Genomic DNA, 68227 nt, shown 5'->3' on the forward strand with positions numbered 1-68227 from the left:
GTTAAGCTTGAGCTAAGTTTCCCCAAATACTTAGTGAAACCAGGGTAGTATTGTAATTGTTTGTGTTTGTTTTCCTGTGCATGCCTATTACTGCTAGTACTGTTATATATTTCATATACTGAGCAATAAATAACATTTCTAGTCAAACTGGTAGTAACTTAGTGTTATGTCTCCTTCTCTACTTTCCTTCCCCACTTGCTCTGCAGCAACACTTCCTTTACCTAAGGTAAAGATCCCTGTGAAGCCCAGAAATACTGTGGGGTCTGCTCATCAAGAGGCTAAAGATTGGGATGTGCTGAGTTTGAACTGCCAGGAGTGACCAGGAATAACGGTCACAAGCTGGCGGAGGGTAAGTTTAGATTAGATATTAGGAGGCGCTACTTCACAGTCAGGGCGGCTAGGGCCTGGAACCAGCTTCCAGGGGAAGTGGTGCAGACTCCTAGCCTGGGGATTTTTAAAAGGAAGTTAGATGAGCACCTTGCCGGGGTCATCTGACCCCGGTGCTCTTTCCTGCTAAGGCAAGGGGTCGGACTAGATGATCTACCTAGGACCCTTCCGACTCTAGCTACTATGAAACTATGAAACTATGAACCATATAAGGGGATCAGGTTGTACAGGCTGATGCACGTGTTTAGAAACTCTCTGTTGCCTGGCTTGATGGTGAAAGGACAATATGTGCTCAGAGTCCCTGACACCATGATCCATGGTGTTGCCATCCCCCCACTTATAATAACAGATGCTGCTTACCCCCTCAAGCCCTGGATCATGAAGCCTTATGGAGGGCATGTTACCAACCCACAGAAGATGATTTTCAGCTACCATCTCAGCAGATGCAGGATGCTGTTGAATGAGCCTTTGGCCCCCTCAAAGCATGATGGAGGGTGCTGACCTGCAGGCTAGAGCTCAAGCCAGAAAATAGAACAGTCTTTATAGTGGCAGCCTGCACGTTGCACAATATTTGTGAAACCAGGAGGAGGTTTTCAGTGAGTCGTAGGCAGACAAAGTATGGGAGACAGCGGCCAGACAGAGAGGCGAGTGGGAAGTGCACAGAACAGGACAGTATCAGCATGGAGATGCTGGTCAGGCAGCCTTTGCGTGGGATTGCCTGGCCACACATATTATGGATACTGCCGACAGCTAGCACTGGATGGTTCTTCCCATAAAATTCTTGTCTATTTACCACAGAAAACATCTGTGTCTTCAGTACATTTTGACCTGTAGTGGTGTGGGGGATGAAGTTTCGATGGAGGGGCCCGGGTGTGGAGGATCAGGCGGGGGTCCCCTACAGCCAGCTGAATTTTTCTGTGGTGACTTGAGTAGCCAAATGCCATTGGGGATTGCAGCAGGGCATGGCAGAAGAGGAAGAAGCAGCTGCCTGGCCCGGGGAAGGGGGTTATTGTTTGCAGGCTGGCAGCCGGGGGGTAGGGGCACACACTATGCAATGCCTGACACCTGGTAGCTTAGCCTCCCTGGATAGACAATGTCCTGTGAAGGGTTAATTAATCCTCTCCATGACCCAGGCAGGAGGGGTTAGGGCTGCTCGCCTGCAGGAGTGGAGTCCTCACCTTTTAGTTGCTGGAGGTTGCAGGCATTTGCCTTGGTTGTTGGGAGGACAGTAATCTTTCTAAAGGTTTCTGGGGCTTTTAAGGCTATATCCAGCCAGTTTCCAGCTATCTGGCCAGCTTCTTGGTCCCCTTTTAAGACTATTGTTGGACCCCAACTCCAGGCGGCACCCAACAACTAGGAAGACAATGATGCAATTGCTCGCGGATTCCTTTGCTCAAGGAGCAAGCAGGAAGCAAACACCAGCACACATTGCTTGCAACAGCTTTATTCAAAATAGAGACAGCTTTGGACTAGCTCCCAAAATAACCGGGGAGTTGCAGTGAGCATTAGTTCTTTCCACATTTATACACTTTGGTTCATACTCATTAATATTTACTTTACCTTTGCCTCTCCTTTGTTCCACCCGTCTGTCCTCCTATCTCAAGTTCCACCTCTGTCCTCCTATCTCCAGCTCCACCTCTGTTTACTGTTTACTTCATTAGCATGGAATTACTTATGCATTTCAATCATTTACATGCCTCTCTGCTAAGAGCACATGTTCAAGACTTTGATCCCAGCCTCTTTCAGTCACTTGCTGCTTCTTGTTGACTTCCTCTTTATCTCCAAGGACTTGCTGCTGCTTTATCTCCTGATGATAGCTGGTGGGCTGCATCTGGTTCTCCTTACACAATAAATCATGTATCCTACTGTGAAAGAGAGAGAGGGCCACAGGGGCCCAAGGAGCATGTACTAAATAGAGAATCAGCTGTCCCAGCCCCTAAGGGCCCAGCAGAAATCCTCCTTACCCAGGTGCTTTTGGAGGGGAGGGACTGGGAATTCAAACTTCAGCATAAAGAGGAGCCCGAAGCCAGTAGGAAAAGAGAGCACAGGACCGGAAGGAGTGGAACCAACCCGAGCAATGGTGCAGGGAAGCCTGAGAGGAACCTGGAAAGCTGGCAGGAGGCTCCTGCAGAGAGAGAGCTCCCTGGAGAAGACTTAGATAAAGGATTGGTGAAGTGGCAGCACCAGGAACTGACCGTGATCCAGAGGGGCACTCCAGAGGAAAGGTACCGTAAAGACCCTAAAAGGGGTGCAAGGACAAATTATCAATGGTCGACCCTGTGAAGTGAGGTGAGGGGACCGCAATGACCCCAGTACGAGGCTCATGAAAAGCTGCAGTGAAGATGGACACAAGGTGAGGAAGAAAGTGACCTCACTGAGAATTTTTTTTCTCATTGCCAAAAGAGGGGTGAAAAATAATCCAGGACAGGAGCACTTGGTTTTTTTCCTTTCTTTTTGGACAGAGGCCCTGGCCCGAACAGTGAACCCGATGGCCGAACAGTGATGAGAAGACGATTCGGTACCTGGTGGAATGGGCGAGGGTGTAGGGGATAGTGGAGCCCTCCAGAACATAGGACAGTAGATGATGACTAACTGGAACTACATGTCCAGGTACTGAATTCTACTCCCATAAACACCAAGTCATGGCAAGCAAGGACGTGGGTGTGTGGCCCTCTGGTTGGGACTCATGCCTGATGTCAGCCAGCAGGCTGAAGCCCTATGGGGATAGAAACAGAAAAAACATATATAGATATATATACTTCTCTGTAGAAGGAGAAAACAAATGGCCGGTCAGAGATCTCTATAGAAAGAAAAACAATAAGCCAGTCAGGGAGAAAAAGAAAGGAGATAACCACTTCTACCCTAAAGCCGATAGTGGCAGGAGAAGCAAAAGACTCTTGCGGGGGGGCTACTTAACCAGTTATCAAACACCTACACATTACCATATGGTTAGGAAACTGCTTGCCTAAGCGTTTTGCAATGTTACTTTTAATATCTCATTCTGCCTTGTGGTCAGCAGCTTTGCTGAGCCACAAAATAAAGCCTTTATTTAGCTGCAAATCTAGTGTTCCCCAAGACCCTAACAACTATATCCAAGTGTGCAAAGAATGCTTTTTGGAGTAAAGGAAAGGTGTCTGTTTATTACACCTTGTTTCTCAATGTGCTGAGATGCATTTACGCACCATGCCATTAGGTCTGGCACAAAGAATGGAGTGGGGGGAGGTGCAGGCTATAGCCACCCCAACATTGGACAGAGCTGTGTTGTGTGCCAGACATAGTCACGAGCATACGTGTAGGTATTCACGGCATAATACACAACTGCAGCAGGGGTTCCCACGGAAGCCTTCCCAAGCCCTGACAACTGTGGGGTTCTGGGAAATGTATTCCTGAAACATAGAAAGCAAAATGTCACACCACCACCCCTACAGGTAGTGTACATCTTCCCCCCCACACCAGCCACAACCACACACTCATCACCCCACTTTTATTATATATGAAATATAATTTTAAAATTATATTTCATATATATATTTACATATATATTAATTTTCTTACATGGGAGTTCACATGGTTTCGGGGCGTGGTAGGGGATGCTTACTGCTTGGAATGGGGGTGCCAGCCATGGGCCACCAGCTGGAGACTGAAGCTTAGGGGAGTGCAAGTGGCAGGACACCTCTTTGGGCAGGTGAGGGAGGCTGAAGGGTCCCTTCCCCCTCAGGTGGGTTGGGCGGGGGGTTGTGACATCTGCGGGTTGCCATACGGATCCCTCACTTTGGGGTATGAAGGGTCCTTCAAGTGGGTATACTGGGTGTGGGAGGGAATGAGGGAGAGGTGGGAGTTCATGTAGTTTCATGTTGTCCGCAGCTTGGCAGGGGAGACTCAGGGAGGTTTGCATGAGGCTCCCAAGGGACTGGGGGTGTTCAGGAGTGAGGAGGGAGAGGATTAGTGGAGTATTACCGGTTTACATGCGACCCCTGCTGTAATTCAGTAGGGAAGACAGCAGCAGTGTAGATTGGTTTGTGGCTCCCCCACTGGAATTTCAGGGAATTGCACACTGGGCTCAGTTTGTTTGAAAGCCTGGTACATGCAAACACTCACGTGATGCTCCAACATAGACAATTTTAAATTTTATAAACCTACTTGTAAATCACCCGTCAAGAATAGTGGGGAACAGGGGACAGCAGGGACAGAGCCCACACCCCTTCTCTCCCTGCTTTGGGTCTGACCCTGACGCTCCCTCCTCCCACTTCAGGTCTGACCCCCCGCCCCCAATTCAGTTTAGGTCTGATGCCCTTCCCTGCCTCCACCCCCTGGTTCAGGTCTGACCCCATTCCACCCCCTTCCCCTGTTTGGCTTCAACCTTATTCTCCCCTCCACCCCCATTTTCATTCACCCCTGCCCCCACTCCCTGCTTCTGAGGCCACCATGCTCTCCCTCTCCCCCAATTCAGATTCAGCCCCATTTCCCTCCCCCCGCTTCAGGTCTGAGCCCGACCCCCCTACCGGTTTGGGTCTGAACTCGCTCCACCGCCCTCCCCACATTTGGGTCCAACCGTGCTCCTCCTCCCTGCTATTTTAAGGCCAACCTCATTCCTCCCCCTCCCCTGCTCTTCAGGTCCAATCCCAGCCCACCCCCATCCCCCTGCTCAGGTCCGACGCCACTCCCTGCACAGCTTCAAGTCTGACCCTTCTCCCCGCCTTCACCCCACTTCAGGTCCGACTTCCCCCGCCTCCCCCCCAGTTCAGGCCCAACCCTTTTATTATATTAGAATTTAATTTAATCAGGATTAAACCCTGTGATGCGCACAGGTGCCCTTAAAGCAAGAACCAGAATTTGCCAGGAGGAGCTGGACTATGGCTATGGGAGGACGCCACTGGCTTAAGGGAGAAGTACTCTTCATTCCTCTCACGATGTTCTCTTTGCTTTATATTGTCATTGCACAAATGGGCAAATGTCATTGGCAACTGTGTGGTGGTTCCTGCTGAAAGCTATACACGGGGGTCCTTGACTTCTATCTGTAAACCATCTGCAAGAGGAGGTATGAAGGATGTTGTCAGCTCTGCTTACTTCAGAGTCTTGGGACCAGGATGCCTTATGAAGAAGCAGAAAATATGGTCTCCCCATCCTTTGAGACTGATATAGGGCTTTGGCACAGGGAAAATGCTGTTTATACCATATGTGGTCAAAAAGGTGAGGAAGAGAAAGAACAGTGAAATAGAATCAGGCTGCAGGCTTACTGTGGCTTATTCAAGAAGAGAATAGAAAACCTACCTATTTCTCATGATTAAACAGACTTGCACTCTAGAGATGCGGAATATGGTTTTTGGGGTAGCCATGCAAAGGGTCACGCACATTAGAGACAGAATAGGATGTGAGCTAGAACGACTTCCAATCCTGGGAACATTTCATAGTTTTGCTAACCGATGCATTCAAAAGAGCAGTGGAGATTCTAAACACTAATTAAATAGTTTTTTAAAACAATGTTTCTTACTGGTCTCTGACTCTTCTTTATAGAGGTGTCATGCCGCCCACGTTCTATCCATATCAACCGGACACAGAACGTTTGTTTTTAAATGAAAGCCAAGACATTGGATAATCTCCCAGTTTCAGGTTGTGGGTTATAGGAGGTAAAAGAGGCCCGAAGGATGAAGTGAGGGAAAAGAAAGAAAAGACTTGAACAGGTTAGATTTGGTATGCAGGGCAAATGTGCCAGAGTGCATGAAAAAACAGAGGCTCTTATGGCCAGTGACTAACCCAAAGCCTTAGTGGTTGGATTTATTCCCAAAATGTTCCACAGGGCCCTGTGTACTTCTTTGTTCCTCAGTGTGTAGATGAGAGGGTTCAGCATGGGGGTGACCAATGTGTAGAAGAGGGAGATAATCTTCCCCTGGTTTCTGGACTGGGGCTGCATGTAGACGTAGATGGCTGTGCCAAAAAAAAGTGACACCACAGCTAAGTGGGAAGCACAGGTGTTGAAAGTCTTGCGCCTGCCCTCAGCTGAGCGTATCCTCAGCACAGCAGCACCAATGTAGCTGTAGGAGACCAGGATGAGGCTCACTGGAACCACCAAGACAAGCGCACCTAAGAAGAAGAGCTCAATCTCCATGGAGGATGTGTCAACACAGGCCAATTTGATTAGAGCTGGTTGATCACAGAAAAAATGGTCAATACGGTTCTGTCCACACAGAGGCAGCTGCATAGTCATCACCGTCTGTGCCAGGGAAATGGCCATGCCACTGAGCCAGGAGCCCGCAGCCATGAGCAGGCAGAGGGGGCGGCTCATGATGGTCATGTAGCGCAGGGGGTGGCAGACGGCTGCATAGCGGTCATAAGCCATGACCACCAACAGCACGCACTCACTGGTTCCCAGTGCAAGAGCAATGAAGAGCTGGACCATGCAGCCAGCCCAGGAGATGGACTTGCGGGTGCTAAGCAAAGTTACCAGCAGCAGAAGACTTAGGCAAGTGGTGTAGCAAAGGTCCAGGAAGGAGAGGTTGCTGAGGAAGAAGTACATGGGAGTGTGGAGACGGGGGTCCAGCCAGGAGACAACAATGATGGTGACATTCCCAAGCAGTGTCAAAATGTAGCAGATTAAGATGAGTCCAAACAGCAGCAGCTCCAACCACGGTTGATCCGACACCCCCAGCAGGATGAATTCCTCCATGGCACTCTCGTTTCCCACACCCCGTGCTGCTTTGCCATAGGTCACCTATAGGAACAGAGACAGTAAGGGGAGTAATACCCTGCAGACAGGATCTTGGTGATAACCAGACATCCTGGTTTTCTCCAGTTTTAAAAAATCCCCATATTTTGGTTTTAAAAAGTTACCTCAAATCCACATTTTTCCATGATTTAACTGAACATCACTAATATATAGTTATATATACAGGTGTTTCATTTAATTCACAGAAAAATGTGAATTTGGGATTTTTTTTTTTTTTTAAACAGAGAAAACCAGGATCTCTGGTGATAACAGATATGTGAGTCTGACTGGGGGTGAGTGTTTGGGATGTTGCAACTATGAATCAATTCACTGCCTATAGATTAGCCACAAAGTGAATAAGTGGATCTGGGAAAGGCTGGAAGGCTGGGTTGTGAGTAGGGCTGTGAGGAATTTTGCCGACAGTTTTGTTTTGATGCTGTTTTGACTCATTTCAAGCATGAAACAGTGAAATTGAGATGAAGCAGGGAGCTTTGAACCAGCCTCAAAACCAAATGAGGCAAGTTGAAGTGTTTTGAAACTTTGTTAACGTTTTGAGTTTCGAAGCTCAAGATGGGCTTGCCTGCAGCGAAACAGAAACTATAGTAAGGAGAGGGAGACGGAAGGGGGCGGGGGGAAGGAGTGCTCTCATTGTTGACTGAAGCTGGCCAGTGACTGTGATCCTTCCCTGAGGTCCCTTCCAACCCCAGTGCTCTGGGGGAGGGATGGCAAAACTGCATAAAAGGCAGCATTGTTTGAACTGCCCTGCTTTCTGCCCTGGTGAGGGTGCACCTTAACATGCACAGAGTGTCACCCACCAATGTCACAAATGTTGCCTGTCAGCAGCCAGAGGTGCAGGGCCCCAGAACCCAGACTCCCCCTGCCCCTATCCCCTTGACAGCTGGCAGATTTCGTGGCTGCAGTAGGGCCTAGCAGGCCTGCAGTTTGCAACCCCTGTGCCCAAAGACAGGCACAGTCAGTTGCATAGATCTTATTTTACTCTCAAAATATGCCTTTTCCAATATGGAGCATGCCTGCTTGATGACCAAAATGAGATTCTACAAAAACAGAAGCACATTCATTCTAATATAATTGGGTCCACAATATGGCTTACACTGGTAGAAAACAATTAAATAAAAACAGCACAGTCATAGATCACATTACTACCTCGTTTAACATTTCCAGTGGGGCCCACATTTTAGTTTTGGGGCATATTCAAAAATGCAAAACAACAACACAAATTCATGAAGATTGTGGATCAGAGGGCTATGCAATCTGTCAAATGTAAGGCTGAGGACAAATGTAGAGATAAGTGGGATCCATTATAGGGATATTGATGTGGCACATCCATGTTCCAGTTCACGTGGCAGAGATGAGATTGTGTGGCACAGTGAAACTGGGCAATGCATGAAGCGCTGAATTTTGAATACAAGTGGCAGAATGGGATCCCAAACAGCACTGGTGGGATCAAAAAGAAGCGTTGCAAGTGTATAATTATATATGACACAATCATTATTACGTAATATATATATTGCAATTATGCAGGTGTATGACGGTGCTGTAACTACTCCATCACTTAGTAGACATGGTACTTGGGGAATGGAGGGTGTTAATTTTTCAGAGGCCACTTACCTATTAGACATAGATTGAGAATGGGCTGAGACACAATCATAGAAAAGTGGGGCTGAAGCAGACCTGCGGAGGTGATATCCAGTCACTCCCCTGCCTGCTCAGGGTAGGCTCATCCTTCACTAAAGCATCCCATCCTAGCCAAGACAATTCCCCCCAGTTCAGGATTTTTACTTTTCCTCCCTCCTCACTCCCCCTTTCCCCATTCTGTCTGATAGCACTGCTAACTCTATCTCTGCTATCCAAAGAAGCTAAGAGAAGGAAGGAAGGAAGAGAAAAGTCTAAGTGACAAATAGGTTGCTAAAAAGATAAACTGAGGGTTATCCAAATGCTGCATTACAATCCAAATCTTTGATATTAGTTACTCAGTGAATTTCCTGGATCACTGGTGAATCATTTGGAGAAGCCATAGCACATAGGGGTAAAGGGGAAGTGATATGAGAGTAGTGACAGGGAACAGCCCCAGATATAATATTGCTCTTTCAAACCAAAAAGGGTTCTTTGCTATTGAAGTTTGGCTAATTTTTCTTATTTAATGTCCTGATGTTGCAGGAACTGAGATGTGAACTCTCTTCCCCGACCTGCTGCAGACTCACTGTGAAATCTTAAGCCAGACCCTTCTTGTCCCACAATCTGACTCTACTATCCAAGTGCAAGAGGAGAATAGATTTTTTTTCCTTTCTCCTTTATGCAACCTTGTTTTTTCTATCAGGTTAGGGAGACATGTGAGGGACCTATAACTCTCTCCATGCTTTCCTGTGAAGGACCTCGTGCAACTGAGTTATGATTTCACGTGGACCAGGGACTGTTTCATAATGCGTGTTTGTACAGGGCTGGAAAACAGCTTAAGCTTCAAAGTACCACCCTGAGCTCAATTCAGCTTAACCGCACAAAGGATCTGTCCCACAAACAGACTGTGGGGAAGAGAGGAAAATTTGAAGGAACCACAGAGGAGAAAAACTGTCTAACATCCCAGCTTCAAGTCCTCCAAGTAGGATTCACGCACCCACCTGCACTAGTGTTAAGGCTCTGCAAGGCCACCCCACCAGAGCCGTGGGCTCTGAGTGCAGGGATCAGGATCACAGAATTGGTCCCATCCATGTGGCCCTGGCCAGTACCAGCACAGGCAGTAATGCCTTTTTCAGGAGACATCTCTGATCTAACTGCCTTTCTTCCACCACACACCCTTCATCAGGCTGTCAGTCCATCTCTCAGCCTCATTCTCACAATATAAACCCAAGTCAGGCAGCTCCTTCCTCCATTCATGCTGCTATTTCCCCTCGCCACCCCAACATCTCTGTATCCTGCACACCATTTTGAATGCTTTCCTCTGTTATCGAGGCTCACCTTCATTTTCCTCTGTTTCCAATCAGCCCAATCTCTCCTGCGCCGGCAGCTTCCAATAGCTCATAGTTTGGGGGCACAGCCTGTACCCATAATCTCTGCTTCTCTGTTCTTGGATCCTTTCATTTTTGTAGGGCTCTGGGAAGAGTCAGCTCCATGGCTGAAAGGCTTAAGGCCATCAAAGGCAGGCGGACACTTGCTGTTCTGCACCCTTTATAATGGCACAACGGTCTGGGCTGTGGAAGATCATATTGCTCTGCATATATTACTAGGGACCCGGTTTGTTGGAATAGAGGGGGATACAGCAGCTGTGAGCACTGGCCAGACAGGCAGAGCTAGGTTCAGACCACCATGAAGGTCTCCAGACCCAGTACTAAGGTCTGGTTATGAATGTGGGACCTGGGACCAGAACTGTGCATTGCAGTCGTGCAGGGATGCTCTAAATCTGTCTGAGCTGGAACAGCCTCCGAAGATCCTTCTACCGTTGATGATGGGAGCATTGGAAATGCCAGCCTGGACAGGACAAATTGCGTGAGACAGGGATGGGTGGAAAGTGCCAGAAAGTAGGGACAGAAAGGTGCAAATAAAGATATAGGTGATGAGCCAGTGGATGTATGGCAGCTACAGAGCCAGAAAGAAAGGGATGGATGTTTTAGAGAGAGAAGAGTGAAGAGGGAGCATTTACAGAAAGAGAGGGAAAAAGAGATGTGCTATAACTAAGAAGAGAGCAGAGATTGAGAATGGAGGAGAGGGAGGTGGAAAAGGTGTTGAAGGAAGAGGGAAAGAAATAAAATAGGTGGCTGAATGGAAAGAAGTCAGAAAAGAGTACGATAGATACAGAAGTGTCTTGATTAAGTTGAGGGTATATGTAGGAAGTGAGACAAATGCAGAGATAAGAAGACACAGAAGGGTAGGGAGAGGAAAGGAAAAAAGCAGATTGTGGATGAGGAGACAAAGAAATGCAGGAAGCTGGAAAGTGCCAAGCAATGACATTGAGCTGAGGTGTCTATAACTCATCTGTCCAAGAAGCTGTAGTCTATGGTGCACCTCAATCCCAGTTTCTCTCTCTCCCAGAAAAAGACTAGCCGAGCTTTGAAGCCTCCTGTATCTGATGGTGGGAGTCTCCTTCCCCCCCTCCTCCCGACTCTAACAGCCCATGGTTGGTGGAGGGGGAAAGAGGTGGAGCTGAGTGTTCACTGAAGATTTTCTTTGGCGTCTAGCTTCTGCAAGGGGTTAGGTGATGTCTAGGGGCATTTTTGGAGCCCTGGGGATGCTGCATCCCAGCTGGATCAGGAAACTCTGCCAACAATGCCATCAGGTTGGGACACCGCAGAGACAGCTTTGGAAAGTGACTTCTGAACCCCAGGCCTCTCCCACATCAGGCCTTTCCACACTGCCGGGCAAGTGGTCCCTGCTGCCGCAAACTCCCCTCGGTCCCTGAACTCATCTCCCATGTCTCACGCCTGACCTTGAGCTTGTAAAACCAGTCCAGGCCCTATGACCTATGGAGAGCCCAAGCAGTCCATATCCCTTGAACGGGTGATGAGATGAATTGGGAAAGCTGTCCGACTGCTTCTGCATTCAGAGCTAAGCACTGAGATCCATGTTCAGCGGGGCTGCCTGGAAGTGGGCGTGTGGAATCAATTCTGGGACCAGGGTGTGGGGCGGCAGGTGGGGCTGAGAGCCCAGACTCCTGGACCCCCTAACGTGCGGTTTAATCCTAATGTAATAAAGGGCTTGGTCTGTCTGTCTGTGTGTCTGTCCATAACAGTTTTGGGCAACTCTAATGCGCTGTGGGAAGGGCCAGCAGTGATTAGGTACCAGGGCTCTGCCTCCTTAGTTAGGGAGGGGGCGGCCACTGCCTCAGGCAGGGAGGCAGAAGCCCTGCTGCTCTGCGGGACGAGGTGGAGGTGGAGGAGGGCTGCAGGGAGGGAGCAGCTGCCCCAGAGGCTGCAGAAGGCGGCAGAAGCGGTGTTGGAGGGACTGTTTACATAGCTGACCCTGAAGTGGGGTGGGGGGGAAGCATGGAAACAGGCCTTGAAGCACTCCATCATTGATGATGGGCAATTGGCTACTGATTTCATAAATTTCATGGACATGAGGACTTGAAGGGACCTCATGAGTTCACTGGGTTCAGCCTCCTGCCCAAAGGGCAGAATGGGGTCAGATCACCCCAGCAAGGTAAGCATCCAAGTGTTTCTTGAAGGTCTCCAAAGCAGGTGCTTGCACTACTTCTGGGTGGAGTCTATTCCAGACTCTGGAGACCTGGGGGGCAAAGAAGTCTTTCCTGATATCCAGTCTAAAAAGCTCTTCTAGCAATTTGTGACCATTAGACCTTGTCTTCCCTTGGGGTGTCCTGCTGAACAATGTTCTCCCAGTTCCTGATGCATACGTACCCCTTATACACTTGTAGGCCGCCAACAAGTCATCATTTAGCCTCTGCTTCTCCAAGCTGAAGCGTTCCATACTTCTTAGCCTCTTCTCTTAAGGTCTTTTCATTTGACCTCTAATCATTCACATGGCTCTCCTCTGGACTCTCTCAAGCTTCCCCATATCCTTTCTAAAGTGCGGAGCCCAGAATTGGGTGCAGTAATCCAGCTGCAGCCTCACTAAGGCCGAGGAAAGTGGGAGGATGATTTCTTGTTAAAGATGCACTGGTATAGATATCAGATCAGTACCGATATATAAAGAATATTGTCTATATTGAATACTGGCCCAATGGGGCCCAAATTTGGCTGATAAATGCCCGTGCTCCACGCAGCCACAGCGCAGCACAGAACAGAGCCAGCAGCGGGGACAGCTGCCTCCAGTTGGTAAGTCAGAAAGGCAGTGGGAAGGAAAGGAGCGTGTGGAGGGAAGATCAATGCCCCCCATGGTGAGGGAGGCGACAGGGGCAGGCACTGCTCTGTCGGGCAGGAGTGGGGGCATGGAACAGAGGCACAGCTCATGGCATGGGGCCATCTCCCACCACTTCTTGCACCTGGTGGGGGGGCATGTGCCCCTGGATCTGTATGGCACAGATTGGGCTGCAGCTGTGGGGTGGAGCACGAGCTGGCATTTTTCTTGCTGGGGACTGAGCTCGGAGCAGACTCTGGTGGTGCTGGGAGGAGGCTGCAGCCACCCACAAGTTCACCACAGCTCTACTCCCAGCTCTGCGCCACCACCTGGTGCATCCCTGGCTGAACGCTCCGTCTCTACCCACTTACCAGGGAAAGCTGGGGCTATACCAGGCAGCAGTGCAGGGCTGGGAGTGGAGCTGCAGCAAAATTTGGGGTGGCTGCAGCCTCATCCCAGTGCCACCAGAGCCCACCCCCTGCAAGAAAAGCCCCATGAAGCACCAGATCCAGATCCAGCTCCATCCTATGCCACACAGATCTGGGGGCACCCCCGCCCCCCACCCTCCCAGGATACAAGCAGTGGCAGGAGCTGCCTCCACCCCACAAAACACGCTTCTGTCCTGAGCACCACCCCACCTCAGCTCGGCAGCATCTGCCCCTGTTCCTTCCTTCACCGTGGGGGCGTTGATCTGCCTCCCCACACCCTTTCCCCCTCCCCTTCCACCCCAAGCTGGAGGCAGCTGGATCAGATATCAGATCAGTATCAGCCAATATGCTTCCTTAAATATTGGCTAACAGTATCAGCCTTCAAAATCTCTATTGGTTCACACCTACTTCTTGGGTGTTGCTAGAGATGCATCGGTAGATTCAAGCCAGAGTTTTATTTGCTTTGCCAGCTGCGGCATCACATTGGTGGCTTATGTTTATCTTGTGGTCAGTCATGAGCCCCAAGTCCCTTTTGGTCATTGTTAATGAGTGTATCACTGCCAAGCCTATAAATATGATGTGGATTTTTTTCTCCCAAGGTGGAGCGCCTTGCATTTCTCTGTGTTCAGTGTCATCAGGTTTTGATCCACCCAGCTTGCAAGCCTGTCCAGGTCAGCCTCAATTGCCAGCCTACCCTCTAACATGACCACACTGGCCCATAACTTCATGTAATCTGCGAATTTAGCCAGTCTGCTTCTGACACCCATATCTGATCATTTATGAATATTTTGAAGAGTACTGGTCAGAGTAATGAGCATTGGGGGATGTCACTGGTCACCATGCACCATGCACCATGTTGATTCAGTTCCATCAACTATCACTTTCTGGGTCCAACAATGGAGCCAGTTCCCCAGCCATCAGACCATAAGGACACTCAGCTGTACAGGGATAGCACCTACTGGCCACACTCACCAAAACTGGAGGTGGGTGGCTGTTGTCTAGTAATCAGGACAGAAGGCTCTTGAGTGCTGGCCTAATTCGACATAAATGTGGTGAAATGGGATATGAGGCATTGTACTAGATGGGTAATGATGTGCTATTGAAGTTTGTTTGGATCTAAATTCTCTGGTCAACGATCTGGTGAAGGCAGGTAGTGAGTAGTGAACCTATCTTCTCCAAAATAAGTAGGTTAATACACATAACTAAATCTTTAATGCACGTCTGTCACTGAGTGCTGAACTGAACACTGCCCTGCCCTGTCTCATGGCCAAACCTTTCCTTCTGATACTGGGACTGGCCTGGGCTATGCCAAGGACCCTGATCACATGCAGTTGGAGCAATTCTACATTCTTGGTTTTTTCTCCAGTCCTGTCTTCTCTCCTGGGTGCTGGTTATGTACTGAGTTTCGTTCCCCCGGGATTCATTTCTGAATCAGTCACAAAAACATTTTAATGGTCTACCTGTCTTTTCCATGGGGCTCCTCAGAGGCTGAATCATAAATAAGAAATATTTTTAATAAGGCCCAGAGTCCCCTATTAATTGACTGTCCCGGGAGAAGAAGTCAAAACTGTAACAGTAGCATGAAACAATGTGTAATGGGGACTTCAGGCCTGAGCCAAAGACAAAGGAATGCCTGGCTCAGACCAGAGTAACAGGTTGGCATCCTGCTTGACCAACAGTACATGAGACAGCTAAAATAATCCTCTGTGTCTTCTGGTAGGCAGATCAGGGGCCCGCACATCTCAGGTCCTTGATCTTGCTCGGGCACTGTGTCCAGTCCCAGTTGTGCCCTTGCACCTTCATTTCTGTTTCTATTGTTGGATACACTGACTTTGTACTCCTACATTCCAGGTGCTCAAGGATCTTTTCCTCCAACCAAATGTCAATAAAGTCCTTAGTTTCTTCCTGAGTCTAGCTGGGGCTCCAGTTGATGAACGGATCAGCCTTCTGCTGCATCGCCTGCATACTGCTGGACTTGGCTTTCTGAGACATTAGGGAAACTGTTCCCACCCAAGAAGCTGTCAAGACTGAGGTATCCTGAAAACAACAAAGTCACTGGCATCTTGGCGGGGCTGTTATCTGTTATATGGACATGTGTTGAATTAAACTTTTTGAAAATTCCACATACTCATGACTATGACGGTGTCAACTATGTCTCAGAACTGGCAGTCAGGGCAATGTGGTCAAGCACCATTTATGAACAAAGCAATGATGACAGGCATAGCATGACCCAAATTGGCCCCCGTTGTCCATTCAGATAGCTCGATAATGTCCCGGTGACGATAACAACCAAGTGTCTGTGCGTAGCTGCTCTCCCTACTGGCCCAGCTGCCCCTAGACTTTCTGTGCCTCCTAATCAAGGGCACTGTGTCCTTGACTGCCAGAACCCCAACTTTTTTCATAATGAATGAAATTAATGATGGAATTATATGGGGGGCAGGGGCACACAACTCGTTCTAACAGGTTGCGGGCGGGAGCAGGGTGCAGGGTGCTGCAATGCTCATCCAACACTACAAATAATGCGTAGATTCATAGATTCATAGTTTCATAGTTTCTAGGGTCAGAAGGGACCTGAGTAGATCATATAGTCTGACCCCCTGCCATGGCAGGAAAGATTACTGGAGTCAAATGACCCCAGAAAGGTGTTCATCTAACCTCCTCTTAAAGACCCCCAGAGTAGGGGCCAGCACCACTTCTCTTGGAAGTTGGTTCCAGACCCTAGCTGCCCTGACCGTGAAGTCACGCCTCCTGATATCTAACCTAAATATACCCTCTACCAGCTTGTGACCATTATTCCTGGTCACTCCTGGCAGTGCTCAGGGCAACAGGGACCCCCCCCCAGTGCCTGCTGGTCCCCCCTGACTAGTTTGTAACAGACCACTAGATCCCCCCTGAGCCATCTCTTCTGGAGGCTGAACAGGTTCAGGTCCCGTAGCCTCTTCTCATAGGGCCTGCCCTGCTGCCCCTGATCATAAGAGTGGCCTCCTCTGGACCCTCTCCATTTTGTCCACATCCTTCTTGAATTGCAGTGCCCAGAACTGGATGCAGTACACCAGCTGCAGCCTGACCAGTGCCATATAGAGGGGGAGGATCACCCCCTTGGACCTGCTCGTGATGCATCTGTGGATGCACGACAAGGTACGGTTGGCCTTCCTGACTGCATCCCCACACTCATCTTCCCCTTCCCCCGATGAGCCTAGTCATGTGTCAGGCCATCGCGCTGGACAAGAGGGTGGCCATGTCCATCATGAAACTGGACACCCCGACCAGCCCGTGTCACATCACAAACCAGTTTGGCATGGTACCTTGGACAGCCAGGCTGGTGACTCGTGAGGCATGCCAGCTGCTGCAGGACATCACGGTGAACAACTGTATTTGCCTTTGTAACCCCCTGGAAGTTATTGATGGCTTCAGTGCTATAGGGTTCCCTAACTGTGTGTGGGATTTAGACAGCACATACATCACTGTGCAATCCCACCTGAGGTGGGAGAGCTGTGGGGAATGCTCATTCCCATATAGGAAGGGATTTGCCTAGGTGATCCTGTAAGCCATGGTGGATCACTGTGGCTATTTCATGAACATTTATACAGGGTGGGCAGGCAGTGCGCATGATGTGCTTGTGTTCAGAAACTCTCCGCTGCCTGGCTTGATGGATAAAAGACACTATGAACCTGGAGTCCTCAACACAGTGATCCATGATGTTGCCGTTCCACAACTTACAACAGGCGATGCTGCTTACCCCTCAAGACCTGGATCATGAAGCCTTATGGAGGGCACATTACTAACCCACAGAAGATGGCTTTCAACTACCATCTCATCATGGTCCTGATGGTGTACGCATCACCACAACCACCACCACCACCATCAACACCACAGGTGTCATACATCTTCCCCCCAAGCTTCCACAACCATCACCAGCAATGTGGATGAGAAGGTGAACCACCCACTCCTCACCTCATAAAAATGTAAATGTGTATATTTATAGATAAAAATTATACTTCATATACATTTAAATGTATATTTATTTTCTTTCCTGGGGGTTCACATAGTTTGGGGTGCAGCTGGGGATGCATACAGTGTGGATTGGGGGTTCCTGCCAGGGACCGCCTGCTGGAGACCAGAGCTTAGGGAGGTGCAAGTGGCAGGGCACCTATTTGGGTTGGTGGGGGAAGCTGGAGGGTCCCCTTTCCCACGGGTGGGTTTGGGGCTTCGTGCCATGGGGTGATGATGACCACGGGTTACCATAGGGATCCCTTGTTTGTGAATCAGAAGTGTCCTTTAAGGGGGTATAGCGGCCGAGGGAGGGGATGGGGAGAGGTGGGAGTTTATGTGGTTCCAGGGTGTCCGCAGCTTGGCAGGTAAGGCTCAGGGGGGCTAACATAAGGCTCCTGGCGATGGGAGTTCAGGAGTGAGGAGAGAGATTAGTGGTGTATTAGTGATTTACATGTGCTCCCCCTGCTGTAGTTCAGTAGGGAAGACAGCAATGGGGTCGATTGGTATATGGCTCCCCCTGCTGGATTTTACAGGGAATTGCACATTGGGCTTAATTCATTCAAAAGCCTAGTACATGCAAACACTCACACAACACTCTCAGATAAACAATTTAAAATTTTATAAACCTATATAATTTAATGAGGATCAAATCCCGTGATGTGTACAGGCACCCCTAAAGCCAGAAGCAGAACATGCAAGAAGGAGCTGGACTCTGGCCATGGGAAAAGGCCACTGGTTTAAGGCAGAAGGAGTCTTCATTCCTTTCACGATGTTCTCTTTGCTTTATATTGCCATTGGACAAATGGGCAAATGTCATAGGCAACTGTGTGGTGGATCCTACTGAAAGTTATGCTTTGGGATTCCATGACTTATAGCTGCGAGCCATCTTCAACTGGAGGTATGGAGGATGTTGTCAACCCTGCCTACCTCAGAGTCTGGGGATCAGGATATCTTATGAGGAAGCAGAAAATACGGGCTCCCCATCCTTTGAGACTGATATAAGGCTTTGGCCCAGAGAAAATGCTCTCTATACCGTATTTGGGCCACAAGGGAGAGAAGAGAAAGATCAGCAAGGTAAAATCAGGCTGCAGGCTTACTGTGGTTTATTCAAGAAGAAAATAGAAAAACTACCTGTTTCTCATGATTAAACAGACTTGCACGCTAGAGATGCGGAATATGGTTTTTGGGGTAGCCATGCAAAGGGTCAAGCACATTAGAGACAGAATAGGATGTGAGCTAGAGCATCTTCCAATCCTCGGAAAATTTCACAGTTTTGCTAACCAATGCATTCAAAAGAGCAGTGGAGACTCTAAAAACTATTTAAGTAGTTTTATAAAGCAATGTTTCTTACCGGTCCCTGACTCTTTACTTTACAGTGGTGTCATGCTGCCTACTTTCTATCCATATCAACCAGACACAGAATGTTTGTTTTTAAATGAAAGGCAAGACACTGGATAATCTCCCCGGTTCAGGTGATGGGTTATAGGTGGTAAAAGAGGCCTGAAGGATGAAGTGAGGAGAAAGAAGGAAGAGACTTGATTAGGTTAGAAGTGGCATGCAGGGAAAATGTGCCAGAGTCCATGAGAGAACAGAGGCTGCCATGGCCGGCAACTATCCCCAAGCCTTAATGGTTGGGTTTCTTCCTAAAACCTTCCGCAGGGCCCTGTGTACCTCCTTGTTCCTCAGTGTGTAGATGAGAGGGTTCAGCATGGGGGTGACCATTGTGTAGAAGAGGGAGATAATCTTTATCTCGCTCCTGGACTGGGGCTGCAGGTAGACATAGATGCCTGTCCCATAAAAAAGGAAAACCACAGCCAGGTGGGAGGTGCAGGTGCTGAAGGCCTTGCGCCTGCCCTCAGCCGAGCTGATCCTCAGCACAGCAGTGACGATGTAGCTGTAGGAGACCAGGATGAGGCTCACAGGCACCACCAGGACAAACACACTTACTGAGAAGACCTCAGTTTCCATGAAAGACGTGTCAACACAGGCCAATTTGAACAGGCCTGGTTGATCACAGAAAAAATGGTCAATATGGTTCTGTCCACACAGAGGCAGCCGCATAGTCATCACTGTCTGTGCCAGGGAATTGACTATGCCACTGAGCCAGGAGCCCGCAGCCATGAGCAGGCAGAGGGGGCGGCTCATGATGGTCATGTAGCGCAGGGGGTGGCAGACGGCTGCATAGCGGTCATAAGCCATGACCGCCAACAGCATGCACTCACTCGTTCCCAGTGCAAGAGCAATGAAGAGCTGGACCATGCAGCCAGCCCAGGAGATGGACTTGCGGGTGCTAAGTAAAGTTACCAGCACCAGGGGACTTAGGCAAGTGGTGTAGCAAAGGTCCAGGAAGGAGAGGTTGCTGAGGAAGAAGTACATGGGTGTGTAGAGCTTGGGGTCCAGGCGGGAGACAACAATGATGGTGACATTCCCAAGCAGTGTCAAAATGTAGCAGATTAAGATGAGTCCAAACAGCGGGAGCTCCAACCACGGTTGATCCGACACCCCCAGCAGGATGAATTCCTCCACGGCACTCTCGTTTCCCTCACCCTGTACTGCTTTGCCATAGGTCTCCTATAGGAACAGAGAGAGTAAGGGGAGTAATACCCTGCAAACAGGAGTTTGGTGATAACCAAAGACGCGGGTTTCTTCTGATTTAAAACAATCCCCAAATTTTGGTTACAAAAAAATAATCTCAAATCACGTTGTCCCATGATTTAAATGAAACACCACTCTACATATACATAAGTATATCGATAGAGAGAGAGAGAGAGAGAGAGGTGTGACCATGCCATATAGTGATTGTAGTGACTATATATATACTGTGACTACGATCACTATATGGCATGGTCTCTCTCTCTCTCTCTCTCTCTCTATATATATATATATATATAGATATATATATAGATATATATATATAAAAATATACACACACACACATATACATATATCCCAAATACACATTTTTCTGTGATTTAAATGAAACACCGCTCACTACTATATATATATATATAGAGAGAGAGAGAGAGCTTATATTTATATAGTGGTGTTTCATTTAAATCATAGAAAAATGTGTATTTGGAATTACTTTCTTTTAACCAAAAATTGGGGATTTTTTAAATCAGAGAAAACCAGGATCCCTGATAACAAATGTGTGAGTGTGACTGGCATGGTAGCGGGTGTTCTGGATGTAACAACTAGGAATCAATTCACTGCCCAGAGATTTGCCACACAGTGAATGAGTGTATCTGGGAAAGGCTGGAAGGCTGAGCTGTGAGCACTGGTAGCACTAGAGTGAGGACTGGAAATTGGGAACAGGTATTAAGAAAGCTGTACGAGAATTAAACTTGTTTCGTTGTAAAGGATAGGCCTTGTCTTGGAAAGGCTTGGTGGCAGCTCAGTATCAGTGCATACTCATAACATAGATCTTATTTTACTCTCAAAATGTGCCTTTCCCAATAGAGAGCATTCCTACTTAAGGGCCAAAATGAGATTCTCCAAGAACAGAAGCACATTTATTCTAGTATAACTGGGTCTACAATATGGCTTTCACTGATAAAGAAATGAAAAAAGAACATCACAGACATATGCAACATTACCACATTGTTGAATGTACCCAGTCCAGTTCAGTCTTAATGTTTGGGCATATTCAAAAATGCAAAAAAAAAACTTAGTCAACAGAAATTCACAAAGTTTGAGGAGCTGAGGGCTATGGCATTAGCCATGCACATGATTAGAGGTCAAGAGAATAGGCCTTTTGAGGAAAGCCTGAGAGCTATGGGACTTTACATCCTGGAGAAGCGCAGGCTCAGGGGTGACTTGGTGGCAGTTTATATAAGTATATAAGGGGTGTGCAACAGGATCCAGGGGAATGTCTGTTCAGCAGAGCACCCCCAGGGAAGACAAGGTCTAATGGTCACAAACTGCTGGAAGACCGTTTTAGATTGGACATATGGAAAAACCTTTTTACCGTCTGGGTCTCCAGAGTCTGGAATGGACTCTCCCCAGAGTTGGTGCAAGCACCTACTCTGCATACCTTTAAGAAATGCTTGGATGTTTATCTTGCTGGGGTGATCTGACCCAAGCTGATTTCCTGCCCTTTGGCCAGGGAGCTGGACCCGATGATCTTGCAAGGTCCCTTCTCGCCCTAATGTCTATTAAATCTATGGATTTGTCAAATACAAGAAAAGTTAATTTGGGAGAAGCTAGTCTCATGGTCTGAGGACAAACTGAGTCATAAGTGGGTTCCATTACAGGGGGTTGATTTGGCACATACACATCCAAGCTGATGTGGGAAAGATGAGATTCTGGGACCCAGTACAATTGGGAAATGCACAAAATACTGAATTTTGAGTAGAGGTGGCAGAATGCAATCCCAAAGGTCACTGGTAGGATCAAAATCAAAAGGTGTTGCAGGTGCATTGTAATATACTACAATTATGGAAATACACAGTTATATATAATTATATATTACTAGATTATACAATGCAATGATGCAGCTGTATGATGGTGCTGTAACTACTCCATCACTTAGTAGGCATGGTACCTGGGGAATGGAGGGTGTTAATTTTTCAGAGGCCACTTACCTATTAGACATGGATTTAGAGTGGGCTGAGACACAATCATAGAAAAGTGGGGCTGGAGTGGACCTCCGGAGGTGATATCCAGTCATTCCCCAGCTCAGGGTAGGCTCATCCTTGACTAAAGCATCCCATTCTAGCCCAGACAATTCCCCCCAGTTCAGGATTTTTACTTTTCCTCTGTCCTCACTTCTCTTTTCCCCATTCTGTCTGATAGCACGGCTAACTCTATCTCTGCTATCCAAAGAAGCTAAGAGAAGGAAGGAAGAAGGAGAAAAGTCTAAGTGACAAATAGGTTGCTAAAAAGATAAAGTGAGCGTTATCCAAATGCTGCATTACAATCCAAACCTCTGACACCAGTTACTAAATGTGTTTCCTGGATCACTGGTAAATCTTTTGAACAAGCCATAGCACATAGGGTTGAAGGGGATGTGGTATCAGAGTAGTGACAGGGAACAACCCCAGATATGATCCTGTTCTTGCAAACTAAAAAGTGTTCTTTCCTATTGCAGTTTGCCTGATTTTTCTTATTTAATGTCCTGATGTTGCAGGAACTGAGCTGTGAACTCTGTTCCCCAACCTGCTGCAGACTCACTGTGAAGTCTTAAGTCAGTCCCATCTTGTCCCTGAATCTGACTCTATTACCCAGCTACATCCTGAGAATAGTAATTTTTTCTTTCTCCTTTATGCAACTTTCCTCTTTCTATCAGGTTAGGGAGAGATGTGAGGGACCTATAACTCTCTGCATGCTTTCCTGTGCAGCACCTGGCACAGTGGAGTTATGATCTGACCTGGAGCAGGGACTGTTTCATACTGCATGTTTGTACAGGGCTGGAAAATAGCTTACGCTTCAAAGGACCACCCTGATCTCAATTCAGCATAAGCTCACCAAGGATCTGTCCCACAAACAGACTGCATCCCAGCCCCAAATCCTACAAGTAGGATTCATGCACCCACCTGCACTAGTGTTAAGGCTCTGCAAGGCCACCCCACCAGAGCCGTGGGCTCTGAGTGCAGGGATTGGGATCACAGAATTGGTCCCATCCATGTGGCCCTGGCCAGTACCAGCACAGGCAGTAATGCCTTTTTCAGGAGACATCTCTGATCTAACTGCCTTTCTTCCACCACACACCCTTCATCAGGCTGACAGTCCATGTCTCAGCCTCATTCTCGCAATATAAACCCAAGTCAGGCAACTCCTTCCTCCATTCATGCTGCTATTTCCCCTCACGCCTCCCCGCCCCAAATCTCTGTATCCTGCACACTATTTTGAAAGCTTTCCTCTCTTATCCAGGCTCACCTTCATTTTCCTCTGTTTCCAGTCAGCCCAATCTCTCCTGCGCCGGCAGCTTCCAATAGTTCAAAGTTTGGGGGCAGAGCCTGCACCCATAATCTCTGCTTCTCTGTTCTTGGATCCTTTCATCTTTGTAGGGCCCTGGGAAGAGTCAGCCCCATGGCTGAAAAGGCTTAAGGGCATCAAAGGCAGGCGGACACTTGCTGTTCTGTACCCTTTATAATGGCACAATGGTCTGGGCTGTGGAAGACCAGATTGCTTTGCATATATTACTAGGGACCTGGTTTCTTGGAACAGAGGGGAACACAGTATCTATGAGCACCAGACAAACAGGCAAAACCAGATCCAGTACAGGTCGCCAGATCCACTACTAAGGTTTGCTTATAAATGAGGGACCTGGGACCATATTTCGGCATTTTAACCAGGCAGGGATCTTCTAAATATGTCTTAGCTGGATCAGCCTCTGAAGATCCCTCTGATTTTGGTGCTGGGAGCATTGGACATGTGAGCCTGGACAGGACAAAATGTGTGTGAGATGGGTGGAAAGTACTAGAGAGTAGAGACAGAAAGGTGCAGATAAAGATATAGGCGATAAGCCAGTGGATGTATGCCAGCTACGTTGCCAGAAAGAGAGGGATGGACGCTTTAGAGAGAAGGGAGAAGAGAGGAGAGTTTACAGAAAGAGAGGAAAAAAGAGATGCGATATAAATAAGAAGAGAGCAGAGATTGAGAATGGTGGAAAGGGAGGTGGAAAAGGAGATGAAGGAAGAGGGAAAGAAATAAAGGTGGTGGCTGAATGGAAAGAAGTCAGAGAAGAGTACGATAGAACGATACAGAAGTCTCTTGATTAAGTTGAGGGTATATGTAGGAAGCGAGACAAATGTAGAGATAGGAAGACACAGAAGGGTAGGGAGAGGGAAGGAAAAAAGCAGGTTGTGGATGAGGAGACAAAGAAATGCAAGAAGTTGGAAAGTACCAAGCAATGACATTGAGCTGTGGTGTCCATAGCTCATCTGTCCAAGAAGCTGTAGTCTACAGTGCACCTCAGTCCTAGTTTCTCTCTCTCCCAGACAGAGACCAGCCGAGCTTTAAAGCCTCCTGTATCTGATGGTGGGAGTCTCCTTCCCACAAAGGCCATGCTACTCCCCCTCCCCGCAACTCTGACTGCCCATGGTTGGTGGAGGCGGAAAGAGGTGGAGCTGAGTGTTCACTGAAGATTTAGCTTTGCTTCTGCAAGGGGATAGGTGACATCAATGAGCCCTGGGGATGCTGCATCCCAGCTGGATCAGGAAACTCTGCCAACAATGCCATCAGGTTTTGGACACCACAGGGACAGCTTTGGAAAATGACTTCTGACCCCAAGGCCTCTCATCACTGCCTCGCATGTGGCCCTTGCTGCCACAGGCTCCCTTTGGTCCCTAAACTCATCTCCCAGTTCTCAGGCCTGATATTGAGCTTGTAAAACCAATGCAGGCCCTACAAGCTATAGAGAGCCCAAGCAGTCCATATCCCTTGAACTGGTGATGAGACGAATTGGGAAAGCTGTCCTACTGCTTTCCTATCCTGAGCTTAGCACTGAAATCAATATTCAGCAGGGCTGCCTGGAAGTGGGCATGTGGAATCAATTCTGGGAAAATGGCATGGTGCAGCAGCCTGGATCCCCTTACGTGCAGTCTAAAGATTAAAACAGATAGCAGCAGGACTCTTGGGTTCTGTTCATTGCTTAACCACTCCTTCTGCTCAGCACATTATGTATATTAGTTTAACTGGTTTGTATAGGGGTCATTGTGCACTCACTTCTCTACTAACTCAACTCCCTTTCCAGCCAGTCTGGGAGCCATAAAGGCTGTGCATGAGTCTGTGACACCTGTAAACTCCCCTTCAACACAGAGAGGGGAGCCCAGGAAAGTGTGCCTAGGTTGGAACTAAACTGAGGTCATTTCCACTGGGCCTCAGTAAGTTTTTCTTTCTGCAGGAAGCTTAGTCTGGAGCCCAAAACGTTGGACAGGCAGGTGGAAATCACAGGTGCTGCCCCTGCCTCTCCTTCACCCCTTCCTTGAGTATGTTATTTTCTTTGTCTTGGCTTCTTCTTCCTTGTCTGCTCTATGGAGCTGATAGGACTTGCCCACCAGTGGCAGCTTTTGTAACAAGCCAGACGATGACTCTGGTGGGGAAGTGATGCTTTGGGCCCCCAGGAATGATGGGTAGAGCTGAGACACTAGACTAGAAAGACATGCAACACACTTTGCTGTAAAGGGATAGCAGCTACTGGCCATATTCACCCAAACTGGAGGTGGGTGGCTATTGTCTAGTAATCAGGACAGAAGGCTCTTGAGTGGTGGCCTAACTGGCCAAAACCTTGTTGAAATGGGATACAGAGCACTGGAACAGCTGGGCAATGATGTGTTAATGAACATTGTTGGGATATAAATTCTCCTCTCCTGGGTGCTGGTTGTGTACTGAGTTTGGTTCCCTCTGCATTCACTTCTCAATCAGTCACAAAAATATTTTAATGGTCTACCTGTGTTTTCTATGGGGCTCCTCAGAGGTTGAATCAGAAGCAGGAAATCCTTTTAATAAGGCCCAGAGTCCCCCGTGAATTGTCTCTCACCCGAGCAGAAGATAAAAATGTAACAGTACTGTGAAACAATGTGCATTGAGGACTTCAGGCCTGAGCCAAAGACAAAGGAAAGCCTGGCCAGACCAGAGGAACAGGTTGGCAATCCTGCTTTACCAACAGTACATGAGACAGCTAGCATAATCCTCTATGTCTTCTGGTTCCAGCTGATTCATCAGGTAGTTTGGGCCCTGAAAGAGGTCTTCATGGAATCATTAGGCAACTATTCCAGTACTCCGTACCTTTTTCTATGCAAGATCAGTTGCTGCTACCAATGTTTGGGTACCACGTTTCCCCAAGCCAATTCATTCCTTACTATGTTCTTTCAACTTATCATTGGCCAGAGAGCCCAGGGCTCAGCTACTTTTAGAAGATCTTTACTTCTCATCCTTACTAGCTGCAGATGCATTCTCTCTGTGGGACCTCTATAATATTAGAGTTCCTAATAGTTAGGAGTCATAACTTGCTAGGAATCAACAATGGCCATGAACTCTTGACAGCTCATTGTCCCAGGCCATCCTAAATCCAGTAGCCTGAAGTCTAGCTCATCTCAGAACAATTGGCAGCCCCAGAACACAGAAATAATGCCAACTGCATGATGAGGTAGAGGTACAACATAGCTTTATACCCAATAATTTGTACAAATTGATACATATTTCTCACATACCCTCTGATTTATTTCGTCACCCCAACAGTATGCATGTGGATCCTTTTCTGTCACTTCTTCTGAGTCATCGTTCTATCCTCTCACCAGGTGACTTTCTCTCCATGGGTCCATGGAAGCTCATCTCCTCCACCCAACCTGGGTTTCATGGGTACCACGTCCAATTATTTATGATGGATCCCACTCCTAACACAGTTTGACTCCAATCCATGATCCTATCTCTTTCCAAAACCACTCACTTTTGAACTGACAAATCCCAAACACCTCAACTCCCCCGCCTTCCTAGAGTCATGGAAACTAGACTTTTTTGCACCTTCTAAATATGTGTAAGTGCTAAAGGTAGTACACAAGAAAAACTTTTGACAACACAGTCATGTGACATGAGGCTGCCTTTTTTTTAGTAGTTTCATTTCTATATCTGTAAAAGCTGCATTGTAGGCATTACTATACCAGAAGAAAAGAACTTCTGCTTTTATAGCTCATTTTGTTCCCAAAGCAAGCATAAACAATATTAATAAAAGCACAAGTCTTGATGTCTACACAGGCATTTACAGCATCTTAAATTTACTGCACAGTAAGTTACTGCACAGTAAGTGGGAATAGGCTGGTGTCTACGCGTGCTGGCATTAAAGCACATTAACATTTCATATGGACTGACTTGAGACTGACGTTAGTCCTGAGTTAGTCCATACACAGTGTTACTGTGCAGTAAGACGTCTACATGTGCATAACTAATCAGGCATAAGTTTGATACCTGCGTGATTGTCGCCACCAGGCTTCGAATAGTTGCTCTCGGGCAGCTTTTGCCCAGTTAGTGGATGTCATGCACCTTCCGGGCCCATGTTGTTGCTGGAGTAGTTCACTTCTCCCCGCATTGCCAACCCTGATCTCACCTGCCATAACTTGGTGTTCTTCAGTAGGTGGGGCCAGTTAGCGGGACCCTCGGTGGCCTGGGTTCTGCCCAGTGGTTTCTCACGGGACTCCGCCACCCCTACACCCCGGCCTCACACCACCTTTAATGAGTTGCCCAGCCATTATCTACAGCTTCTCCCACAGGGTCACTCTCTCCGCCATTGCCTTATGGCTATCCACAGCTTTGGGCCCTGCTTGCCCTCAGGGGCCCGCCCCAACAGCTCTCCACACTCTTGTCCCTTACTCCCTGGGTACCTACCCCACAGGGAAGCAATTCTGCAGTGACCTTCCTACTGGCCCACCCCTGGGGTATATATCTCTATTCCCTATGCCCCTTCACCTAGTGTAACAAAAAAATACATGCACCAACAGAACTGGTAAATTTATTCCTGCCCACTCCTATCCCCACACTGGAGCCTAATAGGGAGGGAACATGCTCTTGACTCGTCGCCTCTGGGCCCACCTCCCCTCCATTCCTTAATATGGTGGACCCCAGCAGCAATACCCGCCCTGACCGCCTTTAGGGCTTTCCCCGGGTCTTCGCCCCCTGTGGGGTCCTGCCTTCATGCCCCGTCATCCCGGCACTCCCACCTGGGTTCCATCATGCTCCCTGGTGCCACCTCAGTCCTTCTTCTGTCCGGCATGCCCGTCGTCCCACTGTTGGCCGATGTAGACCTTTGTTGTGGGGCCCCACTCTCCCCAGCCTGTGTGAGCTTCTGCTTGCCCGGCTCCTCGGGATCAGTGTTAAGGGTCTTCTCAGCCCCCCGCGTCAGCCATGGCTCTGCTTCCCTGCTATCTGCCCCCTCCGCTGTTGCAGCCGCCATTTTTATCTCTGCCAGCTGGTGTCCAATGCTGACATCAGCGGCTGGCCATAACCGCACAAAAAGGCAGCTGACGAGCTGCACGGGTTCCTTCTCCTGATCCACTTGCATCCCGTCCCAGGCTGCTGGTAAGTGCCGTTCATTACCTTGCCCTCTGGGACACAAATTTACACTCAAGTTGGTTCAAATCACCATATTTACTGTGCAGTATGGGTGTGCACATGTAGATGCATGCCCATACTGCGCAGGAATTTTGGTTACTGCAGAATAAATGATCATGTGTAGACATGCCCTCTAAATTAAATAGGGCCAAGAATACAAGGGCATCCTAGTACTGATCTGCCACCAAGTCTTTCCTAGAACAGGCCAAACCTAGCCTAACTCAAGTTTTGAAGTCAAGAGTCAGGAATCAGTAGCTGATAAGATACTAGCTGATAAGACAAATCCATGGGTTCTTAAGACCTCATTCTCCTCATTAGGGTAGCAAAACTGAGTACTTCTTCCCTGGAGAGGAAGAGGTTCTGGTCCAATCTGCCTCTTCTAATGTGATTATTTCCATGTGTGGATGCAGAAGTGGGTTAAAAGTTCTTGGGGGCCTCTCAAAGAGCATGTGGCCCAAACTAGAACTAGAATAAATATTAAGAAAGAACAATCTTATGGGTATAGGAACCCCTTTAGTTTGGGAGGGGGTTTGAGGGGCCAGTACAATTATACCCCCATAGCTCCACTTTTGGTTCTGTTTCTCAGAAAAGGGGTATAGGTTACACTCTGATCTGGATGAAGGTGTCCCAACTGGTAGCCAAGCACACGAACTACCAGATTGAGTGATGAGAAAAAGGAAGGATTCTCACCTTCCCGTGTCAAACACTCATTTGCCAGGGGTTCCTTTGTCTAATGTTCCAGGGACTTGCAAAGTGTTCAGGGAGCTTCCTGAGAGGAATAGGATTACTACTGAGCAAAAGTGCTGAAGTCAGGTGAGGGATGTCCCAGCATGGCACCTTCCCAGAGTCACTCAAGGGAATGTCACACCCAGCCCAGGGCTTTCCTGACAGGGATGAAACACAGAAAGAAAAATTTAGCTAAGCCTAGTCAGATTAGTGCCCTGACCTCCCACCTTAGGCAAAGTGTCATGACCCAGATAGCCTAATCTGTTCTGTCTTTTTGTTGCATCTCAGGCACCAGACAGCTTTAGGGCATCCAAAATGTCTGCAAAGCATCACCAGCGAGTTATTCCACCATCCACATCCCTTCCTATGCACATTCATAGGCCAAATGAACCAGCACCCCATATCACACAGCAGTATAGTATTGGCCACCTAATTTATTACTCACTACCTCTTGACATGAGATCATTGGCCAAAAGCCCAACGTATAACAAGATTTTCTACATTTCATAGACATTAGGGCTGGAAGGGACCTCAGAAGATCATCTAGTGTAGCCCCCTGCCCCAGGGGCAGGAAGTCAGCAGAGGTCACAGGATGCCAGCAAGATAAACTTCCAAATTTATCTTGAAGGTGTTTAAAGTAGGTGCTTGAACCACCTCCTGTGGCAGGCTATTCCAGACCTTGGGGGCTCGGACAGTACAGAAATTCTTCCTTATGTCCAGCCTGAAACGGTCTTGGAGGAGTTTCTGACCATTTGAGCTTGTCATCCCCTGGGGTGCTCTGATGAACAGATATTCCCCCAGATCCTGGTGAGCACCCTGATAAACTTATAGGCAGCCATCAGATCACCCCTGAGCCTGCACTTTTCCAGGATGAAGAGTCCTATAGCTCTCAGCCTCTCATCATAAGGTTTGTACTCCAGACCTCTTCTCTGGACTCTCTCAAGCTTCTCCACATCCTTTTTGAATTGTGGAGCCCAAAACTGGATGCAGTACTCCAGCTGCAGCCTCACCAAGGCTGAGTACAAGGGGAGAATGACATCCTGGGATTGCTTGAGAAGCATCTATGGATGCAAGCCAGCGTTTTTGCTTGCTTTCCTGGCAACAGCATCACATTAATGGCTTATGTTCATCTTGTGGTCAATCATAACCCACAAGTCCCTTTCATTCATAATGCTAGCCAGTGCAGCACTGCTGAGCCTATAAGCATGATGCAGGTTTTTCTGCCCAAGGTGAGGAAACTTGTATTTTTCAGTGTTAAACACCATCAGGTTCTTGTACGCCCATTTCCTGAGCCTGTCAAGGTCATCCTGGATTGCCTTGAGGGACTCCACTGGTCACAGGGCACCATGACGATTGACTTCCATCAACCACCACCCTCTGGGTCTGACCACAGAGCCAGTTCCCCAGCCAGAGGACATAATTTGTCTATTGAACTCCTTCTGGTACTACTGCTTTGTTGCTTTGGTCTACTTTTGTATGGAATACACAAACTGACAAAAACTTCAGTGCTGCATGAACCTAACTATGTAGCACAGCTCTCAACAATGTTTTGTTAGCAGGCTGGAATGACCCAAGAGAGGTGGCACTAGGACCTGGTCATGGCATGGATGGGCATAGACCCCGTTGCCTGGCCATGGCATGAACAAAGGTCTCAGCTGCCGGAACCCTGCCAAAGCCCCCCAGCTCCACAGCCCAGACCATCAGTTGCTTATATTCATTTTTCCTTTTGAGTCTAACTTGCTGAAATGTAAAAGTATATCACTGTCCAAGGAAGATACAACCACCTTGCAGTTACAAGTTTTCTCCATCAGGTTATGCTTACCTCAGCCAACTTTTTTCACCCGATTCCCTATCCTCTCTGCTCTCATTCCAATACACACACGCACGCATGCACATGCACCCACACCCAGCTGCCCACACATGTGTAAAGCAGTACAAAAACAAAGGCAAAGAAATTATCAGATTTTCTGAAGTGCTCAGGCCCAAGCAGCTCCCCCTAAAAACAATAAGCAGCTGCTGGGTGTGCTTTTGAAAATCTTGATACCTCTTTTAGGTGCCTCCATGAAAGCTTCTAGATACCAATCCTATTTGAAGTCAGAAGCAACACGTATAAGAGCATGAGGGGGAACCCCTGCTGTTTAACCTGCAGGAGCAGGTGAGCTAAAGTGCTTCAGCCTTGCCCCTGAAGCAGCATTACAGTTGAAGGGGTTACAGTCAAGTGGTCCTGGCCACCTGGGATACAGCATTGCAGTCGTTAATGCAAAAGGAGTCCCGACTTTGTGCTGTCAGAGTAGTGAACAAAATCCGGCTCCTATTAATTATACAGAACAATTGGACCATGAATTCACTTGCCAAAAGTCAATCTCTTTCTAGAGGAATTAAAACTGAGATGTTTAAAGATGCCTAAGGGAACTGAAAGCTAATTTGAAACTGGGCATCCACATTCCTTTTGGAAAGGGCAGCATATCCAAACCAACCCAGACATAGTAGGGATCACTGAAACATGGTGGGACTCAACACACAACTGGGCAGTTAATGTCAAGGGCTATAGGCTGTATGGGAGGGACAGGACAGGGAGGAAAGGTGGGGGCGTGGCACTCTACATTAAGGAGGAATACCCATCCTCATCAATTAATAAAGAATCGGAGGAGGGGCACTCTGAAGTGCTTTGGGTTAGAGTACAAGGTAGTCGAGGGGAAAGAGACTTAACAGTGGGGGTCTACTACAGACCTCCCAACCAAGGGGAAGAGCTCCACCAAGAATTCTTAGGTCAGCTCACAGAGGTAGTGAAGTCTAAGGCTGTGGTCGTCATGGGGGACCTGAACTTCCCGGACATCTGCTGGGAAGAGCAGTCAGCCAGGTCTGAACACTCACATAGGTTCTTAGCCAGATGCAGGACCTCCATCTAACCCAGGAGGTAGACAGCCCCACCAAAGGAGATGCCTTGTTGGACCTAGTGCTGGGCATGGGAGATGACCTGGTGAGGGGGCTGCGGGTGGACCACCTGGGCGACAGTGATCATCGCCTGCTGGAATTCACCATCCAGCGCAAGGTGGCAAAAGCCTGCAGCAAGGCAGCAGCCCTAGATTTCAGGAGGGCAGACTTCAATGAACTAAGGAGAATAGTCGGGGAAGCACTGAGGTCCCAGAGGGGAGGGGAGTCACGTGTCCAACGAGAGTGGTCACTCCTCATGGAGACGATCCTCCAAGCCCAAAGAGAGGTAATCCCAACGAGGATCAAAAGGAGCAGGAGGGCATACAAGCCCCCATGGCTCACCAAAAGCATCTTGAAATGTCTCCTAGCTAAAAGGGAGGCGTACACCCAGTGCAAAAGATGGGGCATCACCAGGGATGACTATACTGCAGTTGCTCGGAGATGTAGGGGGGCAGTCAGGAAGGCCAAGGCAGAGATGGAGCTGGGACTAGCTTCCCAGATTAAGGACAATAAGAAGTCCTTCTTTAAATACATAGGGGGTAAAAAGAAGGTTCTGGGTAACGTGGGGCCCCTGCAGGACACGTTAGGAAATTCGGTCGTCACACCAGATGATAAAGCCAACATATTTAACAATTTCGTTGCCTCCATCTTCCTAAGCAGGGACCGGAACAGCCACCCCCCCACTGGGCCCAACTCAGGCCCCAGGGGAGGCATACCTAGGCCATGGGTTAGTGAGGAACTAGTTAGGGAGCTTCTGGAGGGACTGGATGTATTCAAGCCAGCCGGTCCGGACGATCTCCACCCTAGAGTACTAAAGGAATTGGCTGACGTCATTGCAGGCCCCCAGTGTGGTTTTACGAGCACTCGTGGTGCTCTGGTGTGGTGCCAGAGAACTGGAAGAGGGCCAGTGTGGTTCCCATCTTCAAAGAGGGGAAGAAGGAGGACCCAGGAAACTATAGGCCAGTTAGTCTTACTTCGATCCTAGGCAAGCTGTTCGAGAAAATTATGCTGGCACACATCCATGAGGGGCCAGCAGGGGATTTCATGCTGAGGGGCACCCAACATGGGTTCATCAGTGGCAGGTCGTGTCAGACCAACCTGGTGGCCTTCTATGATCGGATCACCAAATCATTAGATGCAGGAGTAGCAGTGGACATAGTCTTCCTGGACTTTCAGAAGGCCTTCGACACTGTCTCTCACCCTGTTCTCATTAAGAAACTGGGGGACTGTGGTGTCGACACCCACACAGTCAATTCGGTTGCCAACTGGCTGGAGGGCCGCACCCAGAGAGTGGTGGTGGATGGGTCATTTTCAGCCTGGAGGGAGGTGGGCAGAGGGCTCCGTCCTCAGACCCACACTGCTCAACATCTTCATCAGCGACTTGGACAAGGGGGTAAAAAGCCTCCTGTTCAAATTTGCTGATGACACTAAGATGTGGGGGGATGTGGGCACGCTAGAAGGGAGCAATAGGCTGCAATCAGAACTAGACAGGTTACAGGGGTGGGTGGATGAGAACAGGATGGGATTCAACAGACAAGTGCAAGGTGATGCACCTGGGGAGGAACAACCGGCACCATACCTACAGGTTGGGGAACTCCCTTCTTGTTAGTACAGAGGCAGAAAAGGATCTTGGAGTCATCATTGACTCCAAGATGAACATGGGCTGGCAGTGTGGGGACGCAGTCAGGAAGGCCAACCGTACCTTGTCATGCATCCACAGATGCATCTTGAGCAGGTCCAAGGAGGTGATCCTCCCCCTCTATGCGGTTCTGGTCAGGCCGCAGCTGGAGTCCTGCGTCCAGTTCTGGGCGCCGCACTTCAGGAGGGATGTGGACAACATGGAGAGGGTCCAGAGGAGGCCACTCATATGATCAGGGGGCAGCAGGGCAGGGCTTATGAGAAGAGGCTATGGGACCTGAACCTGTTCAGCCTCCAGAAGAGACTGCTGGGGTGGGATCTAGTGGCCTGTTATAAACTAGACAGGGGGGATCAGCAGGCACTGGGGAAGTCCCTGTTGCCCGGAGCACTGCCAGGAGTGAGTAGGAATAATGGTCATAAGCTGGTAGAGGGTAGATTTAGGCTAGATGTCAGGAGGAGTGACTTCACGGTCAGGGCGGCTAGGATCTGGAACCAACTTCCAAGAGAAGTGGTGCTGGCTCCTACCCTGGGGGTGTTTAAGAGGAGGTTAGATGAACACCTTGCTGGGGTCGTTTGACCCTAGTAATCTTTCCTGCCATGGCAGGGGGTCGGACTAAATGATCTACTCAGTTCCCTTCCGACCCTAGAAACTATGAAACTATATAAATAAGTAAATGAATACACATTCCCATGGCAGCCTTGGAAAAGCTTTGGTGACAGTTGATTGGCCAGCTAGTGCAGCACATACCCACTCTATATCTTTCAAGTGATATTTTTCTTATTTTTTTCCTTCTTATTATTTTATCAGTCTCCCTCTCTCCTTTTATAAATGTCTATCCATCTCTGTGTTTCTCCTTCTCCATATTCACTGACTGGCAGCTATCCACCCATTGTATCCTTATCACTGTGGTTCTCTCTCTCCATCCTTCTTCATCTCTCCCTCTCTCACATGCACATGGTCCTGGGCACAGCTGGCATTTCTAATTTTCCGATGAACAATGTCAGTGGTCTCTGAGGAGGCTGTTCCAGTGGAGATAAATTTAGGACACCCTTGCCAGGCAGCAGTTCACTGACACAAAGATCTGGATTGTCTGCAAGTCCCTTACTCAAAATCAAGCCTTGGTTCTAGGACTAGGGGACCTGACAAGAGGGTGATGCTAGTTCTGAGGGACTGTGCTTCTCTCTGAGCGATCTTTCCCCTGAACCACCTAGCCACTGAGATATGAAGTAGTCTTTGTTACTCTGGACTTCCAGATCCAGCTTCAAGAAATTCTGCTTCTCTGCACACTGACAGGACAGCTAGAGTTACCCTGTCTCTAGTGCTTTGAAGACATTGCAGCTCCACAACCAGGGGTTGCCATCTCCCTGGCAAGAGGGAGATGAGAGATCTGGGATCTTCCTACAAATTCTGAATTATTGAGAACTGCCCAGGAAGGAGAGGGTAGGGCAATCACAATCAGCACAAAATGGAGGTAAGTCCAAGCAACAGAGGGAAGGGTTCAACATAGCCTGTGGGCTGGGGGGAGGGAAGAGCAGAATGAATGGAAAGAAAGACTGACTGACTGCCTTGGGCTATTAAAGAGTAATAATGGGAAAGACTGACTGACTGACAACAAGCTGGACAGTTAGATCAGTGAAGCCCCCTGAAAGGCCCAGCACAGATTGAGTTGTGACTGGAGAAAGCCAGAAATAGTCTCAGCTATGCACTTGGATCTCATGGCACCATTGGTCTGGCTGTGAAGAACCTCAGATGATTCCAGCTGTACAGCATCTAGTTGGTGGATCTGAGCATGAAATATCATAGATTTCATAGACATCAGGGCTGGAAGGGACCTCGGAAGAACATCAAGCCCAGCCCCCTGCCCCAGGGGCAGGAAGTCAGCTGGGGTCCCAGGGTCCCAGCAAGATAAATGTCCAATTGACTCTTAAAGGAGTCCAGAGTAGGTGCTTGCACCAGCTCTGGTGGCAGTCTGTTCCAGGCCTTGGGGGCTCAGACAGTAAAGAAGTGCTTCCTTATGTCCAGCCTGAAACAGTCTTGGAGGAGTTTGTGACCGTCTGACCTTGTCATCCCATGGGGCGCTCTGGTGAACAGGCTCCTTCCAGGCTCCTTCTCTGCTCTTGCTGAAATAGTTCTTTGTTCAATCTAGGACAGAGTAAAGGGGTCTTGTACTATATCTGTATCATGGCAAGACTCAGCAGCTCAGTTGAAGATGTGTAACTCATCATTGCAGGGGCTATGTGTGCGCACAGTGAGAGATGATCTCTGCCTGAGCTTGTTGCACAAATTGCCAATTGCTTAAATCACGAGTGAGACCTTATTAGGGACGATAAGGCAAAATGCCTTCTTTATTGATTAAGCACTTAATACACACACACACATACCACATTCATACCCAAGTTTCTGTTCTGTGCTGGTATACATAGAATCATAGAAGTCGGGTCAGAAGAGACCTTGTAGATCTTCAAGTCCAAACCCCCACTTGGGCGGGAGAAAAAACTGGACTCAAGTGACTCCAGCCAGGTAGGCATCAAGCCTCTTCTTAAAGATCCCCAGGGTAGGAGCCAGCACCACTTCCCTTGGAAGTTGGTCCCAGCTCCTAGGAACCACATTACATGTCTTATCAGTTCTTGGACCAACTTAGTGGCCAGCCAAGTTGATCGCGAGTAGGAGCCGGGCTCCTACAGTCTATCTTGTCAGACGAATCGATCCTTCAGGATGACATGTAGAACAAGACCCAAAATCGATATATCTCGCTCCATCTTTTATAGCCTTGTCAATTTACCTAGTCCCTTGGGCTTTTGCTGGGTTAACACTGTATTCTTTCTTGAAGTTTGATTGCTGTTGTTCTCTCACTGTCCTGGTGTGGATTCTTCTTCTTTGGTCTTTTATCTGTCTGCATTCTTAAGCTAGTCACCAGCTGATTTTTTCCTTTTCCATAGTCACATGCTCACCCATTGTCTCACGCATACAGCATACAAAGGTCAAGCACTTATGTCAAGCTACAGAACAATACAAAATGGAGTTTCTTAAGGCAATGCAAAACTTAAGAAAATACATAAGATTAAAAGCAATAGGCATAAAGTCTATTTGTATAATAAGCTGAGATTAGGGTCCCTCTGCACCAGGCACTATACAGACACATAGGCAGAGGCAGCCCCTGCCCCAGCTCAGATGAGGACTCTGTTTGCTGAGCTCTGCCCAGACACCCAGGCAGAGAAAGTCCTTAATTCAGCTGATACTTAGCCACATTTTTCCAGCTACTGCACAGACAGGGCTGAGGAGAGACAGACACCTAACAATCAAAGTACCCCAGTTTAACTAGATAAGTAGCACAATGGAGGGGGGAAATAATTATTATTCTAGATTTAAACAATGAGAATAGATTTATACTCAGAGAGAGGCAGGTAATGGTCAGAAACCCCATAGTGAGTTTGTAGCACGGTGGGATACAGAATTCAAGTCTCTTGAATCCTCACCCTGGTATAAGGTACAAAACCACCCACCCAGACCATTGTTTTCCAGCTTTTTATCCCACTTACTAAACTGTTTTATGCCCCTTGTCACGGAGTCACAGAGGTGCTCCGTGATTGAGAGGGTGATTTGCAGAGCTGCCAATCACCCAGGCAGCTCAGGTGCCTGGTTGCCAGGGCAACCAGGCGGTCACATGGCCGGAAGAGGGCAGGGCCTGGCCTTTATAACCAGCGTAGGCCAGAGCCTGATACAGTTCCCTTCTGGCTGCTGCAGGAGCAGGAGCTCTGTGGCTGAGCTGAGCGGCCTGGGTTAGTGGCTGCTATTTCATCGCGCTAACTGGCTGCAATGATGCAGGGAACAGCATCGCCCTGACTGGAGGTAGGATTGCGGGCCCTGGTGGGGCTTGGAGTTATTAGGCGTGTGGAGCCTTTGCTTATGTTATAGCCAGATGGCTTGAGTATTGAGTTACAGTTTACTCCGGAGGACCGGGTGAGGCTGTAGGGGAGCGAGGAGGCCTCACGGGAGCTCCCCCACAGCTTGGGGTTTCCCAGTGCCCAGTAGGGGCGTAGTGCCAGGGGCACTATTGTCGGTGCCAAGGAGGCACGGTATTGCGCCAGGAAGGCGCGGTGTGTGGGGTTACAGACCCCAGCCCATAAGGGCGGTGTTTAGCCCCGGAGCGGGGCAGGGACAGGGCGCCAGAGGCGCGGAGTCAGCCCCGAGGGGGCAAGGCCCCGGAGCGGGGCAGGGACAGGGCGCCAGAGGCGCGGAGTCAGCCCCGAGGGGGCAAGGCCCCGGAGCGGGGCAGGGACAGGGCGTGGGGCGCGTGGCGTCGGCCCCGGAGGGGGGAAGCCCAAAGGGGCAACGCGCAGGGAGCGCGGTAGCGGCCCTGAGGGGCAAGGCCCCAGAGAGGGGCCGAATAGCCAGGCCTAGCTAGCCACCCGAGGGCGCCGGGACTAGGGCGGCGATAGCGCCGGCCCAAGGGCGCCGAGGCTAGGGCGGCGATAGAGCTAAGGCTAGCGCGCCAGGCGAGAGAGAGAGCCGGCCCGAGAGCGCCGAGACTAGGGCGGCGAGAGAGAGAGAGAGCCGGCCCGAGAGCGCCGAGACTAGGGCGGCGAGAGAGAGAGAGAGCCGGCCCGAGAGCGCCGAGACTAGGGCGGCGAGAGAGAGAGAGAGCCGGCCCGAGAGCGCCGAGACTAGGGCGGCAAGGCAGCTAAGGCTAGGGCAGTGAGAGCAGCCTAGTTAGCCACCCAAGGGCGCTAAGACTAGGGCGGCGATAGAGCCGAGATCCAGGCAGAGGGAGCGTGCCGGCCCGAGGGCGCCGAGGCTAGGGCGGCGAGAGTGCTCCAGACTCAGGCAGAGCCGGCGATTAGCCAGGCGCCGGCTAGAACCCGGCCCAGGGGGGGCCAGTAGTGAGCGGCGCTGGTGGAGCCGACCTAGGAGGCGCCAGCAAGTAGCTGGGCGCCCGCGTGATAGGCCCAGGGCGTGGGGAACGGGCCAGAGATTGGGGCCCGACCCAAGGAGGCGCCAGGTGGGCGAAGAGCCCCGGTGTCCGAGACTGAGAACGAGGGCACCCGAGGGGCGAGGGACCATATAAGCGTTCCCCCAGAACAGCTGCGAGGCTTGGGGCGTGCTAAGGGGGAGGCTTGGAGGCACGCATTGCCCTTAAGGCAGGACGCTTATCAAATACCCGTCTGGAATAGGGACGAACAACTAGACCGTCCATTAGGGAAACTGGCAGCCTCCACATTATATATCTTACCATCGAAGTCGTGGCGGGCGAGGTTCTGAGGGTGCTACGTCACCCTAAAGTGACGGTAGGCGGCGCTAGGGGGTTCATGGCCGCCCCTAGTCGTCGCTCCCTCACACCCCTCAAAAGGTCATCACTTCAACTGAGAAAATTCAGCCCAGCAGCAGTGGCAAAAACTACTCTTCCTTCCTGGCTTGGAAGAGCTGTATGACAGCAAGGGTTTTCCTGGGCGCTGCTCCAATCACTCCCATTGCATTCCCTGGCTTCTTAGAAAGACTTACAAATAATCGTGGAAGTTTGTTAATTAACACCTATCAAAGATGTTGATGGGCAATTCCTGCATTTCAGGTTTTCTCCTATCCTTGTATTCATTTTTCTTGCTTAAAGCCAATTTCAAAGGAACAGAGAAGTCATGCAGCAGCCGGACAAAACTCATTTAATCTTTTTCCCTACCTGGTTTCTCACTTAGATTTCTCCTCTCTTCCTCTGCTCCCTTCCTGTGCATATGTGAAATGTTGTGTTTGGGAATATAAAATTATCAGGAGTTCCTTATGCTGTCTCGTAGGAGCTTAGAATATTTTTGAGATTCTCAGCCTCATTTGATCGCTCAGTAAGGTTAGTGGTGCTATAGCAGAAATCAGGGGAAAGAGGACTGAAAAAGGATGTGAACATGGAGGCAAAGTAAAAAGCTGGAACTGACAAGAATGGACTGAGCAATATTTGATGAGTGCTAGATCTGTACACAGTGAGAGCTGTTGACCCCAGAAGGAAATGTTGAGGTCTCAGGATTATGTTTTGACAGTCCATGTTCTCAGCAAAATGAGTCCTCCAATGGAGTAAATGCAAAAGGAATATAACTGAAATTCTCAAAATACGAATATTGCAAGCAAAGAAAGAATAACATTGTGTGCTGTGGAAGCATTCACATTTAGGTTAAAGGGCTACATGGATGCTTTAGAAATAGAACAATGTACATAGACATTGTTTAATTAATATCATTGTATAGACCCAAACTATGATACAAATTCTTTAACCTGCATGCTCCCTGCTTTGCTGGTCTGATCAAAACTGCCAGGGCCACAGCAGTTTGGTCTCTACTCCTATTTCTCAGCATATCCCGTAGGAACACTACATCCCTAGGAAGCTTGGCAAGAGAGGTGGTGTACTTTCACACAGAATTTAAATATGCTTCAAGCACTATGTTGTTTCACTAGCTTTTGTAGATCTTTACTTCTCGTACATACCAGCTGCAGCTCCATTCTCCCTGTTTGACCTCTATATTTTCCCATTTCCCCATAGCCAATATCCACATCTACTAAGGAACATCTGTAGCCATGGATTATAGATAACCTTAGTTACCTTATTCTATTTTTAATTCAGTTTCCTACAGTCTAACTGGCCTCTAAAAAATAAGCATCCTCCATCAGAAATATTTACTAATACAGTAATGTAGCATAAGGCTGTGATTCTTTTTTTTCCTTTGCTTTATTTCTAGGCTAGGAAAATCCAAACTTTTCTACTAGAATGAAAGTAGGTCACTGGATCACTTGGGGCTGGGGTGGAGTGAGTGCTAAAACATATGGTTGACAAGCAGAGGTTGCACATTTGAGGCGAAAGAAGAGGTGCTCACTGTGTGGCCCTACCAGTTTCCAGTGAATCTGGGAATCCTACAATATACTTTGTCACAAGAATATGAAAAGGGCAAGGACTGGAGCACCAAATAGTCATACTCTGTATTAGTACAAGCTCATTTTGGGAGTGAGAGAGGCTCTTTACTAAGAGGGTGTCCAGATACTAATCTGCCAATTAGCACATCTGGTGAACATCCTCAGTACACATTAGACTCTTTCCTTCTGTAACTGCTTCACGCTCAGAACGGATCTAAAAATCCATGGAAAAATCCCTACTCATTTCAAAAGGCACTGTAGTGGTCCCATACTTACATGTTTGATGACTCTAGGAGTCCAGAAAAAGAAAAAGGCCATCCAGAAAAACCAGGTGTTCACAATATTGAGTTTACTGCTCCCCACCACAACTATTAAAGTGGAATTTAAGGAACCTTGCATCTCTGAAAATCCAAGTTCCTTCCCTTCTCCCTCATGGGTGGTAAGGATTCAGTTGGGGTACAAAGTATTTGTGTCTGAGGCTAGGGTAAGGATCAGAGAGTCATGTTTGGTGTAGAGTACAGCCTCTTATTTACATTTATACAGGGGAGCTGGAGTGGCGGTTGAGCTGAATGGAGCAGGGCGCCTCACTCAGAACCGCTCTGTTAGTTGAGCTGATCAGGACAGGGTGTTCCCATGCAGTTGATGACATCTCACTGAGGGGGGCCATACCACAACCCACTGCCCAGGACCCCACTTCCTGCATGCAGATGTGTAGAGCATCTGTCCCAGACAGTAGCTCCAGGCCAGGAGCAGGACTCTGCATCCCCATTCTCCTGACCCTTTCTTCATTCCAGATGGTTTGTGGCCCATTCACCACACGGCCAAATTTGCTTTTCTTCATAAGCCTTCCAGCTCTCCAAGGGATCACTACTGAGCAAAAGGGGCTGAAGCAGAACCCTTCTATGCCTGCCAAGGGAGACTGGGATCTAACAAACCATGTAGGAGTTCTCCAAACAGCACACACACACCAACTTCAGCCATGAAAGTACCACTGCCCTGCTTACAAGGGGTCAGCTTGGAGCTGGATAGTCTAGCACACAGGACCAAAGCCACCTTGGGAATCCTTGCTTCCTGGAGTGGCTCCAAGCCTCATTCCCCGCAGGTGGCAGCACCAGGGTGGGAATGTAGTCTCAACCATTCAGGCCCATAAGTTTGTTTTCCTAGGGCCCACTAAAGGTTTAGTCCAGTCCTGGTCACTGAACAGTGAACTGGACCCAACTCCCCCAGTCCCAGGCCAAACCTGGGGGACAGCTTCCACAGGCCTCACCACACCCCTGTCCTCCAGCTCATAAAAATCCCTTCTGGCTCCTTACATCTTCCTGCCCTGTTCCTGCATCCATTCCCTGTGTCCTCAGCCCTCAGATCCCCTGATGCTCTCTGCTTACACATGAAGGAGTCACTGCAGTCACCCTTGGTTGGCACCAGTGAACGTGAGGGAGGAATCTACCCCTGCCACTTCAGTGGGGTCACTCCTCTTCAAGGGAAAAGAGACTTTTCCTTACTTACTTTAGGAGGGTGACACCGGGTCAATGGTGGGCTGAGTAAGGCAATATCTCCAATTTCCTTCAAAAGAATGTGACTAAGTTAGGATTTGGATGAATGAAGGAAAGACACATGGGGCAGCATGAAATGATTCATTTGTGTGCAGCAGCATTCCTTAATTCATACATGGATAACCGACTCATGTGGATAAGTAAAAAAGTCCTCCGAAAAGCAGAATGCACCACACTTGTCCACAGGTGTGTCCCTCCAAAGCGGGGATGGCCTCTGCTGCACACTGGACTAGAAGGACATTGGCTACATCCACTAGGGCAATTCTACATTCCCATTCATTTCTCCAGCCCTGCCTCCTCTCCTTTCCCTTGAAATTGTAAGAGCTCAGTTCCCTGGGTTCACATTGGTTCATTTCTGAACTGGCCACAAAAACTTTTTAATGATCTGCCTGCACATTGCATGGGGCTCCTCGGAGGCTCCAGCACAAATAAGAAATGTATTTAATAACACTCAGGTCTCTTCTCCACTCGCCCAAGGCAGACCAGATGTCAGGATGCTAACAATGCCTGTTGCACTACAGCCTGGGGGCCTAATGAGGAGTCAGGGGCATTGATACCTCCAACTGGGACTCCATCTCTGCTGGGGATGCTTGTGCCAGGCATCCACCAAAATCTCCTTTGTTGAAGTCAGGTGAGGGATGTCCCAGTATGGCACCTCCCCAGAGTCACTCAAGGGAATCTCACACACCGCCCACCTTTTTTAGTTCTCTCTTTGTATTTCTTTCAATTGCTATTTCTTTTTTCTTAGTATGTGGAGTTGTTTTTTTTTTTGGGGGGGGGGGGTTGGTGAATGTATCACTCTCCCTCTCTCCTGTTATAAATAGCAACCCATCCCTTTGTTTCTGCTTCTCCGTTTGCCCTAACTGGCAGCGATCCAGCCACTGTCTCCCTACAACTGAGGTTGTCTCTCTCCAATCTTCTTCATCTCTCCCTCTCTCACATGCACTTTGAACGGGGCACAGCTGGCATTTCTAATTCTCCCATCAACAATGTCAGTGGCCTCTGCAGAACCCTTTCCAGTGGAGACAGACTTAGGGCACCCCTGCCTGGCAGCAGTGCACTGACACAAGTGTCTGGATTGTCTCCACATCCCTTACTAAAAATCAAGTCTTGGTACTGGGACTGGGGGACCTGACAACAGGGTGATGCTGGTTCTGAGGGGCTGTGTTTCTCTTGGAGCGAGTCTTCCCCCAAACCACCTAGCCACTGGGATGTGAAGCAGCCCTTATTGCTCTGGACTTCCAGAGTCAGCTTCAAGCAGTTCTACTTCTCTGTGCACAGACAGGGCAGCTAGATTTACCCTGCCTATGGTGCTTCGGAGCCATTGCAGCTCCACAACCAGAGGCTGCCATCTGCCTTGCAAAAGACAGATCAGAGATCAGTGATCCGGGATCTGTCCACAAAACTAAACTACTGGGCACTGCCCAGGCAGGAGATATTGGGACAATCAGAACCAGCATGAAATGGAGGTGAGTCCAAGCAACAGAGGGAAGGGTTTGACGTGGCTTATGGGGTGAGGGGAGGGTAGAGCAGAATTGCTGGAGGGAAAGTCTACCCGACAGCCATGGGCTGATATAGTGATAATGGGGACAACTGAGTGACTCGCTGACTACAAGCTACGTGGCAGAATCTGGGCAGTTGGATCAGTGAAGCCCCTTGAAAATCCCAGCACAGACTGCGTTGTTACTGGAGAGAGCCAGGAATAGTCTCAGCTGTGTGCTTGGATCTCGTGGCACCGCTGGTCTGGCTGTGAAGAACCTCAGACGATTCCAGGTAGGTGCAGGATTTCTGGTACAGCATCTAGTTGGTGGATCTGGGCATGAAATATCTTCCAGGCTCCTTCTCTGCTCATGCTGAAATTGTACTCTGGTCCTCTCAGTCTGTCTCTAAGACAGACAGTTGAAGGGTTTATACTGAATCTGTGTCGTGACCAGACTCAGAGGCTCAAGTGAAGCTCTGTAGCTCGTTATTGCAGGGGCTATGCATGCACTCAGTGAGAGACAGCTTCTGCCTGAGCTTTGATTAGGGTCCCACTGTGCTAAGCAATATAGGTATAGCAGACACAAAGGCAGAGGCTGCTCCTGCCCTAGCTCAAATTAGGGCCCTGTTTGCTGAGCTCTGCACGGATACCCAGGCAGAGAAAGTCCCTAATTCAGTCGACACTTGGCCACATGGTTTCAGGTGCTGCACAGACAGGCTTGGGGAAGAGACAGGCACCTAACAACCAAGGTACCTCAATTTAACTGGATAAGTGGCACAACAGAGGGGGGAAATAATTTTTATTCTAAATTTATACAAGGAGAGTAGATTTATGCTCAGAGAGAGGAAGGGACTGACCAGAGACCCCACACGGAGCCTGCAGCAGGACAGGGAACAGAATTCAAGTCTCTTGAATCCTCCCCCTGGTATAAGCCACAAAACCACCCTCCCAGAATATTGCTTTGCAACTTTTTCTCTCACTCACCACGCTCTTTTATACCTCTCAAGAGGCCATCACTTCAACTGAGAAAACTAAGCCAGGCAGCAATGGCCAAAGCCGCTCTTGCTTTCTGGTTTGGAAGAGCTGTATGATAGCGAGGGTTTTCCTTGGCAGTGGTCCAGTCACTGCCCCTCCATGCCCTGGCTTCTTAGAAAGATTTACAGCTAATCAGGGGAGTTTGTTAATTAATACCTATCAACAATGTTGATGGAGAATTCCTGTGTTTCAGGTTTTCTCCCATTCTTGTTCTCATTTTTCTTGCTTAATGCCAATTTCAAAAGAACAGAGAAGTCATGCAGCAGCTGGACAAAGCTCATTTAATCTTTCTGCCTGCCAGTTTCTCACTTAGATTTCTCCTCTCCTCCCCTGCTCCCTTCCTGTGTATATTTGAAATTTTGTGTTTGGGTGAGGAGCAGATTGGGGAGCTTGTTCCTTGCCCAGCGCCATACTAATACAGCTGAGAAGGGAACAAGCTCCCCAGCCTGTTCCCCGTGCAGATCCACGCTCACAGTGCTGGGAGATAAGGGTCTCTCAGCCCGAGCTCCATGGTCACAGGGCTCAGGCTGGAAGACCCTTATCTCCAAGTGCCAACTCCATGGTCATTGGACCAGCACTGGGAGATAAGGATCTCCCAGTCCCTAATTGCAAACTTGGAGTGAGGTGTGCAGGGTGCTGGGGGCGAGGGGGGAGGAGGGGAGGCTTGGAGCTCCCTGCTGCAGGGGCAGGGGGACATTGTCTTTCCTCAGGCTCTGGTGGCAGAGGGCACCTCAGGAGCAGGTAGCTGCCAGAAGCAAAGAGTAATCTCCTACCCTCTGGTGGCTGGCTGACTGGGAGTTGATTTGCTCCTGGGCAGGTGCCTAAATGAACCCTACTACACTGTTACTAATCATGAGCAAATTTACTATTTGCATTTGTAGGTAGCAAATTTACTTATGATTAGTGAGGTTTACTGTGCATTAAGCACGTACACGTGTAGATGCACACAGTTACTGCACAGTAAACTACACTTCTTTGCAGTAAAGCATCTCATTTAGATGTACTTGTGTGTGCGTTATTCTGCAAGCCCAGAAAGCATTCCATAATACTAAATGTAATGGTAAAAATATACAGGATCAATATTTCAGTAGCTTAATTAGAAAAATAGCCTATGAACTGTTCCTTATGGGAGAATTGAGCTTACTAGAAATATATACAATAGTTAGGAACAATCTTTTATTTAAGCTTAAAACTTGATGTGGTTCTCTTCACGCTGTATAAAGGCAAAGCAAAATGACACCTACAGTTTTCTGTTTTGTACAGCGGTACAATGTTAATGGATATCATTCACATTTTTAAGAAAAAAAGTCACCTTTAAGCTAAGGTTGAAATAGTAACACATGTGAAAGAGGGTTTTCTTAAAGGTCTTTGTTTTGCAGTGAATTGTGTGCTTAACATTACAAAAGTAAGAAAGGAATTTGATAGGAGATGCAAGCATATAAACCTTTTTTTTCAGAAATAGCAGTTACTTTTTAAAAACATGAAATAGTAAGAGGAAATTTTACACGGGAGGGGGCACCTATACATGAACGTGGAAGCTGTGCCAATGTGATGGACTACCACCGCATCAGAGCAGATAAAATTAATCGAGACTGCTGGAGGGTGACAATTATTGTCCTCTAGCAGCCTCTGGCTTCTCATATATCAGCATTCCCACACTTAAAAATGACAGCAGGAGGACTTGAACTAAAGCTTGTTGATTCGAGCTTTAGTACAAGCACCTCCACCACCATTTTTTAACACAGGGACACATACACGAGATGCAGAGCTGCTTTAACTACAGCAACTCTTGGAGCTGCTCTAATTAAAGCGCCACCACCCCCTAACCCCAGAGCACACGTAAAAGTACCCAGGGATTGTGGATAGCTCATCACCTCACTCTATTTTAAAACCAGTTTCCTATAGTCTAACTGGCTTCTGAAAAATTAACACCCTCCCGTTTACCAATACAGCAATGTGACATAAGGCTGTGATTCTTTTTGGTACTGGCTTTATTTCTACCCTAGCAAAACCCAGACTTTTGTACTAGAAAGAATGAATGTCTTCCCCACTGGCTTCCCCAGGGCTGGGGTGGTGTGGATGGTAAATCACATGGTTGAAAGTCTAGGGGTTGCAAATGTTTAGACCAAAGCAGAAGTGTTCACTGCATCGCACTGTAAGATTAAAAAGAATCTGTGAATTCTGATAAATACCTTGTCACAAGGACATGAAAAAGGCAAGGACTGGATCATCAAATAGGCATACTCTGTATTAGTGGGAGCTGATCCTGTAGGTACAAAGGCTCTCAATTAAGAGGGTGACCGGGTACTAAGTTACCAACAAGCATGTCTAAGGCCTGAGTTGTCCAGCTCCTTAAGCAGCCTGGGCTCCTGACCTTGGCACCATGGACTGTCCCTCTACACTGCCTATCCCCTAGGACATGGGCCAGGGGCGGAAGCCACAGGCCGTAGAGGGAGCACCGAGGCCCCGGCTACTACTGCATCCAGAGCTGTCAGGGAAGTTCGTCCTGGCTGAGGGCTCAGTGACTACAGACAGGGATGTCCAACCTGTGGCTCATGAGCTGATTTGGCTGAATTGAATCACGGACAGAGATCCAAATCAATTAATTGAATACCTGCCCCTGATTTGGGCCAAATCCAAATTGAATAGGGTCTGCTTCGCACACCCCTACTATAAACTAACCCCTTGTAGGCCACATGTAGCCCATGAGCCACAGGCTGGACATCCCCATTGTAGACATTCTCACATCATCTCTTGCACCTGGCACTGCTTCCTAGTCATGGACTCCACATTGATACCAATGATCACCATCCCACCCCTCCAGCCTTCTCCAGATCCACTCACTGGGATGTAGCTGCCATCAGCTCACTAAGCTGCACAGCCCTCCAGGATTCAAACGCACCAGACACTGGCAGTCACACTCCAATACTTGTTATCACAAACCTCCTGCCCGAAGGGTCTTTGTCACCCTTCCTATTTCTGTGCCTACAGGTGATGCACAGCAAAGCAGCATGGGAGAATCAGCCTGAAGAAAACCAGAGCACTGTAGAGGGATTCTTCCTGGTGGGGGTGTCTGATCAACCACAGTTGGAGCTGCTGTTTTATGTGTTTGTTTTAATCTGCTACATTATGACTCTGTTTGGGAATATCACCATCATTGTCGTCTCCCGGCTGGACCCCCGTCTCCACACTCCCATGTACTTCTTCCTCAGCAACCTCTCCTTCCTCGACATCTGCTACACCAGCAGCGTTGGCCCCCAGATGCTGGTGAACTTCCACAGTAAGCACAAGTTCATCTCCTGGGGTAGGTGCGTGGCCCAGCTCTACATCGCCTTTGGCCTGGGGTCCACCGAGTGCCTCCTGCTGGCAGTCATGGCCTTCGATCGTTACGCTGCTGTCTGCCAGCCCCTGCGCTACACAACAATTATGAGCCCTCGCCTCTGCCTGCTCATGGCTGCTGGGTCCTGGCTCACTGGCCTGGTGGCTTCACTGGCAAATACCTTGCCAACTATGCAGGTGCCCCGGTGCGGCCAGAATCACATAGATAACATCTTCTGTGAGATGCCCGCACTGCTCAAGTTGGCCTGTGTTGACACATCTATAAATGAGGCTGTGCTCTTGTCTGTAAGTGTGCTTATCCTGGTGGTGCCTGTGAGCCTCATCCTGGTCTCCTACGGCTACATTGGTACTGCCGTGGTGAGGATCCGCTCGGCTGAGGCCAGGCGCAAGGCCTTCAGCACCTGCACCTCCCACCTGGCTGTGGTGTCTCTCTTCTATGGCCCGGCCATCTACATGTACCTGCAGCCTCCCTCCAAGGATCAGGGCAAGATAGTCTCCCTGTTTTACACCATGTTCTCCCCAACGCTGAACCCCCTGATCTACACACTGAGGAACAAGGAGGTACACGGGGCCCTGAAGAGACTGCTTCGGAGAAAGCCAGACAGTCAGACCTTATAGGTTGGGATTAGTCACCAGACATGCAACCCTCTGTTCCTCTCCTGGAGCATTTCCCTTCCTTCCACTTCTAGCCTCAAGATACCCCATTCCTTTTTACTCTCTTCAATCCTTCAGGCTTCTTCTGTCTCCTGTGATACATCGCATGTAATTACCCCCAAAACTGGGTTTCATTGAAAATCAAGTTTCTGCCCCCAGAGGAGAAAAAAATCATGACCCACAGCCTGTTCTCCTCCTGATGTGACTAGGTCCATATATGGCATGTCCTCACACCAAGGTTTGCAGCGCAACAGAGGAATTCTTCTCCAGCCTGCTCTTTTCTTATCTTATCCATGGCCAGCTACTGTGTGCCACAGGCTGATCTTATTTGGCCCTTCATTTTCTTCCTGACATGTTGCCCAAAAGCAGTAAGGAAGGCATTTGCATCATAATGAGGCCTTACCTTGATCTCAGGGGGATCTGAACCCACATCTGCCACTGCAAAGTGTCCTAATCACCTGAATGTGAAGTAGGCAGAGCTGAGAAGATCCTTCACTCCTCCAGTTACAGATAGCTTACAGAGAGGAAAGGGTTGGTACAGTCCTGGAGTCCAAAGTGTGTCTGCATGAAACACATCCAGTGGACTCCCAGTTACATTTATTACTTTTATCCAATGACCATTGAATACCAAGTGCATAAACAATTTGGGGAGCAGAACCAGGACTCCTTTTCTCCCATCTCAAGGACCTCCTCCTGCAGCTACAGAATAAGGCTCCCTCTTGCATGTTCTCCTAATCATGTGACTCTTGCATCCTTTTTTTCACAGTCAGCTAGTTTCAGCATGAGGGGTGGTGCTCTCAGCCTTGGGTAGGCCACGTCTGGTGCTTCTGGCACTATTCTGAGAAGTGGGAGGTGAGAATCTCAGACTCAGAGGCCACGTCTGTATGAGTGGTGAACTGTGCAGTTGTTACTGTGCAGTCATATAGTACTTGCATACTTAGTACTCACAGTCATTTAGTCCCTGCATGGTTTTTTTCAGATGCTACTGCACAGTATCAACAAGCTACTGTGCAGTAGGGCCGTGGTAAGTTGGCCAGGCAAGCCTGGGCCCAGGCAGCCACCAGCCAAGCCCCCTGACCCTGCTGCCCCACCGCCTTCTCCTGCAGGCCAACCACTGTTGTGCTGCAGCGAAGTTCACAGCTCCTGGGTTCAGGAGCCATGGGGCTCATGAATGGCTGGGACAAAGAGCTTCCCACACTCCAGGTGTCTCTGCAGGGGTCTTTACAGGGGGGTGCCCTGGGGCCAGCTGCCTCCCCCCACACCGGCACTGTACCCCGAGTATACCCCTGGTGCATGTGTCCTAGGCACTGTGCAAGGATCTGTTTGCACAGACCGAGGGGCACCCAACCCACTACACCCTGCTGCTGCCACAGGTGAACCTACACACTTGGCATGGGACCCTGAGCTTTGACAGTGCAGGGGAAAACCCAGGCTGCCCTGCATCCTCCACCACCACCTACAGGAATACCTGCGGCTGCATTACACATTCCTACTTCCCACAGCAGAGGAGAACATCGCTGCCAGCACTGACATGTTCCTCAGCATGCGAGGGGCCCATGCCCACCTAGCTGCAGGGACATGGGCTTCTCAATAAAGTTTTGAACTTTCTCCAGTCTCCCTGCATGATGTGGGAGGGAATCAGGGAGCCAAGTGAGCATGGGTGGCCCAGGCAGGGAGGGGAAGCCAGGGCTGGGGCTGGGGCAGGAAGGTCCCTCCCCATAATGAGGGACTTACCATATGGGCAAGGTTAGCATGCCCAGTGGCTCTGGTGTGTCCCAGCTGGTGACGATGGTGTGGAGCTCCCACTGGTGTCCTTGAATCGCAGGATGCAGCATGCAGGTGCAAGGGCAGGTGGCCCCTGGGGAGGAGTTGGCATTGCTGATGCCCAGCAGTGACATGGCCGGCTGTGTCTTGGGGCTGGGGCTATCAGGGCAGGCACTGGCCCAGGCTCCCTGAGCTGCTGGTGGAGGCTATGGGGGGAGCTTGGGCATGACTGGTCAGCACGGCAGTGCAGCATAAAAGTTAGACCTTGAGGGCACAGTGGGTCACCATCCCTGACTACAATTGTCAGTCGGGGAGTGCCCACAAGTCTATGCCCTTTACGTGGCAGCTGACTGAGATCCTTGAGCTCTGGGACCCAAGCTGCACACAGCATGGGTGGCCTGCCCGAGCCCCTGCTCCAGCCTGGCACCCATGGTGATGTGTTGCCAGGGGAGGGTCCCTCAGGGCACCAGCAGTCTGTCCTGCCAAGCTCCCCCCATAGCCTCCACCAGCAGCTCAGGGAGCCTGGGCCAGTGCCTGCCTGCCTGCCCTGGCTGTCACATCCAGCCTGACAGCCCCTCATAGACATGGGCATTGGAGCACCTGCTCTGTGTGAACTGCTGCTGCACCTTTGCCTCGTCCCACAGCTTCACGAGGTCATCAGTCTCCTCCTGCAACCAGCTAGGGTGCTGGGTGGTGGGATCTGACATAGGCAGTGATAAGGCCCTCCATCAGGGCTCCTGTGCAAGCTCTCTAGGCCTCCACATGGCTGTCCCTGTGCTGCCAGGCTTGGGCAGCTGCCTGCAGTTCCAAGAGCAGGGGCATGGCACAGGAATGGGAGCTGTGCAGCAAGGCAATGCTAGACTCCTAGCAGGCTGCTGGGGGTTGTCTTTGGGCAGCTGGAGCTGTCCCTGGTGGCCAGAAGCTTCCCAAAGCTGGACCAGGGTGCTGACAGGCCTGGCAGGAGCCTGCAGCAGCCTGCAGGCCTGGACAGTAATGGGCCTGGCAGGGAAGAGCAAGTGGGGCAACTGCCCTGGGCGCTGAAGCAAAGGGGCACCAATAGGCAGCATGGGACAGAGCCACAAGTTGCTCATTTGGGATTGGGTGCAAGGACTGGGGAAAGGCAGCTCCCACTGCTCTGTGCACTCCCAGGCAAGCATGGGGGAGCATGTACCCCCCAGGTCTGCATGCGGGGCAAGGGCAGGCTGCTGCTGCGAGCTTTGCCCCAGGCACCAAACTTTGTTGCTACCACACCGTGCATTACTACACAGTAATTACTCATGAATATATTTGCTATTTGCATTTGCAGGTAGCAAATTTGCTCACGAGTAGCAACTTTTATTGCACAGTGTGCACATGTGTAGATGTGCACACTAACTGTGCAGTAAACTATGCTACTGCACAGTTAACTGTCTCTTATAGATGCACCCAGAGAGTATCAGTTTGAAAAGCAGAAGACTGAGACAGGGGCCATGGTAAAGGTGTATAAAATCATGAGGGGTATGGATGTAGTGAACAGGGAACTGTTGGTCACCAGGTCCAGAACACTGGAAGTAAGGGATGCCTGCTGAAATTAGTAGGCAACAGGTTTACAACTAACAAGAAAAATATTTAATTTATGCAAAGTGGAGTTAACTTGGAATTCATTGCCACAGCAGGTGGGGGGGGCAAAAAAAAAATCCAGGTTCAATTTAGAAAAGATATTTCCAATTACCACATGCCTAGAAGTGGGGTAGGGGTAGGGGGTGAGAGTCTTCTCTGCTGCTGGGACCTTGGTTGTTCCCTAGCTACCCCACAAAGTGCCCCCAGTACCCCAGTATTGTGTGCTTCCCCCAACAGTGCCCTGAAGCAGTGAGCTGTGAGCACGTGTGGTTTACAAAGCAATAATTGGAAGTGCAGACAATTTAGAAAATATATTTCCAATTGCCACATGTGGAGTGAGGGAGAGACCTAGGCATATCTCAAAACAGATATGTGGCTGGGGAGGCGAGATCAGGAAGACCTACAGCCCCAGAAAAATGGATCCATAAAAAGGAAGAACACAGTGGACACTAATAGAGTTTCACTGATAGGGTGAATGTAAATAGGCCACTGATTTACGTGATCTGAGGATATGGCATATGGCAGTGTGAATGTAGTGCCTGTGAGAGAAGCAGAACTGGACGTCAGCGCAGATTAGTACAGTACATTACAATTACAATTGTATTGTACTGTACATTACAATTACATTACAATTTACTAACGGGAAACGGTTTCAGTCCAACAAAAATTAATTGTAATTAACCTGATCCTTCAATGATGAGATGAACTACCCGACATGTAGTAGAAACAATTTTGATCCTTTCCACCTGGTGTGTAATGGCTACATTACAACAGAAATTACACATATTTCTCAGTGAATGCAGGTGGCACCTGGTGGACAAATCATGTCAGAACTGGGAACACGGCGATTTCAGCTGTGTGAGAGAATACATGTAATGAAACTATCATGATAAAAATATTCCTGCTGGAACAATTGGCCACGCTAAAAATTATAAGGGGCCAGAGGTGGTCTAAGTTACCATGATAAATCGAAATCTACCCCAATAAAAAAAGTCAATGTATATTCTCAGATGCAACTAACCTAGTAAAACGGTTATTTTTGGTGCCGTTTTGTGACATGTATCTAAACAACGCATAACATGTACAAGCACCCTTAGTGTCTCAAGTAATGCTGCTCCTGGGGGCAGTGTTAAGCATGATATTGCTTCAAATGTGGGGTCAGGAAAGCAACAGGGACCTGAGAAAAGAGCCAGTCTCAGAACACCCAACATTTTGCAGTTGCTGAACGTCCTCTTACAATGGGTGCAAGTTATGGCTCAGCTTCCCCCTGCCGTCTGCGTTCCCGCTCACATGAGATTTCAGCGCACCAACTGCCCCTTTGGGAAGTTTGTTAGCAGTCGGTTCTCAACAAGTGGTAAGGAAAAACAATGAAGCCAAACGAAGAACGCGGTGACGCTGGGGTCTGGGAAAAAAAGAAGGTTTGTAGGAAACCACATGCCACAGTAGCTAAGCAGCCCTAGGGGACATGCTGTAACCACTGATTCAGCAACATAACCTCGCACCCTCCCTCTGGCAGCAATCCGAGGATCAGCTCCTGCTACTATATGGTGCTGTTGTGGGTGAGTTACATTTTGGGAAAGAGCACTCCGAGCATCACATCTACTTTAAAGGTCCTCAGACTACTTCAGACGGCCCCTGTCCTTGATTTGTGCTGTGAGCGGTGTCTTGAGTGTGGTCTCTGTCACCTTTGGGTCTGAGCCCCTCTCCACCCTGCTCATGGACCCGTGTTGGGGGCTCTTCACTTAGGAAGGAGCCTAAGGTCCTGTTGTCCACATGAGCTGCCATATAGGGACTTCCTACTCCTCCCCCGACAAATATTAAAGCTGAATTTAAGGAACCTTGCATCTCTGAGAATCCAAGCCCCTTCCCTTCTCCCTTAGGGGTGAGTAAGAATTTGGCTGGGGAACTGGAGAGAACAGGAACAAAGTGCTTGGGGCAGAGCAGGACTCTGCGTCCCCATCCCCCTGACTCTTTCTTTCTTCCAGATAGTCTGTGGCCCATTCACAGCACAGCCAAATTTCCTCTTCTCCATAGGTCTTCCCACGCTTTAGGGAACATGGGGTGGCAATGAAGCAAAAGTGGGAGTAGTCTCCACTTCCAGTAACAAACACCCACTAGCTAGGGGATTTTCTGACTAGCACTCCAGGAACTTGCACTGAGTTCAAGTACCTTCCTGATGGAGCAAGATTGTGTTAAGCAGGAGTAACCAGAGAAGATCCCTTGTGAGCAAACTAAGGAAGATTGGGATTTAACAAGTAGGAGGGCCCAAATGCTGCATACACCAGCTTCAGCTCTGGCACTGCCAGTGCCCTGCCTACAAGGGGTCAAGTACACCCGACCAAAGCCCCCTTGCTAACCTGTCACTGAGCAGAGAACCGAACCCTGCTCCCCCAGTCCCAGGTCTAACTTGCGGGGACAGCCTCCCTCATCCCTCACCACATGCCTGTCCTCCAGCTCAAAAGGATCCCTCTTGGCTTCTCACTTCTTCCTGCCCTGTTCCTGCATCCATTCCCTGGGTCCTCATCCCTCAGATCCCCTGCTGCTGCCTGCTTACCCCTGGAGGAGTCACTATGGTCACCCTTGGTTGGCACTGGGGGGATCTGAGGCAGGAATCAACCCCTGTGACTTCAGTGGGGTCACTCCTCTTCAAGGGAAAAGAGAATTTTCCCTACTTACTTTAGGAGGGTGACACTGGGTCAACAGTGGGATGAGTGAGGCGAGATCTCCAATTTCCTTCCAATGGATGAGGTCAAGATTTGGAGGAATGAAGGAAAGACACACGGGGCAGCATGAAATGATTCATTTGTGTGCAGCAGCATTCTCTAATTCATACATGAATAACCGTCTCATGTGGATAAGTAAGAAACTCCTCCTAAAAGCAGAATGCACCACACTTGTCCACAGGTGTGTCTCTCTGAAGCTGGGGAGGTTCCCAACTGAAGGGTCCCAACCGACTCGAAGGACGCTGGCCACATCCACTAGGGCAAGTCTACATTCCCGTTCGCTTCTCCAGCCCTGCCTCCTCTCCTGAGCCTTGAACGTGCCCTCAGTTGGGTTCCTTAAGGTTTATTTCTGAACTGGGCACAACAACTTCTTAATGAGCTGCCTTCACTTTCCAAAGGGCTCTCAGAAGCTGCTTCCTAGGAGAAGGACCATCTCCCGTTCCCAGCCTCTGCAGTCTAAGCAAAGGGAGCATCTCCAGACTACAATCTCTATCACCACAAGGATTACCAGTCTCACACTTCTGGGCACTTTTCCTGGCTCCCAGGCTGGCTGGCTGGCTGGCCAAGGGGGCTAGGGTGGCAGCAGGTGAGTGTCCTATGTCCACCACGTGAACAGTCTAACCCCAATATTAATGTACATGTTGATCAGACTGTGCGCTGCTTAAGAGTGCCACTATGGGGTACTTACCTCTAGAGGCTACTAGTGCCCACACCCTCTGGTCTCTCCCCTATTCAGCAGTCTCACCTGCCATGTTGTGCTCTCAGAAGTAGTAGTGGAGGCTGCACAGAGGGCAAGGCACACTTCGGAAGAGGTGGCCCTCCTGGCCTTCTCCCAGTTTTACTCACGCTGAGCCCCCAGGCTCAGGGCCCCCTGTCCACAGCTGCAAGCTCCTGGCTCGGCTCCAGTCACACCCATGGCCTCAGATTCCAGCTCCCGAATATATCCACTACATAGGCAGCTGGGAGCCTTGAGTCCTGCTTTTTCGCTGACATCTCCTGCCTTACAGTCCAGGAAAGCACAACCTCATGTGGGCACAGAAGGTACTTTAACGCCCCTGCTTTAGTGTCTGGGCAAGCTGGGTCTCATACGGCCACAAAACCTACCCTAATCTTTATCCCCTGTCCGCTCAGCACAATTTCAAGTTCCAGGTCTCCCCAGTCACCCCTTTCAGTGGTCTCTGCCTCCCCTACAGCCACAACCCAGCCCTCCGGGGAACACGAGAACTACAAAATTCAAGTCCCAGTCCCAGTTCAAAGGAACGTCCCGCATGGGGGTCTCCATGCCCCTCGGTGGTGGGCTCCAGGTAGACAGGAAAACACAACCCAAAGTGGCCAGGGTGCTCAGCTTGCTTCCCAAACAGGTCCCTAGCTTCTCTTCACTGGGGGATGCCTCCTGAGTCCTCTCACCGCAGGCTGGACTCTGGTCCTGGTGCCTCTCAGAGAAGATCCCATGCCTGAAAGCTTCCACAGCCGGACGGCTCCCTGGCCTGAGGCTTGGCTTTATACAGCGATCACTGGGTGACAAGACCCCTCTACTTCTGCCCCTGCATCACCTGGACCCTGTGACCAGCTTTCTTCAGGTTCCCCGCCTGTGAGTTTGCACCACCGGCGCGCAGGCAGAAGACACACGGAGATGAAGTGGAAGGAAGGGAGAGCAGAGCAGGGAATCAGAACCAAGGAAACTGGGGGGGAGAGACCTCTCCCAGGGGCAGGATGCACCAGCAAACACATAAAAGGTAAGAAAAGACAGGGTGGAGGGAGAAGGGTGAAGAAGGGGAGAGCGGCTGTGTACCCCTGGACAGCCATTCCCACTCTGGTAACGGGTAGGGTCCTTCTTACACACAGTGAATAACTGAGCAATGAAAATAGCCCGGGAGCCTGGGTTCCCAGCGCTGCACGGCTCTAACCATTCAACTCCACGCTCCTCTCACACAAGGGAGATTCCTCGAGTCTGACTCTCAGCCGCACCCTCGGGGTCCCACTTCCCCTCACGCTCAGCTCCTCGTTCTCACGTCCACACAGCTCCGCTGCACGTTGTTTTCCGCCCTGCGTTCAGGACAGGGAAACAGGCTAACGGCTTTCCCAGCTCCTCTCACAGTCACATAAAGACAAGAGACACAGAAGAGCAGCTCACCACCCGGGGTGGCCGTGACACAAAGGACAGTGCCATCTGCTCTCCTGCCAATGGTGGTGTGCGGTCAGCCTGGCTGTAGCGCCATAAATGTGGTGTGCCAGTCCTGGCTGTAGCGCCATAAATAAAAGGGGCCTCTGGTCCCTGCCATGGCTTTCCCATCCCCATCCCTCACTCTTCCACTCCTGTTTAAAAAGACAGGGCTGGACAGCTCTCTACGTGCTGCGGGGACTGAGTTGATTTAACAAGTGCCAAGGCAGGCCGGAGGGCTGGGAAATGAGACTGGAAGCAGGGGGAGCCTGTGGTGGGGCAGGACCCATATGCTGCGCACAGCGCTGTGACCGGATGTGGGAAAGGCCCATGGGTGAGAGGTCACTTCCCCGGCGCTCCCTCGGGGGGTCCCACTGGTGCAGGAGCCTCGGGCTGTGTTTGGGATGCTGCTCCCCCGGGGTCCATGCCTGCCCCAGCCGAGTGCCCAGTGCCACGCACCCCTCCATCTCCCATCCGCGCTCTGCTCCACCCTCTCCCGCCCCCTGGCTTCCTCCCCCAATGGCCATGGCTTTTAATGCTGGGGAGAGGGATCCTGAGCTGTGGATGGGAGCCAAGCAGAGCCACAGACATGGGGCTTCAGACCTGAGCTAGCATCTCTGCAGGACAGAGACCGGGCTCTTCATGAGCCCGAAGAGAGCAGGGCTAGGCTGCACAGCCTTGCAGACAGATGGCCATGCACTCCTGCACCCGCTTCCCTTCTGCAGACTTTTCCAACTCAGGCTTTTTATCTCTCTGCATATCTCTCTATCTCAATTTGTCTCCTACTTTCTGTCTCTCTCCCTCTCCCCCTCTGTGTATGCCTCTCCATCCTTTTCTCTCTGTTACCATTTGTGTCCTCTCACTCACCACTTTCTCTCTCCCAACCAATTTTTTATCCATGTCTTTCTCTCCTACGGTATCCTTCTACTTTCCTTTATCCCCTCTAGATCCTTTGCTGCATCCATTTTTTCATCTATACAACAGATTTCAGACTCTCTTCAACTCTTTTTCTACTCATCTACCCACCTTTTTAGTTCATTCTTTCTATACCTTTCAATTGCTATATCTTTTTCTCTCACTCTGTTTTCTTTCTTTTTATTAATTTATCACTCCCCTCTTCTCTTACAAACATCCACCCATCTCTGTGTTTTTCTTTCTCTGTATCCCCTGACTGGCAGCGATCCAGCCACTGTCTCCTTACAGCTTCTTCATCTCTCCCTCTCTCACATGCACTTTGTCCTGGGCACAGCTGGCATTTCTTATTCTCCCATCAACAATATCAGTGGGCTCTGAGGAGGCTGATCCAGTGGAGACAGACATGGCACACCCCTGCCTGGCAGCAGTGCACTAACAGAAAGGTCTGCATTGTCACCAGGTCCCTTACTCAAAATCAAACTTTGATACTAGGACTGGGGACCTCACGCCAGGGTGACGCTGGTTCTTAGGGGCTGTGCTTCTCTCTGACCGAGCCTTCCCCCAAGCCACCTAGCCACTGGGATGTGAAGCAGCCCTTGATGCTCTCAACTTCCAAGGCCAGCTTCAAGCTTCTCGGCATGCAGACAGGACAGCTAGATTTACCCTGCCTATGGTGCTTAGAAGCTACTGCAGCTCCACAGCCAGGGGCTACCATCTCCCTGACAAGAGGGAGATCAGAGATCACGGATCCGGGATCTTCCCACTAACCTGAAACATAGGGCACTGTCCAGGCAGGCGAGAACCAGCATGAAATGGAGGTGAGTCTGAGTAACACAGGGGAGAGTTCACCATAGCTATGGGGTGAGGGGTGGGAAGAGCAGAATGGCTGGAGGGAAAGACGGGCCGACTTCCTCGGGCTAATATCGTGATAATGGGAGTGACTGAGTGACTGACTGACTATGAGCTATATGGCAGGGTATGGACAGTTAGATCAGTGAAGCCCCCCTGAAAAGCCCAGCACTGCTCGTGCTGTTACTGGATAGAGCCAGGGAAAGTCTCAACTGCGCATCTGCATCTCATGGCACCGCTGCTCTGGCTGTGCAGACCCTCGGGCGAGTCCAGATGGGTGCAGGATTTCCAGTACAGCATCTACTTGGCAGATCTGGGCATGGAATATTTTCCAGGCTCTTTCTCTATTCTTTGCTCCAGTTTTACTCTGTTCCTCACAGTCTGTCTCAAGGACAGACAGTCAGGTGGGGTTTATACTGAATCTCTATCAGGACAAGACTCAAGGGAAGTTCTGTAGCTCATTTTCCCAGGGGTTATACATGCATACAGTGAGAGACTGTTTCCGCCTGAGCTGAGATTAGGGTCCTACTGTGACAGGCACTACACAGACACATAGGGAGAGGCAGCCCCTGCCCCAGTTGAGATGAGAGCCCTGTTTGCTGAGCTCTGCACAAACACCCAAGCAGAGCAATTCCTTAATTCAGTTGACACATGGTCCAGGTGCTGCACATACAAGCCTGGAGAGAGGCAGACCCCTGACAATCAAAGGACCCCAATGTAACTGAATAAGTAGTACGATGGAGTGGGGAAATAATTTTTATTCTAGATTTATAGAGAGTAGATTTATACTCAGGGACTGACCAGAGACCTCATACGGAGCCTGCAGAAGGACAGGGGATAGAATTCGAGTCTTTTGAATCCTCACCCTGGTATAAGCCATAAAACCACCCTCCCAGAAACTTTCTCTGTTACTAACCACTCTCTTTCATGCCTCTTACAAGGCCATCACTTCAACTGAGAAAATTCAGCCAGGCAGCAATGGCTGGTTTGGAAGAGCTGTATGAGAGCGAAAGTTTTCCTTGGCGCGGCCCCAGTGACTCCCCATGCATGCCTTGGCTTCTTTGAAAGATTTGCAAATAATTCAGGGAGTTTGTTTCTTAACACCTATAAAATAGGCTGATGAGGAAGTCCTGTATTTTAGGTTTTCTCCTATCCTTGTTTTCATTTTTCTTGCTTAATGCTGATTTCAAAGGAACAGGGAAGTCATGCAGCAGCTGGACAAAGCTGATTTAATCTTTCTGGCTACCTGGTTTCTCACTTAGATTTCTCCTCTCCTCCTCTGCTCTCTTCCCGGGTATATTTGAAATATTGTGTTTGGAAGTGTAAACCCCTCAGGAAATCCCTGTGCTGTCTCCTGGGAGTTAAGTATATTTGTGAGACTCTTTGCCCACTTTGATAGCTCTGTATGGCTAGGGCTGCTTTAGGGGAGATCAGAAGAAAGAGGAGTGAGGCAGGAGGTGAGGACAGAGGCAAAGTGAAAAGCTGGAACTTACTAAAATGGACTAAGCAAGAATATGATGAGCGCTTGATCTGTGCACACTGATAGCTGTTGGCCCGCAAAGGAATTAAATGTAGGAGTTTCAGGGTTATATTTTGACAGCCACTGTTTTCAGCAATATGAGTCCTCCCATAGGGCAAAAGCAAATATAACTGACATTCTCAAAATATGAATAATGCTAGCAAATAAAGAATAACATTGTGTATCCAGCTGTAGAAGGACTGATATTTAGGTTAAAGGTCTGCATGGATGCTTCAGAGACAGAACGATGCAGGTAGACATTATTTTTACCAATGCAATTCTATGAATGGAAACTATGCTGCAGGGTCTTTGACCTGCACACTCATTGCTTTGCTGGTCTGATCAACCCTGGCAGGGGCCCCCACAGTTTACGCTCTACTCCCATCTCTCAGCAGGTCCCTTAGGAACATACCCCTAGGAAGTCTGGTCAGAGAGGCGGTGTACTTTCGCACAGAAAAGGAATATACTTCAAGGGCTTGGTCACGTCCCACTAGCATTCACAGGTCTTTGCTTCTTGTTGCATGCCAGCTTCAGGTCCATTCACCCTGTTTCTCCTCTATAATTTCTAAGTTCCCCATAGCCAATATCCACAACTGCTGGGGAACAACTGTAACCATGGATTATAGATAACCCATCACTTGATTCCATTTTTATTTCAGTTTCCTACAGTCTAACTCGCCTCTGAAAAGTTCGCACCTTCCACCAGAAACATTTACAAATACAGTAATTTGGCATGAAGCTGTGATTCTTTTTTCTGCTTGCTTTATTTCTAGGCTAATAAAATCTGGACTTTTATACTAAAACGAAAGAACATCTCCTCCTGTAATCCACTGACTCACCAGGGCCTGTGGTGGTATGGATGCTAAGGCACATGGTTGGCAATCCAGATGTTGCAAACTTTGAGGCCAAAGCAGAAGATCTCACTGCATGGCCCTGTGAGATTACAATGATTCCATGAATTCTGCTAAGTACCTTGCCACAAGGACATAAAAAAGGCAAGGACTGAATCACCAAATCGGCATGCTCTGCATTAGTGGGAGCTGGCCCTGTGAGTACAACGGATCTCAAGAAAGAGGGTGGCCAGGTACTCATCTACCAACAATCATGTTGGTAGACCCGGCTCCATAAGGAGCTGGGGCTGGGTGCCTCCATCCCTGACCTTGGCACCATGGACTTTCCTTCTGCACCACCTGCCCCTGAGAAAGTGGCAGGAAGTAGGAAACACAAATGCTATAGGGACCACGGAGGCCCCTGCTGCTACTACAGCCAGAGCAGTGGGGGATGTTGCTGCTGGGTGAGGACTCAGAGACTACAAACTAGGGCTGTGCAAAGCTTTAGTCCCTGATTCAATTAGGTGGAGATTCTGAATCTGAATTGAATCAGCGGACCCTTTAATCTCTCCGAATCGATTCAGAGAGATTTGGAGATTCAGACATAGACACAGCTTTAAATTTTTTTTCTACATACCTCTAGGTAGCAGGGGCTCATGAGTGCTGCAATGCTGGGATGAAGCACTTCCAGTCCACTTCCGGGTCTGCAAGGGAGCACGCTGAGGGGCCCCCCGTGCGCCCCAGACTCAGTGACGTGTGCCTCTGAGCACACGGAGGGCCCCCTGCACTCCTGTGGGGTGCTCCATGTGCCCCAGCATCGCAGCGTTCATGAGCCGTGCTGGTACCTTGAGGTATGTGGAAACAACATTGAAAGCTGTGTTTATGACCAAATCACTGATTCTCCAAATCAGCATCAAATCTTCAGATTCAGCTGAATCAAATCAGGGACAGCGATCTGAATCAAAAATTGAATCACTGTCCCTGATTCGGGCCGGATCTGAATCTGAATCCAATAGGGCCCACTTCACACACCCCTGCTACAAACTAACCCCTTGCAGGCCACACGCAGCCCACAAGCTACAGGCTGGACAGCCCCGTTATAGACATTTGCACATCATCTCTTACACTTGCCACCATTTCCTAGTCATGGATTCAACAGCGCTACCAAGGCACGCAATCCCAGCCCTCCAGCCTTTTCCAGACCCACTCACTGGGGTGTAGCTACCATCTGCTCACTGAGCTGCACAGCCCTCCAGGATTCACGTGCACCAGACACGGCCAGTCACTCCCATACCTCCTGCCCGAAGGGTCTTTGTCACCCTTGGTCTTTCTGTGCCTACAGGTGATGCGCAGCAAAGCAGCATGGCAGAATCAGCCTGAAGGAAACCAGAGCACCACTGAGGAATTCATCCTGCTGGGGATGTCGGATCAACCACAGCTGGAGCTGCTGCTGTTTGTGCTCATTTTAATCTGCTACGTTGTGACACTACTTGGGAATGTCACCATCATTGTCGTCTCCCGGCTGGACCCCCGTCTCCACACTCCCATGTACTTCTTCCTCAGCAACCTCTCCTTCCTCGACATCTGCTACACCACCAGCCTTGGCCCCCAGATGCTGGTGAACTTCCTCAGTACGCGCAAGGCCATCTCCTGGAGTGGCTGCGTGGCCCAGCTCTACATCTCTCTCAGCCTGGGTTGCACCGAGTGCTTCCTGCTGGCAGTCATGGCCTACGACCGCTACGCTGCTATCTGCCAGCCCCTGAGCTATGCAGCAATTATGAGCCCTCGCCTCTGCCTGCTCATGGCTGCCGGATCCTGGCTCAGTGGCCTGGTCATTTCACTGGTACACACTTTGCCAACTCTGCAGGTGCCCCGGTGCGGCCACAACCGTATTGATCACATCTTCTGTGAGGTGCCCGCACTGCTCAAGTTGGCCTGTGTTGACACCTCCTTAAATGAGGCGGCGCTCTTGTCTATAAGTGTGTTTGTCCTGGTGGTGCCTGTGAGCCTCATCCTGGTCTCCTACGGCTACATTGCTGCTGCCGCGGTGAGGATCCGCTCGGCTGAGGCCAGGCGCAAGGCCTTCAGCACCTGCACCTCCCACCTGGCTGTGGTGTCTCTCTTCTATGGCCCCGGCATCTACACGTACCTGCAGCCTCCCTCCAAGGGTCAGGGCAAGATAGTCTCCCTGTTTTACACCATGGTCACCCCCATGCTGAACCCCCTGATCTACACACTGAGGAACAAGGAGGTACACGGGGCCCTGAGGAGGCTGCTTCGGAGAAACCCAGCCACGTAGGCCTTTTAAGCTGGGGTTAGTTTCTTGACATGCAACCCTCTGTTCCATATGCCTCCTGGATCATTTCCCTTCCTTCCACTTCTATCCCCAAAATATCCTACCCCTTTTTAATTCCTTGAATCCTTCAGGTGTCTTCTTGCCTGTGACCCATCACATTAAGTCACGAAATCACCCATAGGCTTAGTCTTCATCAGAAACCAAGTTTGTGTTCACAGGAGAGGAACAACCGTGACCCACAGCCTCTTCTCCTCCGGATGGGACTATGTCCATATGTGGGATGGCTTCACACCAGGCCCCTTGCCGCAAAGGTTGAATTTTACTTCAGCCTGGGTGATGTGCTCATTTCCTATCTTATCCATGGCCAGCTACCACGTGCCACAGGCCGATCTTATCTGGCCCTTCATTTTCCTCCTAACACAGTGCCCAAAAGCAGTAAGGAAGACATTTGCGTCATAATGAGGCCTCACCTCATTCTCAGGGGAATTTGAACCCGCATCTGGAACTGCCTTGCATGGTCTCTTGACCACCCGAGCATGAAGTAGGCAGAGCTGAGAAAATACTCCACTCCTCCAGTTACAATTGTCTTACAGAGAAGAAAGTGTTGCAAGGGTCCTGGAGCCCAAAGCTACATCTGCAAGACGCAAAATTAATGTGTTCCCAAAGATGTTTGTCCATTTTAACCCATGAAAATGGAAAGGAAAATGCATAAACAATGTTGGGAGCAGAACTAGGACTCTTTTTCTCCTACCCCCAGGACCTCCTACTGAGGCTACAGAATCAGGCTCCCTCTTGTATGTTCTTCTAATTGTATGATGCTTGCATCTTTTTTCTCAGTCAGCTAGTTTCAACAGGAGGGGTAGTCCTCACAGCCTTGCATAGGCCATGGCCTGGGGCTTCCAGCACTATTCTGAGAAGTGACAGCTGAGAGCCTCAGACTCAGAGTTTCACTTTGGAAAGCAGAACGCTGAAGGGGTTTGGGTGGTGGGGCTATGGGAGAGGCCTATGAAACCATGAGGGGTACGGATGAAGTGAACAGGGACCTGTTGGTCACCAAGTCCCAGAACAGTAAGAGTAAGGAACACCTGCCAAAATTAGTGGGTGACAGGTTTACAACTAAAAAGAGAAAATACTTTTTTATTCAATGTAGCGTTAACTTGGAATTCATTGCTACAGGAGGTGGTGGAGGCAGATAAAATAGCCACATTCAAAAAGAGATTGGAGAAATTCATACATGATTGATTGCTGTTGAACAATATGATTGGAGATGTTTCCTCTGGCATCTGTAATCCAATGTATGCCAGGGAGGTTACTGAATAAGGGACAGATCCAGCTAGAAATGTTTGGTTCAGTGCTGTCCCTGTATAGCACCCACTTCTGCCATGGTCGGAGACAGGATGTTCTTCTAGATGGACCATCGGTCTGACCCACAATGGCACTTGTTATTTTCTAATGTTACGTTGTCACACTGGAAGGGATCTCAGAGTCACCCAAGGGCTTCTGATCTAAACCCCTGCATGAATGCATGGATGTTACTCCGTAATTATCCCTGTCTAATACTTATCCAGCCAACACTTCAAAACCTCCAGTGAAGGAGATCCCACAACTTCTCCAGGCAGTCTATTCCATTTGCATTTGTCTGTACTGAGCTCACTCTATTGTTCCTAGTGCAGCTGTAACTGTCTCCAACCCACCCTGTAGCCCCAAATCCCTGTAAGGCTGAGGAGGACTTAAAGCCTTGGCCTCCAAGTTCAAGGATTAACTAATAGACCATTACACAAAATGTGGGTGGCACAACCACCATTGCCCACAGCTGAAACTGCATCACAGCAACCTGAGGCAGGTGAAGAATTTAGATGTTTTATGGCTTTTGCACTGAGTGAAAGACAATTACTTGTAGGGACATGCACAATTTAACTGTGCAAGTGGGATTAAGTGGAACTAGAGGCAATATAGGATGTTGCTCTTGATCTTGTTTCCTGACCCATGTTTCTGTCCTTTTGGAGGATTAGAAACTCCTTCGTCAGATATCCTAAATGAAGAGGCAACACATGAGTCTCTCATTCCTTCTGTAACTGTTCCACCTTCAGAACTGATATAGAAATCAATGGAAGATGCCTACTCATTTCAAGAGGCACTGGAGTGGTCCCACAGCTACATATGTTTGATGACTCTAAGTTCCCAGAAAGAGAGAGTTTGCCCAGGTCATTCAGAAAAATCAAAAGTTCACAATATTGAGTTTGGCCAAAATAATGAGATTTCAATAAATTGTAAATTTTGCAGTCTCTTGGTTTGCATTTTGCTTTCTAAGCTCTCAGGCCACAGTGGGTTTTTGAATTTGAACTCTACTCTGCAGCCCCAAAGAGTAAAACTTTACTTGTTTATTCATGATAGCCAGTATTCTCTTATAATAATGGTAGTGTCAGAGTGATGTTCTAGCCGCAATGGTCCAAGTATTATGCAAGGGGTGTGGAAGATGTTGGGGTTAGATCTTACATTGGTCCAACTGCCTGACTGGAATAAAGTTAGACATGCTTTTGAACGCAAGACCAAATGAATGTCCCGCATTCAAAAGCTTTCTAACTTTCTTCCAACAAGGCAGTTGGTCCAATAAGAGATATCGCCCCCAAAGACTCCTTCCTTCTCTTAAAATTACATACATTAATAAGCAAAGCTTTAAGCAAAGGACCAATCTCATAGGACTTTCAATGTAATTGTGAGAATTAGTGATACTGTCAAGCTGGATCCCCAAAGTTGCCAATTGCTACTGTAAATCTTGGCCATGGCTGCTTGTAGGGATGTAACGACTTTGCTGCTGATGTGCAGTGAGAGGTGCTAGTCTGTTGGATCAATATTTCCTTCCTGTACATGTGCTTTTGAGCTGGACTGGCACAATTAACCTTGCACTGTAGTTACCAACCTGGCTTCTCCAACTGGGAACCCAAGCCAAGTAAAGGAGTACTGGAACTTGGCCAGTCCGCTTCTGATTCCCATGTCCACATCATTAATGAAGATATTGTCCTATGCACCCTGGTAGGCTCTCTTCTTCAGCCTCAGACATCTCAGATCAATAAGAGGCCTCTGTGCCCTTGTTCAGCAGGTCAGGAAAAGTTTGCACACCCCCTCCAAGCCCCCATTTTGGTGCAAAAGGTTTGGACATCCAATAACCCTTATTGATCTGAGATGTCTGAGGCTGAAAAGAGAAGACAGCAGAATTTTAGTGCAAAAGGTTTGGACATCAGACATGCTGGTGCTTTTCTGCCAACTTTGTTTCATTTGACCATACTCTTTTCCCCAAAAAAGGGCACCTAAAATCTGGCTAGATAAAAAATGAGCCATGTCCTATTGGGTATGCCAAGTAGGGTCACTCACAGGGTCCCTTTTGGGCCATGACACAACAGAAGGATAATCACAAGTCACCCATGTTTCAAGGCACCAGTCCTTGCTCACTTGAATAACTGAATGGACGGAAGACAATTTGTGTCAGCTATATGGATGAAAGGAAGAACTTGTTTATTGTAAGGGTGACCACAACCTGGAATACACAACCCAAACCGGCTGTGCAGTCAGTCCCTGACCTTGGAATTCTTTGGAGACTGGACAGATGCCTTCCTGTGATCATTTAAGTATGGTACATTCACCTGCATGATCTTCCAGCCTTTATTTCCTATGAATCTACAGGATTCCTAACCTGCTATTCGTCAAGCAAGTCAGCTGAATCCTGTGAAGCAGGCTCGTTCACACATTGCCCGCCACATATGACAGGGTACCACAGTAAGAGCAGCATCCAGCATGTACGCAATGCTCCCACCACCCGGCCCTGCTGCAACAGTGGCACAAAATTAATAGCTATGATGTGGTTCTCCAGTTCCATCAAGTAAGTTACTCATAAATGATCGGGGAGCTACTGTACTTTGCCCCGTGTTAGCCACCACTTTCCCCCAGTACTGTGACTGCGTCATACAGAGGCCAGGCTTGAGCCTTCTGACTGTACAAATGCCAGGGGTGGGGCAGGAAAATGTGATCATGGTTGGTCGTGTGGGGAGGTGGGGAGTGGTGAAAGGGTGAGGCCAGGGTCTCTGGCACTGGTGTCTGGGTCAATGGGTCACAGGGTGTAGGGTAAAGACTCTTATCCTCAGACTGAATCCCCAGAACCACCCACCTTCCCCCACCCCGTCGGTGGCTGGTGCCAGTGAAAAATGTTGTATTAGGGAAACTATGTTAGTACAGCAGTGCTCCCATGACTTTTCATGAAAGTAGCGACCTTGACAAACCGATTCCACCCCCCACCCTCCACTGAACAAACCTGTTAGTCCTGCTGTGTCCTTCAGCCTGCACGAAGAGCTCATTGCACACGGCCCAGGGCACATGGGACAGTGGCACGCTCTGTGCCCATTACTGTTGAGGCGGGAGCTGTCTACGGGTCACCTCCCCTCAGAGCACCGCACAGGGGGTGGTGTCTACTCAGCAAGACCCTCACAACAGTTGTCCTGCAGCCCTGCATAACATGACCCTGGGTGCCAAGGGGTGTGCAGCAGTGCAATAGAGTGGTTGTCCTGCATGGGCAGACAGGGGGTAGGAGGAAAGTGTTTGGGGTGGCGGCCGCAGTTGCCAGCTGCTAGCCAGCAACTGGTGGGAGACTGGCAACAACAGACATAACAGGAGGTGGGGGATAGGGGCAGTTTGCTTCCTGGCCTGCAGCAGCCTCCTGGCTGCCGTTTATGGACACTTAACTTACCATTGTCACTGTGTACTACCGTGCACGGTCAAGCTGTGATCTGAGGAAAGGCAGGGGACTGCAAAAGTTGCTGAACACCTTATCTGAGAAATGTTGCAAAGTTTCACAAAGTGCGAAATATTGCAAAGTTTCACAAAAGGCTTCTGTCTCTTGGCTTTCCAAAGTCAACATCTGCATGCAGAGTAGAGTACAGCTCAGGGTACAGAACAACTCAAGGTTATACATG

At 49.2% G+C, this 68227-nt stretch overlaps 4 protein-coding genes across 4 annotated transcripts; 2 read left to right on the top strand and 2 right to left on the bottom strand.

Moving 5' to 3' along the window:
* Positions 1-6136: 6136 nt before the first annotated feature.
* On the bottom strand, positions 6137-7066 carry LOC149852791 (olfactory receptor 2B8-like). The gene has a single exon (XM_090028421.1). The coding sequence runs from the start codon at positions 7049-7051 to the stop codon at positions 6137-6139; it is 915 nt and encodes a 304-aa protein (XP_089884547.1). The 5' UTR covers positions 7052-7066.
* Positions 7067-18927: 11861 nt separating this feature from the next.
* LOC149852792 (olfactory receptor 2G3-like) lies at positions 18928-23199 on the bottom strand. The gene is made up of 2 exons (XM_090028422.1): positions 23194-23199; positions 18928-19887 (listed from the first exon to the last, which is right to left on the bottom strand). The coding sequence occupies exons 1-2, from the start codon at positions 23197-23199 to the stop codon at positions 18928-18930; spliced, it is 966 nt and encodes a 321-aa protein (XP_089884548.1).
* Positions 23200-47608: 24409 nt separating this feature from the next.
* Positions 47609-48571, top strand: LOC149852793 (olfactory receptor 2G3-like). Its single transcript, XM_090028423.1, has one exon. It carries the CDS (start codon positions 47609-47611, stop codon positions 48569-48571), a length of 963 nt encoding a protein of 320 aa, XP_089884549.1.
* Positions 48572-62312: 13741 nt separating this feature from the next.
* On the top strand, positions 62313-63266 carry LOC149852794 (olfactory receptor 2G3-like). The gene has a single exon (XM_090028424.1). It carries the CDS (start codon positions 62313-62315, stop codon positions 63264-63266), a length of 954 nt encoding a protein of 317 aa, XP_089884550.1.
* The last annotated feature ends 4961 nt before the right edge of the window (positions 63267-68227 follow it).

Source organism: Crocodylus siamensis, chromosome 15 (assembly GCF_052110815.1).
Source record: "Crocodylus siamensis isolate JL-2025a chromosome 15, ASM5211081v1, whole genome shotgun sequence".
Taxonomy (NCBI): domain Eukaryota; kingdom Metazoa; phylum Chordata; order Crocodylia; family Crocodylidae; genus Crocodylus; species Crocodylus siamensis.

Bases quoted from the DNA above. Each gene is read 5' to 3' on its own strand.
- LOC149852791 (XM_090028421.1), bottom strand. From the start codon at position 7,051: ATGGAGGAATTCATCCTGCTGGGGGTGTCGGATCAACCGTGGTTGGAG.
- LOC149852793 (XM_090028423.1), top strand. From the start codon at position 47,609: ATGCACAGCAAAGCAGCATGGGAGAATCAGCCTGAAGAAAACCAGAGC.
- LOC149852794 (XM_090028424.1), top strand. From the start codon at position 62,313: ATGCGCAGCAAAGCAGCATGGCAGAATCAGCCTGAAGGAAACCAGAGC.